Source organism: Cetorhinus maximus, chromosome 4 (genome assembly GCF_964194155.1).
Source record: "Cetorhinus maximus chromosome 4, sCetMax3.hap1.1, whole genome shotgun sequence".
Taxonomy (NCBI): domain Eukaryota; kingdom Metazoa; phylum Chordata; class Chondrichthyes; order Lamniformes; family Cetorhinidae; genus Cetorhinus; species Cetorhinus maximus.
In genome coordinates this window covers 20,401,189-20,473,277 of record NC_135882.1, presented here as the reverse complement: position 1 = coordinate 20,473,277, position 72,089 = coordinate 20,401,189, and the positions used below count along the sequence as shown (strand labels likewise).

Below are 72,089 nucleotides of genomic sequence, written 5' to 3'. Positions count from 1 at the left end.
TTCTTGTGAATTCAAATCCACCATCTGCCATGGTGGGATTTGAACTCAAGTTCTCTCAACTATTCACCCAGGCCTCTAGATTATGAGGGTAGTAACATATACTCTACCTTATTGTATCTCAAATCAAAGAAATAAAACCATGGAAGTGATTCTAAAGGTGACATTTAGATCCGAAGCCAACACAGACACTAAACCAGTCAGAGAATATTCATCCTTCTTCAAAGTTATAAATCAATCTGTACAGGATTTTGCAGAGCAAATGAATTAACAGTGCAAATAGATGTAAACGGGTACGATATGATTGCAATAACAGAGACATGGCTGCAGGGTGACCAAGGCTGGGATCTAAATATCCAAAGGCATTCGATATTTAGGAAGGACAGGCAAAAAGGAAAGGGAGGTGGGGTGGCATTGGTTAGTTAAGGATGACATCAGTGGAATAGTGAAAGAGGATATTGACTCAGAAAATCAAGATGTGGAATCAGTCTGGGTGGAGCTGAGAAGTGACAAGGGGCAGAAAACATTGGTGGGAGTTGTCTATAGGCCTCCAAACAGTAGTGGTAAGATGGGGGATCGCATTAAACAAGAAATTAGAGATGCATGTAACAGGGGTGCTACAGTAAACATGGGTGACTTTAATCTACATATAGAATGGGCAAACCAAATTAGCAATAATACTGTGGCGGATGAATTCCCGAAGATGGTTTTTTAGACCAGTACATTGAGAAACTAACTCAGGAACAGGCTATCCTAGACTTAGAATTGTGCCATAAGAAGGCTTAATTAATGATCCTGTTGTGCAGGGTCCTTTAAGGAAGAATGACCATAACATGATAGAATTCTTCATTAGGATGGCAAATGAAGCAGACTGGTCCGAATCTAGGGTCCTAAATCTAAACAAAGGAAACTATGAAGGTATGAGAGGTAAGCTGTCTACTATAGATTGGAGAAATTCATTAAAAGGCATGACAAGGTGGCTAGGCAATGGCTAATATTTAAGGAATGAATGCAAGCATTGCAACAGTTATACATTCCTTCTTGGTGCAAAAACACAACAGGAAAAGTGGTCCAACCATGGCTAACGAAAAAAATTAAGGATAGTATTAGATCCAAAGAGAAGCCATATAAAGTTGCTAGAAAAAGCAGCAAGCCTGAGGATTGGGAACAGTTTAGAATTCAGCAAAGAAGGAGCAAGAGATTGATGAAAAGGGGAAAATCAGAGTATGAGAGTAAACTTGCAAGGAATGTAAAAGCGGACTGTAAAAGCTTCAATAAGTATGTAAAAGGAAAAAGATTAGTGAAGACAAATGTAGTCCCTTACAGTCTACAACAGGAAATCTTATAATGGAGAACAAGGAAATGGCAGAGCAATGAAGCAACTACTTCATAGAAGAAGACACAAATAACTTCCCAGAAATACTAGGGAACCAAGGGTTTAGTGAGAAGGAGGAATTGAAGGAAATTAGTATTACTAAAACAACAGTGCTGGAGAAATTAATGGGACTGAAAGCCAATAAATCTCCAGGGCCTGATAATCTATATCCCAGGGTACTAAAAGAGGCAGCCATGGAAATAGAGGATGTGTTGGTTGTCATCTTCAAAATTCAGTAGATTCTGGAACAGTCCCAGCAGATTGGAGGGTGGCAAATGTAACCCTGCTATTTAAAAAATGAGGAAGGGAGAAAACAGGGAATTACAAAGCAGTTAGCTGAACATCAGTAGCAGGGAAAATGGTAGAATCTATTATAAAAGATGTGATTAACAGGACACTTAGAAAATATCAACAGGATTAGACAAAGTCAACATGGATTTATGAAAGGGAAATCATGTTTGACAAACCTACTGGAGTTTTTTGAGGACGTAATTAGTAGAAGAGATAAGGGAGAACCAGTGGATGTGGTGTATTTGGATTTTCAGAAAGCTTTTGATAAAGTCCCACATAAGAGGTTAGTTTGCAAAATTAAGGCACATGGAATTGGGGGTAACATATTGGTATGAATTGAGAATTTGATAGCAGGCAAGAGACTGAGTCGGAATAAATGGGTCTTTTTCAAAGTGGCAGCCGGTGACTGGTGGGGTACTTGCCTGGGCCCCAGCTATTCACAATGTATATTAATGATTTGGATGAGGGAACCAAATGTAATATTTACAAGTTTGCTGATGACACAAAACTAGGTGGGAATGTGAGTGGTGAGGAGGATGTAAACGGGCTTCAAGGCGATTTAGACAAGTTGAGTGGGCAAATGCATGGCAGATGCAGTTTAACGTGGATAAGTGTGAAGTTATCCACTTCAATAAGAAAAACATAATGGCAGAGTATCATTTAATTGGTGATAGATTGGGAAATGTTGATTTACAAAGAGACCTGGTTATCCTTGTCTACCAGTCACTGAAAGCAAATATACAGGTCCAGCAAGCAGCTAGGAAGGCAAATGGTATGTTGGCCTTCATTGCAAGAGGATTTGAATACAGAAGCAAGGATGTCTTACTGTAGCTGTACAGGGCCTTGGTGAGACCGCACTTGGAATATTGTGTGCAGTTTTGGTCTCTTTACCTAAGAAAGGATATAATTGCCATAGAGGGAGTGCAGCAAAGGTTCACCAGACTGATTGCTGGGATGGCAGGATTGTCATATGAGGAGAGGTTGGGTCAACTAGACCTGTATTCACTGGAGTTTAGAAGAATGAGAGGGGATCCCATTAAAACGTATAAAATTCTGACATGGATGGACAGACTGGATGCAGGGGTGATTTTTCCCCTGCCTGGGGGGCCTAGAACAAGGGGTCACAGTCTCAGGATACGGGGTAGACCATTTAGGACTGAGATGAGGAGAAATTTCTTCACTCAGAGGGTGGTGAACTTATGGAATTCTCTACCACAGAGGGCTGTGGCGGCCAAGTCACTGAATATATTTAAGAAGGAAATGGATTTCTAGACACTAAAGGCATCAAGGGGTATGGGGAGAGCATGAGAGTACGGCGTTGAGATAGAGGAGCATCCATGATCATATTGAATAGTGGAGCAGGCTCGAAGGGCTGAATGGCCTACTCCTGCTCCTATTTTCTATGTTTCTACGTAAACAGTCACCTGGTTAGTTAAAACTAATTCTGGAGGGCACCCCCAATCTTTACCTAAAGAATTGGTAGAGAAGTCTGCACTCCTAATGTGTGTTAAAGTCATATTGCATTGTAGGTCTAGAAAACTAAGCCAAAATTCAGATTATATTTGAACATTTAGCCCACATAAACTAACAGTAAATATAATATAGTTCAGCATACACAAACATCATTTTTGCAAATAAATACAATTACATTCTGTCTGTGTGGTTTTCATTATATTGTAAAGGAGACAGCACAGCCCTGATGTCTCAGTAAATATAATGCACCTCTCGATATGTAAAGATTCAATTGTCAGTTTATGTTGTAAACTGATCTCAGTTAGGGCCAGAGTTAGGGTGCTACATTTGGCCACAATGTTCCTTGGCAAGGAAAATTAAGATCATTGTGTGCCCTCTCCTGATAGCTATCCAGTAACTTCAGTAAGGAAAGTGGACGTGAACAAGCTTTGACTTACTTCCCGCCTTCAATGGTTAAATGACCTATGAATAGTTACTACGGTTTTATTCTTTCATGGGATGTCAGCGTTGTGGATTTGTTGCCCATCCCTAATTGCCCTTGAGAAGGTGATGGTTAGCCATCTTCTGCAGTCCATCTGGTGTAGGAACACCCACAGTGTTGTTAGGAAGAGAATTCCAGGATTTTAACCCAGTGACGATGAATGAGGGGAAATATAGTTCCAAGTCAGGATGGTGTGTGGCTTGGAGGGGAACTTGCAAGTGGTGGTGTTTCTATGCACCTGCTGCCCTTGTACACCTGGGTGGTAGAAGTCATAGGTTTGGAAGGTGCCATCGAAGGAGGCTTGGTGAGTATCCACAGTGCATCTTATATAGGTACACACTGCTCCCGCTGTGCGTCGGTGGTGGAGGGAGTGAATGTTTAAGGTGGTGGATGGGTTACTGATCATGCGGGCTGCTTTGTCCTGGATGGTGTCGAGCTTCTTGAGTGTTGTTGGAGCTGCACTCATTCAGGAAAGTAGAGAGTATTCCATCACACTCCTGACCTGTGTCTTGTAGATGGTGGACAGACTTTGGGGAGTCAGGAGGCAAGTTGCTCATCACAGAATTCCTACCTGCTCTTGTAACCACAGTATTTATATGGCTAATCCAGTTCAGTTTCTGGTCAATGGCAACGGGATGTTAATGATGAGGGATTCAGTGATGGTGATGTTGTTGAATGTCAAGGGGAGACAATTAGACAATTACTTGCCATTAATGCCCAAGACTGAATGGTCTCCAGGTCTTGCAGCTTATGGACATGGACTCCTTATATCTGAGGATTTGCAAATGGTACTGAGATGGTGCAATCATCAGCAAATATCCTGACTTCTGCCCTTATAATGGAGGGAAGGTCATTGATGAATCAGCAGATGTTTGGCCAAGGACACTACCCCGAGGAACTTCTGCAGTGATATCCTGGGGCTGAAATGATTGGCCTCCAAAAGGTATGTGCTAGGTATGACTTCAACCAATGGAGAGTTTTCTGCTTGATTCTCATTGACTTCAATTTAATACCACACTTGATCAAATTTTGCCTTGATGTCAAGGGCAGTCACTCTTCCCTCACCTCTAGAACTCAGTTTATTTATCTATGTTTGGCCCAAGGCTGTAACAAGGTCACAAGCCAAGTGGCCCTGGCGGAACTCAAACTGACCATCGATGAACGGATTATTACTGTGTAAGTGCCGCTTGACAGCACCGACGACGACACCTTCCATCACTTTGCCGATGACCGAGAGTAGACTGATGTGGCAGTAATTGGTTGGATTAGATTTATCCTGTTTTTTGTGGGTGGCACATACCTGGGCAATTTTCCACATTGTTGGGTAGATGCCAGTGTTGTAGCTGTACTGGAACAGCTTGGCTAGGAGGGCAGCTAGTTCTGAGCACAAGTCTTCAGTACTGCTACCAGGATATTGTCAGGGCCAATAGCATTTGGTGTGCAGTGCCTTTAGTTATTTCCTGATATCATGCAGAGTGCAATAAATAGGCTGAAGAGTGGATCTGTGATGTTGGGGACCTCAGGAGGAGGCAGAGATGGATCATCACTTGACACTTACAGCTGAGGATAGTTGCAAATGCTTCAGCCCTGTCTTTTTGCACTGATGTGCTGGGCTCCCACTCCATTGCGGCTGGGGATATTTGTGGAGCCTCCTCCTCCTTCTCCTCCTCTTCAAATTTGGTGGATGGCTCATTAATACCCTGTCTTGCAATGATTTCATTCGTAATTGGCCCTGTAGAGTAAAGAAGTGTGTTCACTTGCTCTTCTTTTGGCTTTTTGTTTAAACTAGAAGCAATGCCTTATCTTAAAAACCTTTTCCTCCAAAAAACCACAATTTTGTGGCTTGTCTGGGCCTTGGGTTAGTTCTGATTGACTTGGAAGTGTTGAATTGCAATCCATGTTAAAGATTTTCAGTGTTGGCACAGCTTTAAGAGCTAACGGGCTTTCAAGATGGCGTCACCTTTCACTGCGACACAAAGGAATTCCCGTGCTTGCTGGTGTTGACATGCTCCACAAAATGGCGATGGCGGCTTCTTGAAGGAAACTTTTTAACAATGGCTACCTGGATCGGCTGTCAGGGGACTTCTTCTGTTCGCCAGCATTCTTTTCCAAGTAACGAGGCGTTCAAATTTAAATGTAGGCTCGCTGTTTTCCCAGTTGGAAAGTTGCTATTCAGGACTAGATGCTGCGGGACTACAGAGCTTAGATCTGATCCATTGGTTGTGGGATCGAACAGCTTTGTCTATCACGTCACTTCTGCTGTTTAGCATGCATGCAGTTCACTATTGTAGCTACACCAGGTTAGCATCACACTTTCCGCTGTGCCTGGTGCTGCTCCTGGCATGCTCTCTTGCCCCATTCATTGAACCAGGGTTGACCGCCTGGCTTGATGGTCATGCTATAGTAAGGGAGATGCCGGGCCATGAGGTTACAGGTTTTGGTCGAATACAATTTTGTTGCTGCTGATGGCCCACTGCACTGGGACTGTGTGGTGCTCACTCCTACCAATACTGCCATGGACAGGTGCATTTGTGACAGGCAGTTTGTTGAGGATGATGTCAAGAAATTTATTCCCCCATGTTGGTTCCCTCACCATCTGTCACAGGTCTGGTCTGGCAGTTTGTCCTTCAGGATTTAACAAGCTTGGTCAGTACTGGTGCTACTGAACCACTCGTGGTGATGGTCATTGAAGTATTCCATCTGGAGTACATTCTGTGTACCCTTGCTATCCTCAGCGTTTCTTCCAATTAGTGTTCAACATGGAGGAGTACTGACTCTTCAGTTGAAGGAGGTCGTTTGGTAGTAGTTAACAGGAGGATTCCTTGCCCGTTTTTGACCTGATGCCATGAAGCTTTATGGGGTCTGGAGTCAATGTCGAAAACTCCCAGAACAATTCTCTCCTGACTGTGTAGCACTCTGCCACTCCTCTGATGGGCCTGGCCTGCCAGAGGGCTACAATACACCTAGGCATGGTGTTGGAGGTAACAAAGACAGAAAATGCTGGGAAAACTCAGCAGGTCTGACAGCATCTGTGGAGAGAAAGACAGAGTTAACGTTTCGAGTCTGTATGACTCTTCTTCAGATCTAAAGAGAAGTAAAAATGTGATGAAATTTATACGGTTTAAGGGGGGTGGAGCAGGTGAAGCTGGGTAGAAGTGGGGGCAAAGGAGAGATTGACAAAAATATCATGAACAAAAGGATAAAGTGGGTGTTAATGGTAGTGGTACTGGCTAAAGGAGGTGCTGATGGTGGCATTAAGGTCAGAAAGCAGAATGTGGTAATAGCAGGACAAGGGTAAGCACTCCGGAAAGAACAACATGAACAAGTGACAGATGGCCCTTGAGTGGGGTGGTGGGGGGAGGGGGGGAGGGGTGGGGAAAGAGACAGTGGTGGGACAAAAGATTGAAAAGGGGGATAAAAGGTGGGGATCAAACAATGAATAAAAATGAAAATAAATAAAAATAAAAATAAGTGGATAAAAAAATAAAAAATGAAAATGAATATTGAAAAAGGAGGATAAAAAAGGGGTGAGGATGGAGGACAGAGTTCGTGGTCTGAAGTTGTTGAACTCAATGTTAAGTCCGGAAGGCTGTAAAGTGCCTTGTCGGAAGATGAGGTGCTGTTCCTCCAGTTTGCGTTGGGCTTCACTGAAACATTGCAGCAGGCCAAGGACGGACATGTGGGCATGAGAGCAGGGATGTTCCAGTGAAGCCCAACACAAACTGGAGGAACAGCACCTCATCTTCCGATTAGGCACTTTACAGCCTTCCGGACTTATCGAGTTCAACAACTTCAGACCATGAACTTTTTCCTTCATCCTCAACCCTTTTTTATCCTCTTTTTTCAATATTCATTTTCATTTTTTTATTTTTATGTTTTATCCACTTATTTTTATTTATTTTCTTTTTTATTCATTGTTTTATCCCCACCTTTTATACTATTTTCAATCTTTTTTCCCACCACCGTCCCCTCCCCCCACCCCACCCCCACAGGGCCACCTGTCACTTTTTCATGTTGCTCTTTCCAGAGTGTTTACCCTTGTCCTGCTATTACCACATTCTGCTTTCTGACCTTAATGCCACCACTATCAGCACCTCCTTTAGCCAGTACCACTACTATTAACACCCCTTTGTCCTTTTATGACATCTTTGTCAATCTCTCCTTTGCCCACACCTAACGTTGGCCTTCTATCCAGCTTCACCTGCTCCATTCCCCCTTAAACAACATAAATTTCATCGCATTTTTACTTCTCTTTAGCTCTGAAGAAGTGTCATACGGACTCAAAACATTAACTGTTTTTCTCACCAGGGATGCTGTTAGACCTGCTGAGTTTTTCCAGCATTTTCTGTTTTTGTTTCAGATTTCCAGCATCTGCAGTATTTTGCTTTTATCATGGTGTTGGAGGTATCTGGGACATTGGCTATAAGATATGATTTGGTTAGTATGGCTATGCCAGGCTGTTGTTTGACTGGTGTGTGGGACAGCTCTCCAACTTTTGACACAAAGCCCCAGATGTTAGTAAGGATGACTTTGTAGGGTTGACCATGCAGGGTGTGCTGTTGTCATTTTTGATGCTTAGGTTGATGCTAGGTAGTCCATCCAGTTTTATTCCTTTTCAACTTTTCCGTAGCAGTTTGATACAACTGAGTGGCTTGCTAGGGTAGTTTTCAACTATGCTATGGGTCTGGAATCACATATAGTCGGACCAGGTAAGGACAGCAGATTTCAATCTCTAAAGGGCATTAGTGAACCAGATGGGACCTTTATGATAGTTTCATGGTCACCATTATTGAAATTAGCTCTTAATTCCAGATTTAGTAATCAGTTGAATTAAATTCCACCAGCTGCTGTGATGGGATTGAACCTGCAGTATTAGCAAAGGCTTCAGTAAACTAGTTCAGTAACATTACCACAACACCACTGTCAACATTCACCCCACCTGGTTCCATTCTTATCTATCTAATCATAACCAGAGAATCACTTGTAATGGCTTCTCTTCCCATCCTACCCTAGTTACCTCAGGTGTTGACTAAGCAGCTGTGACAGGCTACCAATTCTCATTTCCATTCTGCCCCTCAGCAACATCATCCAAAAACACATTGGGTTCCACATGTACGCTAATGACAATTGAGTTGGTGCCTCACATCCACCTGTCTTGACCCCTCCACCGTCTCTAAATTGTCAGACAATGAGCGGAATCGCCCATGCCCGCTGGCATCGGGCGTGCTCGGCAGCGAGTGGACAATATGGCAAGGCGGCCAAAAATCGATTTCATGACATCGTGAAACCAGTTTGCAATCATCTGCCTCAGCCCATTGATGGTTTCCTGACATTGAACGTCGGGAGCCTCATTGTAATTTATCAGCATATCATTATAAGGCTAGCCCGCCAAACTCATCCCCCTATGCTGGATCGTCCGCCTGCGTTAGCATGATTGCACGACAACATGTTTCACAACTGCACATAAGTGCTGTGCACCTGGCAAGCTGCATTTTGCTTGGGACTTCGAGGTTTGTTTGCCTATCTTGCATCGGGCAGCACTCACAGTCATCAGTGCCAGGCTTCACAGACAGTACCGTAGCACTTTTAGGGGGTGCTCACAGGCAGGTCTTTACCTACCAGACCAACTATAAGGCGGGGGTGGCTTTGTACGACTGCAGGAGTAGTGCTTGCTTGGTGAAGGGTGAGAAGTGGCCTCAGGTAAGAGAAGAGGCTGCAGGGTGAGGGCTGTACTGAGGAAGGGCATGGGGTGGGTAATCCCAGGATTTGTGTGGGGGCATAAGCTGATCTGTGCAAGTGGCCTCAAGATGGTGAAGGCTGAGGAGGCAGTCTCCAGGGCAGATGAGGCCAGAGGGACATGTAAGGGTATGTGTTTGAGGATGAGTGGTGATGTCCCTTGAGGTGGCAGTGAGTGAGATGCCAGTGAATGTGTGATGGGCTTGAGTGTGAGAGTTTGGAGTGATGTGATGGTTGTCATACCCTGACAGCACAGATGAGATCATTCATCCTCTATCTGCATTGGATGGCCAACCTCTTCTGTACAGCATTGGCACTGACCATCGCTGCCATCACCTACCAAGCCAGGTTGGTAAAGTTGCTGCCCCTCTTGCAGCCAGAGTGGGGGTAGAGGACATCACGATGGGCCTCCACAGCATCCAAAAGGCGCTCGAGGGACACGTTACTAAACTAGGGGGCTGCAGTCTTCTTGACTTTTGGAGCCATGTCTTATTTGCAGCAGTCCTGGGCTGGAAGCGCTGAGAGGTGTGTGCCTGGCTGTACTTTAAATGTGGTGCCCGGCCTGGTGAAGCAGCGAGGTGACAGCATGGCGTGCAAATCAGAGCCCACCCGCCATGGAAATAGCATGTTTCACACTAATGCAAAATTAATGCGGTGGGTTTGGAGCGTGACAAGCAACCATTGTGGCAGGAGGGTAAAACATCGTTTTACCCACCCGCTACTGCACTTAGTGTAAATCTAGGACGACTCTGCCCTACCTGACATCCAATAATGGGTGAGCAGAAATTTATTCCAAATATTGCAAAGACTGAAGCCATTATCTTCGGTCCTCACAAACTCTGCTCCCCGGCCACTGACTTCATCCCTCTCCTTAACAACTGCTTGATGCCAAAATAGACTTTGCAACCTTGGTGTCATATTTGATGAGCTTCTGATCACACATCCACACCCTTATTAAGGCCACCTCATTTGGCCTCTGTAACATTGTATGACTCCTTGTCTAACTCGGCTCATCTGCTGCTGAAACTCTCTAGATTTGACTATTCTAATATAGTCCAGGCCAGCTTTCTAGAGGTCATCCAAAACTCTGCTGTCTATGTTCTAACTATTACCAAATCTTGTTCAACCATTATCCCCATGCTCACTGGCTGACATTGGCTGCTGGTTAAGCAGAAACTTGGTTCTAACATTCACATCCTCATTTTTAAATCTCTGTGGCTCCTTCCATTTCTACCTCCGTAAATCTTTTTCAGCACCAGAACCAACCAAAATGTCTACATTCCTCTAATTCTGGCCCTTTGAGCATTCCCAATTTTAATTGCTCCACCATTGGTTGGCTATCCTGTCAGCTGCTTGGGCCATAAACTCTGGAATTGCCTCACTAAAATTCTCCCCCTCAACCTGCTTTTCTCTAAGATGCTACTTAAAACTTTTGATCACCTGTCCTACTATCTCCCCTAATATCTACCTTTCAACCATCTATCCTAATATCTCCTTATGAGACCCGGTGTCATATTTTGCTTTGTAATGCCACTGTGAAGTGCCCGAGGTGTTTTATAACTTTAAAGGCACTATACAAGTGCAAGTTGCTTCTGTTCTGGATTCTCCTACCGAGTGGACAGAATAAAATTGAAAGTTGTCAAGGCACAGGGACCAGACGAAATGCACACAAGGATATTGAAGGAAGTGAGAGTAGAAATTGCAGGGGAATTGGCCATAATCTTTCAGTCTTCCCTAGACTCCAGGGAGGTGCCAGAGGACTGGAGAATTGCAAACCCTTGTTCAAAAAAGGTTGTAAGGATAAGCCCAGCAATTACAGACCAGTCAGTTTAACTTCAGTGGTGGGCAAGATTCTAGAAACAATTATTCGGGATAGAATTAGTAGTTACAGGGAAAAATATGGGTTGATAAGGAACAGCCAACATGGATTTCTAAAGGGGAAATCAAGAGGTAACAGAAAATGTTGATGAGGGTAATGCTGTTGATGTGGTGTACATGGACTTTGAAAAGGCTTTTACAGAGTGCCACACTACCAACTTGTGAGAAAAGTTATTGCTCATGGAAAAGGGACAATAGCAACATGGATACAAAATTGGTTAAAAAATAGGAAGCAGAGAATAATGGGCAATAGATATTTTTCAGGCTGGAGGAAGGTTTATAGTGGAGTTCTCCAGGGGTCAATATTGCTTTTCCTGGTATATATTAATGATCTAGATTTGGTTTGCAGGGGATAATTTCAAAGTTGGAGGATGATACGAAGCTTGGGAGTGTTGTGAACTGCAAGGAGGATGGTGTGGAACTTCAAGAAGACATAGACAAGTTGGTGGAATGGGCAGATAGGTGGCAGATGAAGTTCAATGCGGAGAAATAAGGTAATGCACTTTGGTAGGAAGAACATGGAGAGACAATATAAAATAAAGGGGTGAAATTTTGAAGGGGGTGCAGGAGCAGAAAAACCTGGGTGTATATGTGCATAGATCATTGAAGGTGGCAGGACAGGCAGAGAGAGCAGTTAATAAAGTGTATAGTATCCTGGGCTTTATAAATAGAGGCATAGGGTGCAAAAGCAGGGAGGTTATGCTGCATTTATATAAGACATTCGTTAGATCTCAGCTGGAATATTGTGTACAGTTCTGGGCACCACATTATAGGAAGGATGTGAACATATTGGAAAGAGTGCTGAAGAGGTTTACAAGAATGGTTCCAGGGATGAGAAACTTCAGCTATGAGTATAAGTTGGAGGGGTTGGGACTGTTCTCCTTGGAGAGAAGCTTTGATAGAGATGTTCAAAATCATGAGGGGGCTGGACAGAGTAGATAGGGAGAAGCTGTTCCTGCTCATAAAAGGATCAAGAACGAGGGGGCACAGGTTTAAAGTGATTTGCAAAAGCAAGCGAGCGTGACGTGAGAAAAAACTTTTATACAACAATTGGTTTGGGTCTGGAGTGTGGTGGAGGTAGGTTCAACTGAGGCATTCAAGAGGACATTGTTTCTATTCAAATAACCATCTAATGTGCAAGGGTACGGGGAAAAGGCAGGGCAATGGCACTAGGTCATAATGCTCATTTGGAGAGCCAGTGCAGACATGATGTGCCCAATGGCCTCCTTCTGTGCCGTTAAGATTCTGTGAAAATTAGAGCCAGGCTTTTGGGAGAAATCAGGAAACACTTATCCCACACAAAGGGTCGAGGAAATGTGGAACTCTTCCCCCAAAATGCTGTGGCATCAATTGAAATTTTCAAGACCAAGATGGATCGATTATTGTAATGCCTTCTTTTTAAAAAGTATTTAAAAAAATGAAGTGAACTTAAACAGAGGAAAGCACATTATGTTCTACTACTTTAAAGTCCTACATAAACACAAGTAGTTATGGCTGCTTGTGTTCTCTGCAGGTGCTCAAACTGCAGATTTTCAGGTGAACAGATTTTAAAATGTAGGCAAAGTTATGGGTTTACATTTTTATCTTAAAGAAATGACAAGGTGTGAAAGATATTCTGTAAGTTCCAACAGAAGCTCTATTTACAGCAGCCTCATTCCTTCCAAAGCCAATAGCTTTCAATAGTTTTACCCAAGGCCAGTTACATTTAAAGTTTTTTTACTTGCCTTATTTGAGCTTTAGCATTTAGATTAAAACGTTACATTCAAAAGTTAAGATGCTTCCTTCTAGATTCAAAAAGTCTAAAACTTATGGGGAAACATTTTTCTTCCCACCTCTCCTGAAGGCTGATATTACTAAATCTGATTGGCAGCCTTCTGCTGCTTCACCTAAATAATTGTTCTCCTTGCATAAAACCTGGGAAATTATTGGGAAGGAATATTTTTTCCATGTTGGGGGGAATGATAGGAGACACAAGGGTTCACATCGGAGCATAATCTGGCCTCCCACCCCATAGATACCCTGCTTCAGCCTCTGCAGAGCAATTTCACATTCTATTATTTCCATCTCAGCTACTCGTCACCTCTGAATTGGTCGTTCGCCTCAAAACTCTCCCTCCATATAAACTCTATTATGCATATTCATGTCATCATCTTAGCCTTGTAATAGGAGTAGATTTTATCTCAGGGCCTCTTCATTATGTCAGTCACCACCTATCTTTGCCTAACCCTTTCCAAGTCCACATTCTTCCACATCTGCCCCTGGAAACAAAACTCCCATGTCATTTCCAACATCACTTTAAAACAAACTTCTGCAGCTATCAATTTAATCACTCACTTATCTCAGCCTTTAATGCCGCTGTCCCCGACAATAACTTTTCTCCCACCCTGGTCATTCCCCCCCCCCACCTTCAAGTTCAAGGAGTGCCCACTTAAGTGTATCTAATGCACATCTGGTTTGGCCATATTTCAGGTCTGGCTGGATCACTCTACTCTGCCAAAACCATTCCCACATTTTCATGTTCAAATCCTTGCATGGCTTCAACCATCCACAACAATCCCTGCCACCCCTCCCTCTGTCCTAACATTGGCAGTCACAACTGCATATGCCTAGGCATGACATCCATTTACACCTCCATTTCATTTAAATTCACCTCTTTGACCAAACATTTGATTACTCCCAATATTTCATTGCTTGGCATAGCTTTATTTTTGGTCTTGGCTGCTATTCTGTACAAAATGCTCTATATAAGTGAAAGTTGAGTGTAGTTCCAGCAGTCTCAGGGTAGTTCAGCAGGGGTGGCTGACTTTGACTTATATTTGCAATTGAGACATACTGGCACCAGTTGTAGTGCCACTGTTGGTAACTTGAGTGCAAGACATGCAAGTAGTGATAGCTTGAAGTTTTATTTGCATGCTTAAATGCAAATAATATTTGTATGCTTAAGTGTTTAATGCTGTGTACTTAAAGGCACTTGGGGAATAACTCAAAATGGCATTTTCTGGGGTGTTGCGTGGCAAGGAAGGAAGGAGAAAAGAAACAAAAAGGAATACAAGGCTTGTTAGCCCTTGCAAAACATAAGAGGGGTGTGGGTAAAGAACATTTGCAGCACTAAATTTGACATCAAGATGGAAATTTAACAGAATTGGGCTAAGGCAATTTCTTCCATCTAGTACAGGGCTTTATTAACTCTCTCAGCTTTGCAACTTTTGTTGCACCCAAAAATCCAAAAGATGATTAATTTCTTCCACTTAACTGGCTTTCTGGTAGAAATGAAAAAGAATCTCTGAAAATGGGACTGTTTATGCATTGTTGAAATTTGCAACATGACACACTCTACTGTTTCATTTCTGCATCAGGGGTCTCTAGTTTTATAGGTGTGCATTTCGGAGTTGAGTGTGCAGATTTACCAGAATACAGGGGATAAACATTTTTCATATCATTACAATGGGTTGCGTAAGCTAGGTTTGCATTCCCTTGAATAAAGATCAAGGAAGTAATTGATGTGTTTATGATTAGAGGATTTTATGGGGTGGATTAGAACACATTTACTCCAGTGGAGGAGCTCAGAAACTTAAAATTAAAATTAGACTAGAGTGCTTCTTCACACAAAGGGTAGTAAGAATCTAGAACTCAATTTCCAAAAAGATGTTGAGGTCAATTGAAAATTTCAAAACAAGTTTCTTTTGCAGACAGAAAGAACATGCACATATTTTGTTTAGCTGAAACAGGCACAAAAAGTGATAGCCCTTCACTGGTTCGTTGCTCAGGGCAATGCCTTGGCCAGAGTCAACCTGCCTGGTTTAAATTTCAAGCAATGGTTGGCAGTTAACTGTCAGTCACCATTAACTGGTGCATTCTCTATGGCAATCAGCAATCTTCCCATAGTGTAAAGTTGTTGCTTCCCCTGATATTGGTAGTCTTGTGATTGTCCTGATGAGTGCAAGATGGGAGTTCAGCCAAAAAGCAGAACAAGCTTGAGGAGCTGGATGGCCTGTTCTGAAGGAACAGTAGTAAATGCAAGGCTTCACTCGATCACCTTGAAAGCATTGTATACCCTAGCTAAACATCTAGTGGCTGGCAAACACAGGCATAATACAATTTAAAAAAAACTTGTGTTTTCTGCACAAGGATGAGTCATTAAACAGTAGGTAGTCTTATTTAGCTAAAGAACTAGATACCTGATGTCTGCAGCTATTCCATTAGGGATAAGTTATTCATTTAGTTTCCAGAAATTAAGGAAAGCTTTGGGATTAAAAAAGTAGTTAATTTGTATTTCTACCTGGGAACAAGCTGTGTGTCATATTGCCATGGAGACAGGTGGAGCTTAGTAAGATTGCTTTTAGGGTATAGCCAGCGTGGAAGGCTGGTCAATGTTTGGAAAAGCAGCTACGAGATAGTCAGCTTTGGGTCTCATGTAGTTTGTAGCTCCGTGGAAATCAAGAAATAAAGCCAGCCCTAGATCTAGCATTTACTGCGAGGTTATTGTTCATGATAATTGGGAGTTGGTATTCAGTGCAGGGCCATGCTGGTAAAGGGAAAAGCTGGAGGGAAGAAATCTACAGTAATCCTCAGTAAAGGCAAACTTTCCAAACTTCACCACAAGGTTATCAGCTTGGTTGCAGTTTGAAACCATAGCAACTATTGGAAACCAAAAATGTTTTGATGTTTTAAGCCACTGCGCAGGAGTCTCAGGGAGGGCCATATGCTGAAGCTGTTGAATTCAGTCATGAGGTCAGCAAAGAAATTGGGAGGGTCATTTAGCCAAAAGGTAATGGAAAGACTCCATGAAATCTTGTAACTTAGCCAATAGGTGGGTACACTGAGGGGAAATCAGTGATTGCCAAAAAGCAGTGATATATTCTGATTGGTCCCTGGAAGAGTGAATGAACCTTAAATATTTTAAGATAAGGGAACTCATGGGGAAAAATTAAGTTGAACTGATTTTACAGTGCAAGTTTTTAAATAAGTTATAGTATTGTTAAAAGCATACTTTGATCTTTATATATACAAAGTTTGATTGTTTAAAAAAAGTTAAATCTGGTGGCTTGGTTGTCAGTTAATTGATCAGATTTCTTCTTTAAACATCAACAGTTTCCATCACACCACCATTCAGATTCCATATTTGTAATGAATTCCACATTCTCAATATAGATTTTCCTATATTTTTTATTTACTCACTGCCTCCATTTCACAGTAATTAATATATTAAAGTGGCATACAACCAGTGCAATGTCTCTTTCTGGAGATGCCCAATTGGTAAATCACTAGCTCTTTCCCAAAACACCAGGTATACCTCCCCGAAGTAGCCCATTTGACGGCGCACTGGACAAGACAGCAGATAATTGAAGTGGGCTAACTTCTGTCTTAAGTTGCAGAGCCCTGTGATCCTGACCTCAGAGCTTGCATTTAGTAGCATGCTGAGTTTTCTGTAGTCATAAAAGTATAGGTTTAAGAGCAAGTGTGGAGATGCCCAATAACTGAATACCTGTAGTTTCAAACAAGAACACAGCATTAGCTTGCTATGCAGTGGTAACACGCACCCATAACAGCTTCTACCAATAGAGGCCCTAAACCCAGGTCATGTCAAAACATCTTGCAAATGCTCAGATTGTTGCGACTGCCATGGCTCAAATCTATTTCAATTGGTTTCAGCTAAAGCTGGGAGAATTCAATGGAGGAAATGATACAGGTTCACCATTGCCAAAAATATGCCAAACCCAGAAATGTGCTGAGCTAGGGTGAAGCAGTGCAGCTGCAATAGGCAGACGTTTGTATCTTGGATACGCCACAAACTGTTCCAAACCCTTACTCCCAAAAACAATTAGGAATGGGTAGTCAATGCAATGGATTCAAAGCCAGTTTTTAAAATCACTCAGCATACATTTCAAGCCCTATTTTTTAAAATGAATGAGCACAAGCATATTATTAGGAAGTAGAACAAAATTTGCCACCAGGGGAAGCACTAGCATGCACATTCACTGAGCAATTAAGTGGAAGGCAAGAAAATAGCTAACTTCATCCAGAAGTATTGTTTTTGGTAAATGTTGATTTCAACAAATGCCGTTAAACTTTATCCACCAGTGAAAAGGAGGGTTCTCGACAGGAAAGGTGCGATGATTCCAATAGGAGCCCATGTTGAGGTTTTTTTAATTCCCAAGTCTCATGTACAAATCATTAATGCCAACACCAAATGTAGAGGGATAGCATCACAAAATTGTGACCACAGCTGCAAAAGACAAGATTTCGGTTTAACAGATACAACTTAGTGTAGAAAGGTGAAGTGACACATTTGGAAGAGAGAGGATGCTCTCATCTTAAAAGTATATTAAATGGAGGAGCGCAAACACAAATTGCACTAAGGCCATCATAATGGCAAAGAATAACTGGTTTTGTGTTAACTCAATACAGAAGCAAATTGGCAATGTTAAACTTCTACAAGATCCTAGGTAGATCACATTGGAGTTTGCGCATGCCATTATAGTAAAAAGCACAAGTGCAATAGAAAAAGGTACAGCATTGGTTCTTGCCAAGAAAAAAGGATTACAGTTGTAACAAGTATAATTTTCATATTTTTCTGGATTATTGTAAAGTAGGTTTATGGGTGTAAATATAGGTAGTTGTGTGATTTAATTACATTTGGAGTCAACTAGACTGCAAGCTTGAAATCAAAAGAAGCTCCGTGTAGAAATGTGCTTGAAATACTAAAGAGTGAACACGGATGATGGCTTAGCACGTAAAGTGTTAAGGGAATTTGCATTTTTAAGGGGAAGAATTGTTGGATTTCGAAGGCATGTTTACACCTAGCCAGATAAGCAAGACTATGGTGTGTTTATTTTTCCCGAAGGTTACTGACAATATTGAAAACAAGGTTTTTATATTATGAGGAAGATAGTTTCAAAGGCATACAGAGCAATAGAATTTATCTGAAAAGAGAGAAACATATAAGAGACTGAAAAACTGCAAGGGGGGGGCCATATAAGATCTAACAGGAGCATGTGAAACAGCCTTCAAGAAACCTCCAGCCATTTGTGCATAAGTCTGCAATGTAAAGTAACTGAAGTTGGGGAAAAGCCACTGTCAAGTGGATAGTGTGTTAACATGCTGATTTTGTTTTACATCTAAAATCTATTTTGGACTGTTGCCATAAAGGGGTAACTGGGAGTCAGGTCAATTAGAAATTTTAAGAGTTATTGTAGTAGTAAGTCATTGTAGTCCGTTTGAAATTTTATTTGGTTAATAAATAATTTAATTTTTAAAATCTCTGAAGGTCTTGGTGGACTCATTACTTCTGAATTCGGTGCACACCATCGCATAATAAACACAAAATGCAAACCGTTGGGATAGCGTGACCATGTTTCCCTTGTGGATTTGGTCCACCTAACACATCATCCACTACGTCATAACAGTTCTAAAAGGGACTCAGTTTACCAGAGCTGACGTGTTAAGTGACTTGAAAATTCAAAATTCTGAAAGGTAAATGAGTTTCCATGAGTAGGTGAGGGTACAAGTCTATGATCACAAGGACAGCTTGCATTTTTATAGCACCTTTAATATATAAAATAACCAAAGCACTGCACAAAAAAAACGAGTAGAAATTAAAGGTGAAGATTAAAACAAATTTTTAAAGTTGTAGAATTCTGAATCTCAAAACATTACTTCAATGTGCAAAAGTCTTTTATATTTGCTGACTGTAAAAACAATATTAAATAGTTTGGGAGTGTGCAGGAGTGAAGAAATTAAGCTAGAAATCTCAAGAACAGGAAAATAGATCAATACTATGGCTCATTTCTATGCTAATATCCCATGATTTTAAATTCTCCTAGATGTTTTCAGATCTAGGTAGTTGGGCTTCGTTGGCTTTCTAGACTTGCAGTACATACCAATTTGACGTGCTCAATTTCCCCAGACAAATCCGATCCTGTTCTTACATCAACTTGCGAATCACTGGGCAGTAGTCAGGAATACTTGCTAATTCTTCCTTCCCCAAGCTTAGGGAAACTTAAGAAATTGCAGTCAATCTACCGTTAAACATAAGATTTAACTCAACAGATCAAACCAGATTCTTGACTGGTCTAGATGATCTAATGTAGCCACCAATTTAAAAAGGTAAGACTGTAGTTCATCCAAATACATGAACTCAAAACAAAGTAAACTATTGCATACACCATAATTGTGGCTTTTATCTATTCTTGCATTGCAAACCAATTCCAGACTAGTGTAGAAGGCAAGTAACCAAAATTAAACATGTGCAATATTTAAATAGGGTCAATTCAAAAATAGCATTTGATGTGAGTAGAGCCATAACTTGTAACAATTCAGCTTAATTTCAATGTTTGAACACTCCTTCAGGGCAGCCTGCTTAAATTAAAATTAAGTCTAGTTAAAGGTTATACATAGATCAAGTTCAGGTTATATGAAAATTATATCTCCATCAATATATTAAAACCCAAATATATTAATATGGACAAATGGATACCAACCAGCATACACTTTGAATGATGGACTTAAGTGGCCTATTAGAAAGCAGTTTTTAAAAACAGTAACTAAGAATGCAGATTTGTTTTGGCTAATAAAAGCCACACTTACCTTTATTTCTCTAGATTTTATGCCTTTTCACCAAGACAGCTGGGGAAATGAGCAAGGAGATGGGTGGTTGCCATGTGGTCTGCACATTAAGGTTTCATATCATTTGTTCCACAAGTGCACAAAGTGGGTGGGATGGTCCAGCATCTCAAGAGCCAGTTGGAGAAAAAAAATCCACCCGTGTCAGGGAAGTCAGAATCAACTAATACCTGGGCAGGCATCAACTCAAGTATTGGTTTGTTAAAATACAATGAAACTGGTGACCTTTTCCATGTATTGAAAAGGACTGGCTAGGTTATGGGATTGTCACAGGCTGAAAAAAAAATTAAATGCACAACATTGCAGCTCTGGATCATGACATTCTGTAAGGTGGTAGGTGCTGTAGAAAAATCTTTGTTGGGCCTTGTGTCTTTAATGATGTAAAGATCAGTGAAGAAATTGCAGTACTGTAAATTTCCTCATTCACAGTTTTAGGATTTTAGTTAGTAGATGGAGTTATTTTTCATACACAGGATACCAGACAATGTAACCATGCACTTTTGATGCTCCAAGGGACTTTGAGAAGTCCATGGAGGAAAACCCACACAATTACTCTGGGATAAGTGTTGACTTTTAATGCATTACGATATAATATCTAACCCCAACAAAGACCCTAAACGAAGAGGACAGCACTTACAGAAAAAGGCAACATTTGCTTCCAGTGTCAATTTGAAAGAAATAATTCCTTCAGATGCTGTTACTTTCAACCATTTGACAAATTTTAAGGGGTGAGGAGGAAATGGTTGGGGTGGAAGGGAGCACAAAGACAATACAAAGACAATCTGGAAACTCTCATTTCTGTTCTTCATACTATTCCAGATATTTAATTTTGTTTTTGGTACATTTATTCTTTACCCCAAATGACAAGACAGTACAGATTTTGCTGTCAAAATCAAAGAACTGTTGGTTCATATCACAGCTGTTAACAGTTACACTTTTTTTTGTAGCTGGTTCCTTCTTCACTGCCTCCTCTCAACTTTGTATTGTGTTCTCATTTTTGGTCTTTTGATCCCTTATGGTCCATACATTTATTCTGCCAGACATATTTCTGCATGGGTTGTATTAACTTTGATAATCAATGAAGGTTAAACAAAAATCTAATATGCTAACATTTTCAAAGGATAATTGATGTATCATAACATAGTACATTGGAGTTGTCATTGCAAAATAGGTATTGTTTAACCAGGGAATTAGGAAAAATACCACTATAAAAGCTACTGGTAAGATGTCCACCAAAAGCCAAGCTTGGTCTCACTTTAAATTCTGAAGTATTTGCAGATGATGCATAATCTTTAGTTTTACTTTTGTGCACAGCTAAATGATTTTTTGGCAAATACTGAAAACACTGCCAATGTACTATTTACAGTTAAAATGGAGGTATATCATCCACTCAATTAGGTTTCAACAGTTTCAGGAATAAGTCAAGACATTGGTTTTCTGACAATCTAGATTGAAATTATGCTGAACAATTATTCTTTCATTCATGAGGCAGCAGTTTGAGCATTCTTCTAAAGCTTTCAACCTCATACATCCAGACTACATTTGTGAATTCCATTCCACTTGAGACACAAGTATCAGCATATTTAGTAAATCAAATTGAAATTTAAAAAAATCCATTCATAAAACATTTTATTCCACTTACATCAACTTTACACATTTTCTTGATAACAATTATGCTTGTGTTCTTATGAAAAGTCCAGAAGACATGAATGCAGCTAGCCATACAGCAATATATCTCATTACTTCCCTGTTAACTATTTCACAGCCACATGCGTGTTAGGCAATCAAGACCACAAAGCAAAAACTAAAAAAACAAAAAGGTAGTTACCAGATAAACACATGGGAAGGTTTTTTACCTCTTAAACATACATTATCAAAGTTAAGCATTTAATTTTACTGCATGTTTGCTTGTACATTTGTTCTTACGTTGACAATAATTTCTTTTAAATACAAATAAAATGTTCAGATGTCATTTGTGTAGCAAAATGAAGACATGAGCAATGGTGAATCTTGCAACTCATGGAATGTTAATCCTCCTCTGCCCTATCCCAAAAATCCTGAGACATGTAATAGATGGTGCAGGTTTGATCTACAGATTAGTAACTCTCTAGAAATCGCACGATTCATCCTGAATTTATGCCATTTCCCATTACATACACTAAATTATGGGCATCCTTCTTTGCTAGTACAGGAAACATTTGACATTAGCTTTGTGGTAAACCACAGCTACAAAGAGTACTAACCAAACATTTAAAACTTGTATAAAAATTCCACACCCTGAATTTACATTGGCCACCTGGAACATACAGTACAAACAAGAGTTCCCAATATGAATTGGCTCTTCTCCCCTATCAAACACAAACCACATGGGAAACACAGAGACCCAACAGAAGTGACAGAAGCTCTCCAAAGACCTAAAATAGAAACTAGTGGGACAGCAGAGATTACAAATAGTCTTGATGGTGAAGATTCAGGAATGAGGCAGACAGAACTAGAAGGCAGAAGTTTAGTTCTCTCCTCCCTCACCAGGATCAGCCTCTTCCCCCTGGTTGTCTGAAGTCCACAACTAGAAGTAAATCAAATTCCAATTACTACAGTGGTACCTTAATCCAACAAAACCACTACAGATAACTGACTCAAACAAAAATTGCTGGAAAAACTCAGGAGGTCTGACAGCAGCTGTCGAGAGAAAGACAGTTAACGTTTCAAGTCTGTGTGACTCTTCAGTACTGATGTTCAGAACTAGAACTCGAAACGTTAACTGTCTTTCTCTCCACAGATGCTGTCAGACCTGAGTTTTTCCAGCAATTTGTGTTTTTGTTTGATTTCCAACACCCACAGTATTTTGCGAGATATATCAAAAAACCAAGATCAAATACAGGCACACTTTGGGTTTTACTTCTGGGTTGCAGGTCCTCCATAATGTAATTGTGAAACCAGATTTATTCCAAAACACTCAAGAGTACCAATATTTAGGTTTCAACAACAAAAGTGCTGGGAATTCTCAGCTGGTCTGGCAGGATTGGTGGAGAAAGAAGTTGTTAACATCGAGTCAAACATGACTCTTCAGAAGAGTCATATTTGGCTTGAAACATGAACTTAGTTTCTCCCTCCACAGATGCTGCAAGACCGGAGTATTTCCAGTGCTTAGCATTTATTTCAAATTTCCAGCATTTTACTTTTGTTTAGAGCACAATTTACCTTCAATTTCTTCATCTATAAAAGGCTTTAAGTTATTATTTTATAGTTATAGTCTATAAAGGGCACGCATCCTCATTGCCAAGTTAGCAAATTTGAGGGTAAAAAAGACCAGCCCTGTCTCAGATAATCAGCCTACATTGCAGCAAACCCATCAAATTCCTTTCAAAGGATCGTGAGGGAACTCAGGAACTATATCCACCTTGAGCCAATATACCTCAAGGATGAAAGATGAAGAAACAGAAAAAAAGCTGGTTATAATGGATCACCTTAGCCTGTGTACCACAAACCATTCATTTGCAACAAATGACCCAGATCCTAGGCTTCTGCAAATTCTATTTTTCAGCTGGATATTAGGTGCGCAGGCTTTCCTGTGACTGAGGTTAAGGACTCTCCCTACGGGGACAGCGCTCCAGCCCACAGTGCAATTATGTCTTGTATTGTTAACTTAATAAATCCATACAGCCAAGCCATGAAGCAACATGGGTTAGTATTAATTCCTATTGAAGTATTCATGAGCGAGCTGAGCACTGTATCTGACCATAACCAAAATGAATTCACTATCAATCACAGGCTATCAAAATAGAAAAATGAAAGTGGGTATTGTTACTATGAAAGGAGGTTTTCCTTAGGATAGTACTTACTGTCAAGTTATCTCGCAATAACTGCATTATTAATGTGCTGTCTTTGTAGGAATCTTCATTCAGTGTATCAAGCTCTGCAATTGCTTCATCAAATGCCTTTTAGAACAAGAAAATGCGGTTAGATGCAAATATTCCTGTGACAATTTTTTTGCCTAAACGAATGTTGTTTGTACTTACAGTCTTTGCAAGAGTGCAAGCTTGTTCTGGAGAGTTAAGAATTTCATAATAAAACACCGAGAAGTTAAGGGCCAGTCCCAGGCGGATAGGGTGTGTTGGTTGCATTTCTTTTTTACTGATCTCAAATGCTTCTTGGTAGGCCTGTTGCGAATGCTCCACAGTGACTAAAAAAAGATCGACAGTTGTAGCTCAATCAAGGCATGCATTTTAAAGTATGCAGATATTGAAACATTTATAGATCAACTTAACTGAACATTTAAGCAATGTCAATTTTCTAATTTACCTTCTGAATTGTAATATTTAACAAGATACTGATTTAAGTAAATCTATTCATTTGATTTGAAGAGTTTTAAAATTTCAAACGGTCATGTTCTGCCCCAATGTTTTACGAAATAGGTATTACACACAAAATGCTCATTGTGACAGAACAATTCAAACAGCAGGTTGCAAGCTATAGTGGTCCCACTGTTCCACTTTTATTAATTTTTAAGAAACACTCCATAGAGCACTGAAACTACAAAGACCAATTAAATAAGAGCATTAAACTGGAAAATGGAACTCTTCCCCTTTCAGGCAAGCAAACACTCCAGTCAGATAGTTAGTCTGCCACAACCTCAACACTCCATTTCCAACACTAGCCAACCTGACAACTGAAATTGCCAATTGTTCCCAAATTAGAACAAATGCTTTAAACCCATGCCTACTGGATTAAGACTGCTCAAACTCTGTTCAGAGCACCTAAGTCATCAGGGGAAAATTTCATCCAATCAAACTAGCCCAGATATGAACCCAGAGGTGTAAGGCAGACAAAACTCACTGAATTATTCACTTTATTATTCTTTGAAGTTAAACTTTCAAACAATTTGAATTCACCTTTGTGCACAGGATTAAAAAGACTAGCTTCTCTTCTGGACTGTGCCTAGTTCTTTGACATCATAGATACAATTAAAAAATATATAAAATAATTCAATCAATACGAGGGGAATCTAAATAAGATGAACATCTTAATATGCTTCAAGACTTTCAAAGATTATGGAAGGCCACACCAGAACTGTTCATTAGATTCAAGATCCAAATTTGAAGCATGGCCACTATTTCAATAGTTGGCAGAAAAATTTACCAGGGTACAAATGAACAAAAATCTAACAGCAGCTGAATTATAAAAACCACATTTTAGAATTAATTCCCTGTGCTACATTATTAAATTACCAGTAACAGAGCTTACTGCACTCCTAGCTAGGAAGGGAGAACACAGGTCAACAGGCTTCCCCCTGATCACTGTTCACCCACCCCAAACTCATGTGGGCTTCATGTTCCAAAGGTTATCAATACTAACTAAAGCTCAAATGTCAAAAAGGTCACTTGCATTAAGTACCACCTGAAGAAGTGTAGGAAAAGAAAAAAGTCTTCCACTGAAGCTTATCAATACAATAAATGCATCTAGCAGTGAACACGATTAGAACAGTTTTGTCCACTGTTCAAGTTGGCAACATTGAGTAGCACATGTAGTGACAATTTTGTCAACATGAAAATTTTTCTACCCAACTTGCTCACTGGCTGTGTGATGAATATAACCAAGCGTAATTGCTATATAGGTTTAGGAACTAAGTTAAAGGCCCTGATAGAAAAATCTGGCCCAACACCTTCAGAGACAACTGTGCCATGGCCAAACATACTAGACCTGCCCAGTTCTCAAAGAACAAAAAAATAAAATCTTCAAACTTAACACTTTATACAAGATATGTTCTACAGAAATACTATCACTACCTAGTAAATCACATACTGAGGGGGTGGGGTTGGTGCGGGAAAAAAAAGGAAAAAAATCTCATGGATCCAAGCGGATTTGTTCACAATGGGGTTCCAGGCATCATAGATAGAAGGTGTCAGCTGAAGGCAAAAGTCCTTACTTGCTTAAAAGGAAGGCCAAGTTATGATGTCACAACTGGCATCTACGTATTCAACATTTTTCATGCACAGGATCAGATTTATCAGATCAGTTATCTATAGCCAAAGGGGGCTGCCAGTTTCCTCTGCCTTTGATCCCTTGGAAGGGAAAAGCCATGAATATAACACTTTGTTCCAAGTCATCAAAACTATCATCTTGATTAAAGGTGGGGCTATTTTCAATGCTCACAAGTGCAGTCTTCTTCACAATCATCTTAAGATGAATAGTAATCCCATCCATACTGCATCAAGCAAAGGTCTCTTTACAAAACGCTCAAGACCCTTTAGAGCATGTGTGATAACTATATAAAATGGGGGGCATGCTTATTTATGCAGGGCTGGCAGTCACCAACAGCATATCCTGAAGCAAATCAACCACATACAAAAATGACAGTCCCTGGCATGCAGGGTAAACGGCTGATTTGTGCATGGCCTGCATGGGAGTGTTTGGGTTGCTGTGCAACTTAGGGGGAATATCTGTCATCACCAGTGCAAGAGATGGCAACCTATTGCAGCTGTAACAATACACCATCTTAAAATAAAGCCTTAGTGGGTTAATTGAATGCTGAGTGACCATAAAGGTGCAGCAATCAAGTGAACAGTGTTGCATATGGTTGCAGTTACTGTCTCTGGAATTCAAATGTCTTTTCACCAGCCAAGGATGGCAGATTCAAACTGAAGGACCCTTGCACTCAAGGCATAAACTCAGGCGTAACAAGTCAAGCACAAGGCCCCCCACCCCCAAGAGATTAGACCCTGCATTGGCTATGGTCATTTTTGATGCATGATTTACTCGATATTTGTTTAACCTTGAATTAAGCTATGCTTCCAATCTCTCAGCGCCTCCATCATAAGGGAAACCAAGTTCCACCTCAGCCCAAATGCTGTTGAAACCCTAATGTGTGCCTCTGCCAGCCCCATACTGGATTATTCCAATGCTTGTCTGGCCAGCCTCCTGCCCTCCATAATGCAATTAAAACTCTGCCACACAAAAATACCATTTGCACATCATCCCCACTCTCACTGACCCACACTAGCTCTAGATTCTCCCAAGGACTCAAAGGGGAGAAAAATATGGTTTAAATCCATGGGCTTTGCACCATCAGCACTAGTAACTTCCTCCAACCCTTACCCCACCCTGGGAACCTTTCCCTGGTTCAGGTCTCTTCTGCACACTCCACCCCCTTCACCACATCACTGATTTCCATACTCAGATGCTTGGGTCACACCAGCCCCCCCACTGAATTTTTCTGCTTTCCTCCTCTCAAGATGCTTTTCAAATCCACTTCTGGTCAAGCATGTGGTTGTCATTCCTAATTGTTTCTTTGGTTTAGTGTCCTTTGTTGCTTGTATCTCCAAAATTCTAAGGGATTTTTTTAATGTTACAGAAGCTATATAAATACACTATAATAGGTGTTATGGTTTCCTCAGGAACAGCAATTCAAAAAAAAAAAAATCAGTTTAGAAACCCAAAACAGAGTCTCAAATTCTAGCCTATGTATATCTACTCTGATTGCTTTAGAATGCTGACTGAACTCTTCCTTCTAGAGCATTCACAAGTGAAGTGCTGTAATATTAGATACTTGTGTAATGTTATCTGCAATCGTCTGGCTTGTAGCTGCAAGGGTCTCCAGTTACCAAGGAAGTCTAATAAGTTGACACTCATCAGGTACTTAGAGAAGTCTATGGTCCCAGTTAGGCAGCCTTTTTAGCTCTGTTTCAAGGATAAGTGATTTCCTATAACCAGTCTGTTCATGGGAAAACCACTGCAGTACTTTGCCATGCATAATCTAATGCAAGTCCATGGTTACCAACAACCTCTTAGGGCATGGTACTTAAATGAGGAGAAATCTGTTCATGAAAGATCAGTGGCAAATCTTTCCAACCAAGGGAATCAATCAAGAAATAAACCAGTTCCTCAATGCTCCCACATAATAATGGCAGACCACCTAGAAAAGAACCAAATCCTGAAAATACCTCTAAGTGCCCTAAAAGGTACAGTGCATACTGTTTTCTAGGATTTTGCCAAGCAACTAAACTGCCGAGATAAACCTGAACGAGTAGATAAATTGGTAGTGACAACATGGTGCACCTTGTTAATGCTCGAGATCATATAACTTCCCCAACACACACCATCTTAACATTGACATATACTAAGGCTCCTTAAGCAGCACCTTCCAAGCGCCCGGCCACTACCATCTAGAAGGACAAGGGCAGCAGATAGATGGGAACACCACCACCTAGAAGTTCCTCTCCAACCCACTCACCATCCTGACATGGAAATATATTGCCATTCCTTCACTGTTGCTGGGTCAAAATCCTGGAACTCCCTCCCGAACAATGCTGAGGGTGTACCTACACCACATGGACTGCAGTGGTTCAAGGCGGCAGCTCACCACCACCAATGGTAATTAGGGATGGGCAATAAATGCTGGCCTAGCCTGTGATGCCCACACCCCGATAAACGAAAGAAAAAAGCTATTCATCCTTCGCCACAGGATCAAAATCCTGCAAAGCTAATTAGCTCTGTGGGAAGACCATGGAGGAGGTTCATCATTTTCTCAGAAAAAGGGTTAGAAATAAATGCAGCCTTGCTAGAATCACATTTAAAATTCAATAAGATATTAAAAACAGCGAGTGGTCTTAAGTGTTCTAATGCAAATTTACCCACAGGTGGATCAGAGGGTCACGTTGTGCAACTTCAGTGCAAATAGTTTACTACACAACAGGATTCTGAATTCTCTCCATCTCCTCCAATCAAGCAGTATAGCAGTATTCATTTTCAATTAGCTTTTAATCCTTTTCATGGGACGTGGGCATTGCTGGCTGGGCCAGTATTTTTTATTGCCCATCCCTAATTGCCCTCGAGGTAATGGTGGAGTCACCTTCTTGAACCACTGCAGTCCATGTGGTGTAGGTACACCCACAATGGTGTTAGGGAGTTCCAGGATTCTGACCCAGTGACAAGAGGAGGAATGGTGATGTAGTTTCAAGTCAGGATGGTGCGTGGCTTGGAGGGGAAATGGTAAGTGGAATTTCCATGCATCTGCTGACCTTGTTCTAGGCAGTAGGGGTTATGGGTTTGGAAGATGCTGTCAAAGTAGCCTTAGGCGAGTTGCTGCAGGGCATCTTGATACACATTGCTGCCATCTGCGTCGATGGTGGAGGAAGTGGATGTTGAATGTGGTGCCAATCAAGCAGACTGCTTTGTCCTGGATGGTGTCCAGTTTCTTGTGTTGTTGGAGCTACACTCATTCAGGAAAGGGGAGAGTATTCTATCACACTCTTGACTTGTGCCTTGTAGGTGGCGAACAGGCTTTGGGAGTCAGGTGGTGAGTTACACTCTACAGAATTCCCAGCCTGACTTGCTCCTGTAGCCACAGTATTTACATGGCTAGTCCAGTTCAGTTTCTGGTTAATGGTAACCCCAGGATGTTGATAGTGGGTGATTCAGCAAAGGTTATGCCATTGAATGTCATGGATGATGGTTAGATTTTCTCAGAGATGGTCACTGCCTGGCACTTATGAATGCTATTTGCCACTTGACAGCTCAAGCCCGATTGTCATCCAAGTCCTGCTGCACATGGACACTGACTGCTTCAGTATCTGAGTCGTTGTGAATGGTGAACACTAATCACCCATGAACATCCCCACTTCTGACTTGATGAGGGAAGGTAATTGATGAAACAGCTGAAGATGGTTGGGCCTAGGACACTAGCCTGAGGAACTCCTGCAGCAATGTCCCAGAGTGAAATGATTGACCTCCAACAACCACAATGATTTTCCTTTTGTGCTAGGTACAACTCCAACCAGTCTTATCCAATTTATCCAAATTGGTTCAAACTTTCCCCTTTTCAAAAGCTTTATCTGCCAAAAAAATTGAAACTCATTATCCCCAAAAGCAATTGTTGGCTGGGGCTACAAGTGGCACACAATCAGTCATCAGCAAGAGATTCACATGTAAATCACCATTATCTAGCAGAACTGTACTGTAAATGTACCAAAATCTTGAAGCATCAAGTTAACAACCCCCAAGCGTTCTTGCTAGAGTCATCAATACCTTCCAAAACCACTAATCACTGCAATCTCACCCGTCACCCAAAGAAGCCATTCAGATCTCTGCCCATGAGCTTGGGCCTCTGCCACAACAGCTGCCCCATAATGAAAAACATTAATGCCCTCTCCTCTGATGAAAATGGGTCCTGGAAGAAGACCATCCATCCCTTCTAACCAGGTTCACTTTTTCAGTGATCAATATACATCCTGAACGCCAATCTGAGTTTACTGATCTTAACCTGTAACAGTTTGGCAGCAAAAAGTTGGATCCAGTAGCCTGGGTTTAAGGAGAAGGAAGAAAGAGTGAAGAAAGAAGGACGTTGCTACTAATTATCTATCCCGTGATACCAACTGAAAAAGATGCATCTGTGGATGTTAAGCAGTTCGACAATTAAGTAGCTTCCCAAAACTCACCATCTAGGTTGACAAAACGACTAGTCACCAGGTGTCCTGCAGAATTGTTAATATCTACAAAACCATCCCTCAGTAAGCACACTTTCCACTGAGGGATGTTGTCAGAGTCAAGTGAGCACTATTTTCCAGTATACCCATTTATTACAGGCAGGCATACAGACAAACCAACACCTTATTCCCAGCAATAGATGATCATAAATGTCAGGTCCCAGGAAAAAGTCATGGATCCACAAATAACTATATTTCCAGTGCTTCCTTAAGTATCTCAGGATTAGAATCCTAAAGTCACTAGGCTGAAAATTAGAAATGTAATGCATACTTTAACATTTTATGCACTGCATAACCATACTGATCTTTCAAGTTGACAATTTTGACAAACTAAAAGAACACATGGAACATTGTGCCAGCAAACTAAAACTACTCAAATTAGTTCTTAAATTGCGACATTGTAATTAGCTTCTCCATGCAAAATTAAGAGCAAATTTCCAGTAGATGGTTGCACAAGTATGACAAGATCTATACTCCAACTAAATAATTTTACGTTTCAACATACCTTTCTTGTCATCCCCAGAAGCCACTTCAGCTAAGTAACGATAGTAATCTCCCTTCATTTTCAAGTAGAAAACTTTGCTCTCTGGAGAAGAAGCATTGGCAATCAAGTATTTATCAAGAAGACCCTGTTAATTTGAAGTACAGGACACAGATTAAAATGTAGCACCGTATAAGAGCAATGTTTTACACAGGTTTCTACATTTCATCAAGAATCCATATATAAAGGAATCAGAAACTAAGATCAATTAATTTTGTATTCAAATCTTTTTTAGACCTGTAATATTTAAGAGGTATTGTATTATCGTGCAAGCCATCAGCTAAATACCAATGGGACAGCCTGTCATACCATGGGAACATTCAGGGGAGGGGGGAAAAAAAGAGGGAAATTGGGACAAATTGCAGCTAAGCAGACACAGGAAATCTGCATGAGCACTTTGTAGTTCACTGGCTATTCAGGAACAAACACTGATTGCATTATCCTTTTCCTTCACACACCCTGCAATTAGACTATCACCTCACCTGAACTTTATACAGCAGCAGCAAAGAATCAAATCTAGGTAGGAAAGAGCTATAAGGACCAGCAAGGTAGAGAAAATTTGTACTTAGATTTAACACCAAAGAACAAAAAGATCCCATCTACAGAAACTGCTTAATTCTTTTGTCAAGTTAAATATTGGACGTGAGCAATTATGAGAAATAAGGACAGGATGGAAGACGGCAGCCCTATCTTTATGTCTATACAGTATGCTAACAGATAAAAGCACACAAATTACTGCTAGCTCACTAATTTATGAGATGAGTTTACAGTATTGCTGTAACACAAGACAGACTGCCACTCAGTTCCCTCAAAATATAATTTTGACAGAAAGTGGGCCAATTGCTTTTCATAATCTCAATATTTTGCATATCCTGGCCTAAACGATGCAGCACAAATGTAACGGGCCCCAACTTTCTCTGGATAGTTACTGCAAAGATGAAGGGGAATAAATAGTTCAGCTCTGTTGACCAACAGATAACAGGGCAGAAGAGAAAATAAATAATGGTGTTAGTGAGCTTGAAACAAACTCACTTGGTACAAGATTCAAACCTCAAGTAGCTATTAATCGCCAATGAAAGGTCTGATTTTCCACATGCCTTTTACGCATCTGCATACTGACTGCTCAAATGTTCCTCCAAAAGTTGGGCATTGGCTGCCACTTGAACTGGTTGTGCTAACCAAAGAACTAAAAATAAGTGCAACACTGATCTAAAGAACTTCTATAATAGTTGAAAAGTTAAGTTGGAAGCCGCTATATAAAAGGACACCCCTTCGACTCAGGAGTTCAACTAGTCAGCAAGGGCTTCTTTCCTTCTCAAGCCAATCCCAATGCACAAAATGTCTCAAGTCCATGTTTTCCAGAGGACCATAGAAAAGTTACAGCACAGAAAGAGGCTATTCAGCCCATCATGCCTGCACCAGCTGAAAAAGAATAAAACCAGCTGCCCATTTTAATCCCACCTTCTGGCACCTGATCCGTAGCCTTGCAGGTTACAGTACTTAAGGTGCAGATCCAGGTGTCTTTTAAATGAGTTGCAGATTTCTGTTTCCACCACCAAACCAGGCAGTGAATTCCAAACACCTACCACCCTCTGGGTGAAGGAGATTTCCTCATGTCCCCTCTAATCCTTCTACCAATCTGTGTCCCTTGGTAATTGACCTTGCTGCTAGGGGAAACAGGGCACCCGTTTACTCTATCCAGGCCCCTCAGTCAGGTCCACCCTTCAGCCTCCTCAGTTCCAAGGAAACCAAACCCAGCCTATCCAATCTTTCCTCATAGCTGCAATTTTCAAGCCCCGGCAACATTCTTGTAAATCTCCTCTGAACTATCTCCAGAGCAATTATGTCCTTCCTGTTAGGAGGCAACCAGAACGGTACACAAAATTCCAGCTATGGCCTAGAAAGCGTTTTGTACAGTTGCATCATTACATTCCTGCTTTTGTATTCTATACCTTGTCCAATAAAGGAAAGCATTCCATATGCTTTCTTTACCACCTTATCCACCTGCCCTGCGATCTTCAGGGACTAGTGGACATACGCTCCAAGGTCTCTCACTTATCTGCCCCTCCCAATTTATTTTGTGTATACCCTTGCTTTGTTTGCCCTCCCCAAATACATTACCTCACACTTCTCTGGATTGAATTACATTTGCCACTTTTTCACCCACTCAACCAAATCATTGATATCATTCTGGAGACAGTTATCTTTTTCACCATCAACTACACAGCCAATTTGTGTCATTTGCATTTCCCAATCATGCCACCCACATTAAGTCCAAATCATTAATATATACAAAGCTAGCAAGGGGCCCAACAGAGCCTGGTGGAACACCACTGGAAACCATTTTCTATTCGCTAAAACATCCAACCATTACCCTTTTGTTTCCTGTCGCTGAGTCAATTTTGAATCCAACTCACCACATTCTCCTGTATCCCATGAGCTTTTACTTTTCTGACCAGTCTGCCATGTGGGGCCTTGTCAAATGCCTTACTAAAATCCATGCAGATAACATCCACTGCACTATCCTCAATCCTCCTTGTTACTTCCTCAAAAAATCTGATTTAATTAGTAAGACACGACCTTCCCTAAAAAAAGGCCTTCACATGCTATCAGCGATTAATCCGTTCCTTCTCAAGTGGCAGTTTATCCTGTGCCTCAGAATTAATTCTGATAATTTTCCCACCATAAAGTCAGACTGACCAGCCCGTAATTATTTGGCCAATCCCTCTCACTTTTTTTTAAAAAAAAACAATGGCACAACATTCGCAGACCTCCAATCCTCTGGTACCTCACCTGTGTCCAGTGAGGATTGGGAAATGATCCTTAGAGCATTGGCCATTTCCTTCCTGGCTTCCTTTAGCAGCTGGGATACAGTCCAGCTGGCCATGGTGATTTATCCACCTTCAAGGATGTCAGTCCCTCCAGTACATCCTCCCTCACTATGCTTATTGTATCTAATATTTCACACTGCTCTAACTAGAATATCTGCTTCATCCCTCTCTTTAGTGAAGACAGAGACAAAGTACTCATTGAGACCCCTGCCCACATCTTCAGCAGAGGACAAGTTACCATGTATATCTCTGATCAGTCCTACCCTTTCCTTAGTTATTCTCTTGCTCTTAATGTACTGGTGAAACATCCTTGTACTTTTTGATTTTACCTGCCAATATTTTTTCATATCCTCTTTGCTTTTCCTAATTACCTTTTTACTTCACCCATGTACTTTCTATACTCTAGGGTTTTTCAGTATTAAATTTTTTGTGACTGTCATAAGCGCTCTATCTTTATCTTACCTTGTATGCTTCTGGATAACCAGAGGGCTCTAGATTTGACAGTACCACCATTTCTCTTTGTGGGGACATGTCTATACTGCCCGTAGAATCTCACTTTTGAATGTCTCCCATTGATTTTCCTTCAAGTAGCTGTATCCAGTCCATTTGCGTCAGTTTGCCTCAGCTTCGTAAATTTGTCTTTCCCCAATTTAGAACTTCTACTCCTGTTCTCTCGTTATCCTTTTCCATAATTATTAAATCTAACTATTACGGTCACTATCCCCAAAATGGTCACCCACTGCTACTTCATCCATTTGCCCAGCTTCATTTCCCAAGGCTAAACCTAGAATTGCATCCCCTGTCCTTGGGCTCGTTACGTGGCTAAACAAGTTCTCTTGAATGTAGTTCAAGAATTTTGTGCCCTCTGTATTATTCGTATCCCAGATGATATTAGGGTAGTTGAAGTCCTTAACTATTATTTCCCTATTGTTTTTGCACTCAGAAATTTGCCTACATATTTGTTCTATCTCCCTCGCAGTAGTGTGGCTGCCCCCTTTTTATTCCTGAGCTCAACCCATATGACCTCATTTGATGACTCATTTAAATATATTATCCCTCTGTAATTGATTCTTTAACCAATAATGCTACACCCCCACCTTTTTTTTTTAAAAAGCCCTGTCCTGCCTGAAAAACCTATATCCAGGAACGCTGAGCTGCCATTTTTGCCCCTCTAAGCCAAGTTTCCATTATAGCAATTATACCATGTTGCCATGTGGCTACCTATGCCCTAAACTCATTGGCTTTGTTTTGCTGTACTCCTTGCATTTAAATAAATACTTTTAACATTGCCAAATGCCAAATCCCTGTGCTGTATGTTACTAGGATGTTTATTCATTGGTGAGAACTTGTTAGAGCAGCATTAGCCAGTGCAGGTTATTCCCACTGTTCATACCGTACAAATGACATTCAGGAACAATGCCATGAGATCACAAAAATCTCAGCCTTCACATGACAGGTATACATGGCTGGATTTTATTGTGAAGCATGTCCACCAATATGCTGCTACCTACAATGTACTGAGCAGTTATGTCATTGGTACCACACATTGCAACTAAATGTCAAATTCCAAAAGATATTGCCTCCAGCACCAATAAGACTGCCATCAACCTGCATGAAGCACTCTAATACCATTAGGTTAGGAAAGCATTCAAGTTACATGGCCCTAAAACACTTGGTACTGACACTATATTGGCTACCTGGAACCTCATTCAGGGTATCCCCAACAGGCTCAATATTTACCAAAGCAAAAACTGAACAATCACAAGCTTAACTTTCATTTATTGCCATTGGCTCTACCCACAAACTCCTCCCTAAAGTTCTTCTGCTACCTTTCTTCTGACTGAATTATCTTAAAACCACTCTTCAGGCATGCTATCTTTTACTTCCTGTAACTTCTATTTAGCTTGGTGTCAAGTTTCAGCTCTGAAACACTTTGAGACATAGCACAAGTCCCAAAGCAGAATTGAGAAATGGAGAATAATGGAGGCTTGCAAGCTCACTTCACTAGTGAATTTGTGACTGGGAAGTTTGAACGTGCACAAGTGGAGCCATTCAAAATTTATTTTCGTAATTCCCTCAGAACACATGTACAGGAATACAACTCAGGTATACCAGAAAAACAAAAATGGGTCAAGGCAAAACAGGGGTGCCCTAAATTCAAATATGAAATGTGATGGCAAGAAACTGACATGTAAGTGGAATGAATATTTCATCAGTATTTCAATTTTATAAAGCTTATACTAATTTGGATTTAATTGGCCGATTGCTTTTGCAGGCTTAATTCTGTCACTTATGTGACAATAAGGCGAGTGGGAATACACATCAACACCAGACTGACATTTTTTTGTTGAGCTTTAAAAAAGGCCACTGCAAAATTATCCTAGTCATACACCCTCTTCCACCAAATGTTATCATGGTAGGTGGTGAGTAAAGCCCATTTAGACATTCACACCCGCTTGAATTTTATTTAAAACACCTTACAACTAAAACTACCTTTGGAATGTATAGTGAATTAGCTGAATCAAAATTCTTTATCAACACTAATACTTCAAAATTCCATAGATCAAATTGACCATTCCACATGCTTTAAGTAGACTAGTAGGCCCATTACAAACTTCATCATATTCTACAACACAAGTGGCAATTAATTCTTCTTCAAGCAAAGGCAGATTCCAACTTGGTCCATAATTAGAGAATTGCAACTTTTACTATTATGCCCATAACAGAGCAATAGCCATTGTGGGGTTGGGGGAAAAGAGAGAAATTAATTTGAAAGCAACCTTGAAGCTCTGTTAACCATTAGCTGTACAGATGCCCATGTATTAGAATGGCCCAAATTATATTTGATGTTAAAGCTTTGGATGTTTGATGTCAAAGACTGTAATATCAATGACCAATAACAAACTCAAAATACTCTCACCATGAGATTTTGCTACATGCTAAAGGATTATTCCATAAATGATCCACCAAGAATCTATCCCATATCTGGAACTAAATACTTAATTGCATAAAACTCTGACTATACTATTGAAACTCAGTCAGCATACTTGCTGCATTTTAGTGACTATATGTACCATGTTGCATCATTTAATGTAACTTGAAATAGCCAGGCCTATGAGAAAGAGTTCTGCAAGATGCCTTAACTCACCTCACTCCCAACTATCTAGAATGCAACTCCAACCTCATTTACCTTTTAAGTAGTAATATAGAATAGGCAATGGTTTCAAACAATTGTTACAGTTCACAATCACACCATTGCTAGTATAGATCATGTTAACTTGAAAGTTGTGCTACATTGTGGGTGAGAGTAAAATGCCAGTTTAATCTATTAGGAGCAAAAAGCAGATGTTAGAGGCAAAAGGGGGTTAAAACAAACTGGATACATTAGCTGGCAAAATTCAAGCTTAAGTAAAAACAAATTTGCAAAATTAGGTATAATAAAATGGATTTGTCCAGAAGGCAATGGCTACCCTAGATCTTTCAGCAATGCCAAGAGAAAGATACTTGTACATGCAACTTTGACTATTGGAAGGCATCAACAGTGTCTTGTATGTGCTAGCACAAATTTTCTGTTATCAAATGCCTAGTAATAGCTCTGGGTTTCATCTAGAATCAGGAACTCAAATTTGCTATTGTGACACTTTTCATTGGAGCACCAGGACACACTCCAAAGGCATGACAGGATTTTAATAACTGCCTCCAACTTATATTAGATAGCAACATATTATTGGGGGATGGTTCTTTCACTTCAACACTTCTCTGCGATTTTCCACAAAGATAATGATCACAATTTTATTGTACTGTTCTAATCCTAGTTCTAAGAACTAGAAACACTTTTGTTCGGACTTTGTTCAAGCATCTAAGGTGAGTCCAAGGGCTAGGGTGGCACCTCACACAGAACATTTAGTAGAAAGTCGAGGAGAAAAAAAGTTTCCTACTGATCCGAGACAGTTAGTACACCAATATACAGCTCCACATTTGAATCAATTTTCATAAAAAGTGTATAAACTAGTTATTATGAAATGCAACAAAGAAATTTGCTCCTGATTGCCACCTAGTTGTCTCCATTGGGACATACACACTCACTTTTCTCAACTGGAAACAGTATTTCCTCCAACTGCACTAAACATATTGACGCTCTACTTAGGAATAAGTAGCCAGTCTGTGATTGCAAACTGCACCAATTCAAGTATATCGGACTTAGCTGTGATACGAACCTGCAGAGATGAGCATGAATGCGTGGATAAAAAAGGCCACTTAGATATATTTGCAATATGTCGCCATGGATTCCCAAGATAAGTTAGATATGGGAAAACCAAGAAATAAGGGATTATGAAATTATGGGTAGATATAATCATAGGAGTTTACAGCACAGGAGATGATCTTAGGGCCCCTCATCAATAATCCTTCCAAAAATTGCATTACACTTGCCCACATTAAATTGCACTGCCACCCACCAATAGGCCATTGTTAAAAATTTTATACATTCTTCCAGCACGAGCACAACCATGTGGGATGTTAAAATTAGAAAATGGATTTACTGTATGGACAGAATTTACACTTTGTACTTTTGCAAAGTGTCAGCATCAACAATTCTAGATCGCATTTATTGTGTATGAGCACAAAGATTGGCTTCACCTGTCCTAGAATATCAAGTTCATCTTATTACATTTCTCATTGCCAATTAAATAGTGTTTCATTTTTCTGAATTCTGGATAATTTTTAGCGCCAAGTCAGTTTTCATCCACATCCAGATTCAGACCAAGCAATAGGACTTCACTTAAGACCTGGACAGGTTAAGGCTTAAGCCATACAAGTTTCATCATACTCAGGACTTTGACTTGCAACATGCAGGAGTAGTGATGTATGGTAAACCTCTCACCTTTAAAATCCCCATTCACTGCTGGCCAAAGTCCCACCCTAAAATATCCTACTTCCTTTCATCCCTCTGCTTCAATGAGCCAATACTCATTCCCAATTATTTTAATTCCCATCTCAACTCACCTTACTCCCTCTCCTCCGATCTCAGCCCCATCTTCCAGTTGCCAAATAATGCCTTATACTCATATTCACTGCCATCAATTTGACCACGCAATTTCATTTGAGAGCTACTTACACTGCCTGTGTTGCTGAAAAGGTCACTTGATCACTTCCTATTATCCTCACGACCCACTTCCTTTTACACCCATCCATCACTCTGGTCATGTACAGTTGTAATTCCATGCTGCCAAGTCTTTGGGACTGCATGTATCATTATATTTCTGTAGCTGCCAATCTGCTTAACCACTCCAATGCTTCAACCTTTGATAGACAGTAAAATGCTCAGCATCTCCTTTTCTGATGTTTCCCAGTGTGGCCCCCACCTTCACCAAAGGCATGCAGGCAGTGTACCTGATTAACTGTTTTACAAAGACTTACATTTCTATAGCACCTTTCATGACCTCATGATGTCCCAAAGCGCTTTGCAGTCAATGACATCTAGCTACTGTTGGAGACAACACCCATTTGCACACGGCAAAGTCCCACAGCAGTAATGTGATAAGATGTGTTTTAGGGAAGCTGGCTGAAGGATAACATAGCAGCTAGGACAACCATTCTCTTTTCCAAAAAAGTGCCACAGGATCCTATACAAACCCCCAAATTCAGAGTTTCCATTTAACACAATCGAAAGATGGACTTTCAAACACTGCTATACTTCCAAAGTGAGGTTTTAGCCATCCCTCACCAGGTCTGCATTAATCTCTATTCTAAAATCAAGAATCTCACTATTTACAAATCAAAATTAACCCCTGGCTCCTTAAAGCTGTCCTCCCCACCTAATCCAGGCTCATGACTGTCAGACATCAAGACCACATGTTCAGTTGACACTGCAGCTTCCACCCCCTGCCCTTTGTTGGCAGCACATCACACCCACACACACTGAAGCCTCAAGTGAACTCATCTTTGCCATGAGACCCACCTTCTAGTTCCCTTGACCGCATTCTTGAATGCTTCGATTGAACCACCTCTACCACTCGGGCATTGTATTCCAGATCCCAACCATTCACTGTGAAAAAGCTTTTTTGCCACGTTGCCATTGCTTCTCTTGGCAAGTACCTTAAATCTGTGTCCTCTTGTTCTCAATCTTTCCAACAATGGGAACAGCTTTTTCCCATCTATTCTTGTCCAGCTCCCTCACGATTCTGAATACCTCTATCAAATCCCCTGTAAACCTTCTCCAAGAGAAACAGTCCCAACTTCTCCATCTACCTATATAACTGAAGTTCCTTAACCCCAGAACCATTCCCGTGGATCTTTTCTGCAAACTCTCCAATGCCTTCACATCTTTCCTAAAACGTGATGTGGTGTTCAGAATTGGACGCAGCACTACAGCCAGGGCTGAACCAGTACTCTATACAAGTTACTGTGTGAGGACCTGTGCGTCCTGTGCTGCTTTACCAGCCACGCTCTCAACATGTCTGGACACCAATGATTTATGCACATATACACCCAGATTCTTCTGCTCCTGAACCCCCTTTAGAATTTTACCCTTTATTCTACATAGTTTCGCCACGTTCTTCCTACCAAAATGAATCACCTCACACTTCTCTGCATCGAATCTCATCTGACACTTCTGTCCATTCCACAAACGTGTCTTTTTGAGGTTCTACTCTATCCTCCTTGCAGTTTATAATAGGTCCAAGTTTATATCATGTGCAATTGTACCCTGTACACCAAGGTCTAGGTTATTGATATACATCAGGAAGATGCATATCAATAACCTAGACCAGGCAGACCGCTTTGCAGAACACCTTCGTTCTGTCCGCAAGCATTACCCAGACCTCCCTGTTGCTTGCCATTTCAACACTCCGCCCTGCTCTCATGCCCACATGTCCATCCTTGGCTTGCTGCATTGTTCCAGTGAAGCTCAACGCAAACCGGGGGAACAGCACCTCATCTTCCAACTCGGCACTTTACAGCCTTTTGGACTGAATATTGAGTTTTATTTTAGATCATGAACTCTCTCCTCCATCCCCACCCCCTTTCTGATTTTTCCCCCTCCTTTTTGTTTTTTTCCAATAATTTATATAGATTTTTCTTTTCCCACCTATTTCCGTTATTTTTAAATGTATTTCCATCCATTGTTTTATCTCTACCTTTTAGCCTTTTTCGATTCCTTCACCCCACCCCACCCGGGCTATCTGTACCTTGCTTGTCCTGCTTTCTACCCTTAATTAGCACATTCCTTTAGATAATATCACCACCTTCAACACCTCTTTGTCCTTTTGTCTGTGACACCTTTTGGTTGTCTCTACCTATCACTGGCCCTCTATCCAGCTTTCTTGTCCCAACACCCCCCTCAAAACCAGCTTATATTTCACCCCTTTTCTATTTTTCCTTAGTTCTGTTGAAGAGTCATGCGGACTCGAAATGTTAACTGTGCTCCCTTCCACAGATGCTGCCAGACCTGCTGAGTTTTTCCAGGAATTTTCATTTTTTTTTTGTGTTTTCGATTTCCAGCATCCGCAGTTTTTTGCTTTTACATCAGGAAGAGTTGATATATATTAATTTGCATCAGTATATTAATTGATATATATTCTTAACACCTAACCCCAAACACAAGCCTCTGGGAGCTACACTATAAACCTTCTGTTTGTCTCGCAGGCAATTTCATATCCATGTTGCTGCTGTCCCTTTCATTCCATGAACTAGAACTTTGCTGACAAGCCTGTTATGTGGCACTTTATCAAATGCCTTTTGGAAGTCCATGTACACAATGTCATTACTCTCATCAACCCTCTTAGCTCATCAAAAAACTCCAATTTAGATGATTTGCTCTTAAAACCATGCTTTTTTTTTCTTAAATAATCTATATTTGCCCAAATAACTTAATTGTGTCTCAAGTTATCCCTTCTAAAAGCTTTGCCAGGGGTTAAACTGACTGGCTTGTAGTTGCTGGGCTTACTTAGATAATCATTGCCAAATTACCTCCATCAATGGCTTCTCTTTCCATCTCCAAACAATTACTTGAGATTACCAAAAATCTATCCTTACATCCGTCTCACCTACATGTCTGTAAAAACATGGGATCATGGTTCCATTGTGACAACATCGAGCTCGACCTCTCCATTTCATTTTTGCCCACTCTGCTGCATCTATTGCCAGTATGGTCACCTAATAATGTCACAGTTAAAACATTGGGAAAACCCAAGTATTCATCTTCAGGCTCCACCACAAACTATATGATCTTGCCATCAATGCCACTGTCATCCTAGGTTGAACCTGTTTGCAACCTTATCATCCTATTCGACCAAACTAGGCTTCTGATGCCATATGCTGTCCATCACAAAGGTCACCTCTCTCTACCTCCATAAAATTGCCTGCCTAGATCCCTACCAAACTTCAACCACTGCTTGCATCCGCATCCATGCCTGTCTCTCACTTCTCTGGCAGGTTTCATTCCCTGTAGACTAGTGATAGCCATGCCTTCAGCCATCTAGGCTCCAAGCTCTGGAAGTCCTTGCCCAAATCTCTCTCTCTACCCTTCAAGATTCTCCTGAGCACCAACCTCTAAACAGTTCTTGCCACCCCATCTAATATGCTTACATTTGACAGTGTCCATATAATGAGAATACACCTATATAAAGCACTTGGGGGTGCTTTTACCTCAAAAGCACTCTTATAAATGCAAGTGGCTGTAATGAAATCCACTCCATTGTCTCTCCATGGTCCAACTGGGTAAGATTGCACCCACCTGACTCCATTCCCACCTATCCAATCATAGCCAGAAAATAACCTGCAGTAGCCTCTCTTCGCACTCGTTACATCTAGAGCACCACCCCCCTCTCCCCTCCCCTGCTCAAACAACCCCGGATTTATCCATGGCCCTCAAGGTGACTCAAACATGCTTCCCCTCAGACACCATGTCAGGTGCCAAGGGTATGCCGACAACACCCAGCTCTACCTCATTAAAACGAGACCCATCCACTGTCTCCAATTTGGCATGGTTCTTATCTAACATTCAGCAATGGATAGCAAAAATTTCTTAATGCAACACTGGAAAGACCAAAGCCACTGTTTCAATGCCCCACCAAACTCTTATTCCATGACCACAAGCACTACCCTATTGCCCTAGCTGGACAAGACTCTTCACAACCTTAGTATCCTGCTTGACTAAGCTGAACTTCCAACTATCGTCTCCCTCAAGACATCACCATCTACTTCCAGATACCCACCTCCACCCCTGCCTGAGCTCATCTGCTGTTGAAACCCTCATCCTTTAATACCCCGATTCAAATATTCTGCCGTGCGACTTCCCATCTTGCACCCTCTGTAAACTTGAACTCACCTCAGACTTGTTAGTATCCTAACTTGCACCAGATCCCATTCACCCATCACTGTCCTCCCTAACCTACACGGTCTTACAGGCCAACAAGGCCTCGATTTTAAATTTCTTATCCTTGTTTTCAAATCCCTCCATGGTCTTGCTTTGCCCTGTAAGCTCCTTCAGTCCTACAACCTTTAAAGATCTGTGCTCCTCCAGTTCTGGCCTTGAACATCCAGATTTTCTCTCCTCCATTTTTGGAAGCTGTGCCTTCAGCCCCCTAGGCCCCAACTTCTGGCATTCCCTCCCTAAACTCCTCAGCCTCTCCCTTCTTTAAAACCTACCTCAAACCAAGCTTTTTCCCATTTGCCCTAATTTAAATGTGTCAAATTTTGTTTGATAATGGTCCTGTGAAGCTCTGGGGAATATTTTACCATGCTAAAAACATTATATAAATGCACTTTCTGAAAGGCCAGGGGAATATTTTACCATGCTAAAAACATTATAAAATGCACTTTCTGAAAGGCCAGTTTTAAGATTACAGTGAAATTGAGATTTCTTAATATTAAAACACTGGATGACAACTACAGGGTTTGGTGCATCAAGACGATATATCACAGGAAGCGAGCTGTTCCACCATTTTACCAAATTAAATTGGCGGCTTTAGAACAGGGGTTACTGTACCACAGGCACAAAAACATCCAAAATTGGTGTCCAACAATCTAATTTGCCTCTAACAGGTCCAAGTTGTTTTAAATGGATCCGGATAGGCTTGGGGGAGCAATGTTAAAGAGTTAGAGAGAATTTGGGTACATAAAAGCTGCAGAGTCATGGTTGAGAAAGTTAAATACTGTAGAAGTGGAATATTCTTTAAATAAACTATTCATTTAACCGGGATCCTTGATCTTATTAAGAGATGGTCCAGAGTAAAAGCACTGTCTCATGTGATACTGAAGTACTCAGACCAGCAAGGTACACAGGTTCTCTATCACTAGATGTCAGCAATTAGGACTTTATAATTGAACTCATCTTCTGGACTGAAGGCAAGGAAAAATGTTAAAAAGAGGAGAAATCAGAAGTGGGAAGAAGAAAAAAAAATTGATGTGGCTCCCATCAGGAGTTTGCTCACATCAGTCACCAAGCTTGAAGTGGTCCCATTCCAACATTTAAGCTCATGGGCAATTTAGAGCTGCCCAAAGAACTCTGCATACTCATGATTTTTTTTGAATGACATACAAAAAAGGTAGTATGCAACACATCTTCAAAGAACTACAAATGAAACAGTAAAATTATCTTAATAGTGCACAACCCTAATTACTAGTGTGTTAAGTGAACTGGAAAATTCCAAGTTTTCACAAAGGGAAGTGGAAATTCAGAACTTTACTCAAGGTTGAATTTGACTTGACAACTTCAAGACTAAAAAAAAAGAATTTTGCTAGATAAGGATATTAAGAAATTACGGATCAACAGCAAGTAAATTGGGTTGAGGTATATATCTGACATGATTTGAATGAATTGTGGAACACAGTTGAGGGGCAGAGTGGGAAGCCCAAAGCTACTGAATCATAAAATTACTCAATACCTATTGTAAATTTTAAAAAAGGGGTACTGGAATACTTTTTTCCCCCCCATAAGCTGAGTTCAATTATAAAGCCCTAATTGCTGACATCTAGTGATACAGCACAATCAATTCCAGTGAACAATTTAAACAAGCACAAGTGACTCCGCCATGCAGGAAAACACAAATACAAAATCAAATAATTACTACTTTACCAATCTGGTGATTGGAACACTGAATTCTTAGCCTGCAGCTAGGGATCAAAATTAGAATTAAGTGAAGTAGCTTGGTTACTACAACAAACAATTTAGTCTGTTTTCATTAGACCATTTTCTGTGAACTAAGAAAACCTCCAATAAATACAATTATGACAACCAAATGTGAAACCTTATCTGAGCAATGCAGCTTAATTAGAGCCAATAAACGTTTTCCTGGGTACTGTACCAATCATACATTTATTTCAGTACACTGCTAACCAGAAATCTGGCTAAATTAAAGCCTGATAGTATTAAAATATTTAAAGTTCCACAGAACCTTTCCTACCCACTTAAAGTGTCAAGTCCTAAATTGAAATTCACTAAAAGCGTATAGCATGTCAACTTTTGCATTATTATTCCAGCTAAAGTGAGTTTAGCACATTGCTAATTATATAACATATATAACTTTTTGTAAGTACATTTGTGGCTCATTGGTCTCTGCATAAGTCTAGTGATGTCACAACACACAAGATCTAAAAAAACCCAAGTTACATGTGAATGACAATTGCTATTGGAACCTTCCATGCTGACTCAGGTTTGGGTCTGATGCAGCATCAACTGTAATTACTTGAAATTGAAGTGCAAGAAATCAAAAGCTAGAAACTAGTAGCAGAATGGCACACTGGCGATCCAATATTAGTTTCAAACATCTTTCTAAAAAAAACTGCAATGTTACAGATGCTTAATTAACCAGCAGTGATTTGGTCCACCTATACAGCTGTCAACTGGTACATGATGTATATTCCATGTTGCAGGTAGAATTTTTCTGGAGGGTGGTTGGGGAAGAAGAGATAGATAACTTGCTGGTTAAGCCTTCAAAATATATCTCACTTTCCAAATGCTGCAGTTAGCTATTTGGAAATGGATCCAAGTACTAACCAATGCACTTCACAATGAAAGCAGGGGTAGTGCAGGGGAAGCAGCAGGAAATGACCTCATGGTGCAAGAATTCCTTTCCACTCTTCTCCACTGCAACAACAACCCTACAAGGAAAAGTTCACCTGAATCCATAGATAAAGAAACAGAGCGGCTGCAAAGTCACCTCCTTTCCCCACCCTTTACCAGGTTTACAAACCAGTCAGAGATTAAACCAATTACTGATTTGTAATCCTTTAGCCATAGTACTCTATTATCTCTATAGAGTTGATTCACCTAAAAGAAATCGTTATCAACGGCCTTCGAAGACACGCCCAAAGAAAGCAAAACCCAGCGCTACCAATAAAACAGTAAATTGTATTAAAATTTAAACAGCCAAGGTGCGAGGTTAAATATGGAGATTGATTTGCTTGTACATAAATCCAATCCGATTAAATAGCGAAAGTTTCATCGTCATCAGTGGTGGAGGAGAGGTTGTCGATTTTTTCTTTAAATGGAATCTCTTTTTAAAACATATGCCTTTGAATTGGGAAACACAAAACATAAAATTGTAGCCCAGAGGCGGTTTACTGCAAGGCCCAGACCGGCAAGCAAGAGACATTAATTGCCGGCAACGCCCAAAAAAATCTGGCTGCGTTTCGTTCACCTAATCCAGAGCCTCCCCTCCTCCTCCACCACCACCATCACAAACCACCGCACCCGCCCCCCCCCCCCCAAAAAAAAACAGCTTGATACAACTGATTCCAGTGGCAGATCTCCTGAAGGAAGCGTTAAAATTATTAGATTGACAGGAACAAGGTCAAAGCGGAGACAAATAAATGCTGCGGTTGCTCGATAATAAGGATTGTAACATCTCGCTCCGCCCGCCCTCTGAGCTGGAGACGAGGATTTCACTGAAACCACCGCAGATTTCCTCCATTTAGAGAGAAAGGGAAACGAGACGGGGGGGGGGGGGGGAGGGAGAGAGGAAAAAGAGAGAAACAGAATGAGCATTTTAAAACAACCGAGACTGCATCATTTCCAGACCATTTACATAAAACCCGAAACAAGACAGCCACCCCTAACCCCCCCCCCTCACCCTCACCCCCCACCCCCAGCAACAAAATCTTCAAGCTAGAAGAAACCTGCCAACACACATTGTAGAAAATAAGCAACAAAAAAAAAATTGGGTAAGGACTGCAGGATTGTAAATGGCGACCTGTCCTGTGTCTTACACTAACTAATACATATAATAATATACAGATGAGGTAACTGGGTGTGGGGGGGAAAAATATTTAATCAGCCACCACCCCCAATCATTTGGAAAGGTGCAATTAATATTTTATTAAAGATAGGCAACGTAAATGCAGATTTTTGTGATACTCCACCCCACACCATGGGGTTTCTGCACAGTCTCTCTGTCCACCCCCACCACTCCTCCCCATCATCACCCACCCCCTCCTCACCAGCACATCGTTGCAGATGTCCCGCAGCTCGGCCTCGATCTTCTCCCGGTATTCCCGGGCCATCTGCTGCTTCTTCTCGTTGCTCTCGGTCTTCTGCTCGATGCTGGAGATGACCCGCCAGGAGGAGCGCCGGGCCCCCACCACGTTCTTGTAGGCGACCGACAGCAGGTTGCGCTCCTCGTTGGAGAGCTCCAGGCCCTGCTCGGTCACCGCTTTCATCGAGGCCGCCATGTCGTCGTAGCGCTCGGCCTGCTCGGCCAGCTTGGCTTTCTGCACCAGCTCGTTCTTATCCATGTCGGTGCCGGGGGGAGAGAGTGTGTGTGTGTGTGTGTGTGTATGTATGTGAGTGTGAGTGTGAGAGAGAGAGTGTGAGTGAGTGTGTGTGAGAGAGAGAGGGTGGGGAAGGGGGGGGGGGAAAAAAAGAGGGCTGTCTTGTCTGTCTGTGTCTGACTGGCTGTCGGTCGTTCTCTACACTCTGTCTGCAAAAAAAAGGGAGGAAAAGAAAATGGAGGGAGAGAGAAAGAGGAGGAGGAGGAGGAATAATTTTGTTAAAATTTCATCCAAAAAAGAACCAGCCGAAGTGAAAATAAAATGTCTCTCCTACAATCCCCACCCCAACACCACCACCACCACCACACACAGTCACAAATCAGAGGGGGGAAACCCATTAAGATGGGGGTGGGGGAAGCTCTGTCCCTTTCCCACCAGCACCCATGGGAAAAAAATTAAAACCACAATTTTTTAAAAAGCAGTGCTACTCACTCCCTCCCTCCCCCGCAACCAGAGCCCATTGAGGGAGGAGGGAGGAGAAAACAGAGAGAAAAAAACGCCCCAATTTATACTGACCAAAATATATAGAGAGGAGCCCACCTGCTTGTGTGTCTGTGAAAATAATACTGGGTGCATGTGGGGAAGGAGAGGGAAAGTGTGTGGGGTGCTGGGCTGGGGGGGGTTTGGGGGTCCTCCCTCCCTCCCTCCCTCCCAGCAAGCCCGGAGGCTCTGGGTTGCTCTGCGAAGCGACACGCGGGGCCTCTTCTCGGAGCTACACAAAAAGCGGCAGCTTCCTTTCCCTCCTTCCCTCCCTCCCTCGGCCCGCCCGCCCGCACTCCTCCCCTCCCCGGTACAAAGCCTCCATTTACCGACACCGGATCCCCCTCCTTCCCCCGCCCGCCAATGAATGAGCATAATGAGCCGCCACCTTTTCCTTTTTTAAAAAAAATTGACATATATCTATCTATATACCTGGCTTGGTCCGACTGAGCTTCTCGCACGGTGACTCTGCCGCTCAAGTGAAGTGAGTGAGGAGGAGCCGCCGCGATTCGCCTCACTTGACGCTCGCTCGCTGCTTTTCGCTGTGGTGGGTGGAGCGGGGCGGGCGGGCGGATTTTTTTTCTCTCTCTTCTCTTCTCTCCCTCTCCTTCCCTCTCAGCTGATTCTTTGAGCGGCTTCTCCAGCGCGACGGGGTTTCCTCCAATGAGCTGCAGGGCGAGATGACGTCAGGCGCTGCCACGGCAACGGCGGCATGATTGACGTATTAAATAGATTATGTGTATTAAAGGAAAGGCGCTCTTTCCTTTATCTCACTTTCCTTCTGCACTAACCCCCCTCTTCCTCCCCTCCCCTCCCACACACACACTTGTCAAGCCCTCCTAAACCACCCGACCCCCAAAATGAATACCACCCCCCCCTCCCCTTCTCTCCCCTTCTCCCGGGGGGGCTGGGAGCGTTGTCAGGGATATTGCTTTCTTTTTGCGCAATGCTACACGTGTGTTACAGCCGGGGCAATGAGGGCACTTAACACACCCAGCAGCAAAAGCAGCAGCAGTTATTACAGCTCAGAACAAACAATGCGAGAAGGGAGGGGAAAAGGCAGGGTGTTTAGAACGGCAATTGCACCTCCCACCACCCCCCCTCCTCCCTATCCCTCTCCCTCCTCCTCCTCCTCCTCAATGCACCACAATCTCTCAAGACGTTTCATAAAGCAATGCAATAGGATCGTGCATAATTTAGCAAGTAAAGGCTATTTGAACATCGTGCAGGTGCCAGCTCCCACATCCACCCTAATCCAACTCCCCCCTGTTTCCTTGTGCCGTATAAACATTTTTCCATCAAGCGTTTATCCCCCCCACCACTCAATGTCATAACTGACTCAGCTCAATAGCCACTGGTGATAATGCATCCCATATACTAATAATCCTTAACATGACAAACATTTTTCAAGTTTGTAGTACTGATCATAAAATTATTTTGTTTCTGGTTATCGATTCGCTGACCAACAGAAATGATCCGTCATCATTTGTCCTTTGGACAATCTATTAGATTATCCTTAACTTTCTCTGCTGCAGCAAATACAGCCCTTGTTTTTCATGCTCTTTGTGATAACTGTAATCTCTCACCCTGTTGTCCTAGTAAATTTACAACATGGTGTCTAAAACATAACACAATATTCCCACTGTGGACCTTCCAATACTTGTAGATATAAAATACCTCTATAAAAAAAGCCGTTTGTATTTTTGAAATTGATTTTTCCATCTGCAATGCTGCTTTTAAAGAATTGTGTATCTGCACTTCTAGATCAACCTCTTCCCCACCCCCCCCACCCCTCCCAGGCCACTGAGTACTTTACTGTTTTAGTGTATATTTCCACGTTTGGTTGGTATAACTTGCTCTAAAAAAATGATGCAGTGTCTTTTGGCTGTCCCTTACATTTGTTTTTAAACAGACTGGTAACTAAAATTTCTAATATAAAAAACAGAAAATGCTGGAAGTACACATCAGGTCAGACAGCATCTGCGGAGAGAAATAGAGTTAACGTTTCGAGCCACGATGACCCTTCAGTGGAAAATGTCTATGTAAATCAGACACCTGAAGTTAAAATAGACATCTCTCTACCCACCCCTTAACCATTTCTGTGGCCTTTGAAGCATGTTAACTTCACACAAGAAAGAAATAAATGCTCATATATAGTACAATTCCTGTCCCTGTGATATCCCAAAGTGCTGCACAGTCAATAAAGTACATTTAAAGTTGTAAAGTAGGCAAACATAACAGCCACATTTCACAAATGGAATGAAACAAATGACCAGATAATTTGTCTCAGTGGTTGTTTCAGGGATAAATATTGGCCAGAAAATCATATGCCCTTCCTGTTTTCTGAAACTCTGCTGTGGGTGGCGGAGAAGGCTATATTTGCTGCAAATTTGACGTTTGCCAAGTTTTCCCACATTAAGTCATCTACAGCATCTTCACTGAAATATACAACTGAAAAAGAAAATGGTCCATTGAGCAGTATATAAGCACATATTTTTGGTCTCCACACATTGCCTTTAGTTTGTTCTTCACAAAACCAGAATGAAAGCTGAGAATACTTATATCTCAAGGCTGCTTTATTTTGATTTATAGTGGTTGATCCTGTTACTTTTTTCCAGTTTGATGCTACTCTTGTCTATCACCTCCTTCACTGTAACACCCCCCCACCCACCCCCCACCACCACCCAGGCATTTCCTAGTCCCACTTATTTTCCTGGGCTGATCCCATTATTCTCTTGAACTCCTGCAAGACTTCCAAGGTCTGACACCATTTTTAAAACAACCTGCAAACAAATTTATCTCAAGATTACAAATTCATATATTTATGCATACATTCTTTTTAAAAATATGTATTCATGCTAATTTGCACACTTTTGATTTGGGTGTTATGCAGGAAGTCACGTTAATTTGAATCATTTTGTTGGAAGATCCACCTTGATTTCCAGTGTCGCAGTTTTTCACTGTCATGAAGACATCACAGCCAAGACCATATTTGCCCTCACCAACCACCTACACAATCACAGATTTTCTGGATAGAATCCTCTTCGATGAGTGTGGAATTTGCATTACAACTTGCCTTATCTTCTAGCTATGTTATGAACAAAAGTGCAAAATATTTTAATCTACTTTCCTGTTCTATTCTTTGATGAGATGTAGGCATCGCTGGCAACACCAGCATTTGTCACCCATCCCTAATTGCCCTTCAACTGAATGGTTTGCTAGGCCATTTCAGAGGGCAGTTGTTGCTGTGGGTCTGAAGTAATATGCAGGCCAGACAAGAACAGCAATGAATCAGATGGGTTTTTATGACAATCGATAATAGTTTCAAATATAATATAAAAACAGAAAATATTGGAAAATCTCAGCAGGTCTGGCAGCATCCCTGGAGAGAGAAACAGAGTTAATGTTTCAAGTCCGTATGACTTCTTCAGAGCTAATGATAGGTAGAAATGTGATGGATTTTACATAGTTTAAGAAGGGTGGAACAGATGGAGCAAAGTAGATCAGCGATAGGTGGGAGGTTAGGAGAGATTTGATAAAGATGTCATGTGACATGGCCCTGTGGGGTGTGGGTGGGGGTGGGGGAGAGGGAATGGTTGGGAAAAAAATTGGATTAAAATAGGGGTCAAGATGGAGGAGGGAGTTCATGGTCTGAAGTTGTTGAACTCAATGTTCAACCACAGTGGGGGGAAACCTCGATTAAGGAAAGAGGAAGACATGTCAGAAGTGCCTTTTGGAAGGTAGCATCATTGGAACAGATGCGACGGAGGTGGAGGAACTGGGAGAATGGGATGGAGTCCTTACAGGAAGCAAGGTGTGAGGAACTGTAGTCGATGGGCTGTAGTCAGTGGGCTTGTAATGAATATTGGTAAACAGTCTATCACCAGAAACGGAGACAGAGAGGTCAAGGAAGAGAAGAGAAGTGTTGGAGAGGGACCATGTGAAGGTGAGAGAGGTCGCTGTCAGTATTCTGTGGGGACCGTTCCCTCCATGACATCCTTGTCTACTTCTCCATCACTCCCAAGTCCTTTTCCGCTTCCCATGGCACCTTCCTATGCAATCACAGAAAGTGCAACCTCTGCCCCTTTACCTCCCCAAACCCTTGCCACACAAGGCCCCAAATATTCTTTTCAAGCGCACTTCACTTGCACCTACTTCAATTTGGTCTACTGAATTCGCTGCTCCCAATGCAGTCTCCTCTATGTTGGGGAGACTAAATGCAGACTGGGTGACTGCTTTGTGGAACACCTTCGCAAGCATGACCGCGACCTTCGTGTCGCTTGCCATTTCAACTCACTATCCTGCTCTCATGCCCACATCTTCATCCTTGGCCTGCTGCAATGTTCCAGTGAAACCCAACGCAAACTGGAGGAACAGCACCTCATCTTCCGATTAGACACTTTACAGCCTTCTGGGCTTAACATTGAGTTCAACAACTTCAGACTATGAAGTTTCTCCTCCATCTTGACCCCTTCTTTAATCCAATCTTTTTCCCCCATCCCTCTCCCCTCCCCTGCCCCGCCCCCCACCACACAGGGCCACTTGTTCCTCTGTTTTGCTTTCATTGAGTGCTGACCCTTGTTCTGCTATTAACACAATCTGCTATCTCACCTTTATGCCACTATCAGTACCTTCTTTAGTCTTTACCACTTCCATTAACACTCCCTTTGCCTTGTGTCCATGACATCTTTGTCAATCTCTCCTTAGCTCCCACCTATCCCTGATCTTCAATTTTGCTACACCTGCTCTACCCCCTCTTAAACAATATAAAATCCATCACGTTTCTACCTCTCTTTAACTCTGAAACGTTAACTCTGTTTCTCTCTCCACAGATGCTTCCAGACTTGCAGAGTTTTTCCAGCATTTTCTGATTTTATTTCGGATTTTCAGCATCTGCAGTATTTTGCTTTTATTACATTGATGATAGTTTCATGGTCTGAGACTAGCTTTCAATTCCAGATTTATTTTATTAACTGAATAAAAAAGCAGCTACTGTGGTGGGATTTGAACACATGTCCACAGAATGAGCATTTGGGTAAGGGCTATCACTGTCTTTGAGGCTGTACCCCAGGATTAGTCATTGCCAATAGTCATTTAGGACAAGGGGAGATGGTGGTGTAGTGCTAATCTCACGGAGTTATAATCCAGATGCAAAGGTAGCCTTTGCCTCTAGATTATGAATCTAGAGACTATGAATCCCCCAGTTCTAAAGACAATGACCAGTCCTGGGGTATAACCCCATAGGCGGTGATAACACTTACCCAAGTGCTCATTCGTCACTTTTGAGCCCAGAATAAAATTGTGTTGGCAACAATTTTGGACAAGGGGCATCTTTTCTAAGCCTAAATTATACTGTTCATGCCAAACATCAATAAATGTGCACATTGAGTAAGATTTAATGGATAGCAATTGCAGCAGGAACCCAAGTTGATTTTCTTCTTCCAGGAATGCTGAGACAAGTTGCATTGCCTGCTACTTTGGCTGAAATTGGCTAACTCAGCATAGATTACAGATTGAAATTTGGGAGAAATCTGAGTTATAATTATAGAAGTACGGCTGGTCACAGAATTCATGAATGGCAGGAGACACCCTCCTCAAAAACAGAAATAAAAAGTTTTACTGACCCCTTCCAATTATATGGATACATGGGTCCCATTACTTGGGACAATATATCATAAAAGTGAGTAAAGCTGTCAATGCTGGACCAATTGAAATTATCACAAATGAGACCATTAACTTTTTCTGTTGGATAAGGGTATCAAGGGGCATGGAGCAAAGACACATGGTGGAGCAGCTTGAGGTAATGAACAACCTTCTTCAGTTCCTAAATTCACAGAATCACAGAATTGTTACAGCACAGAAAGAGGCCATTTGGCCCATCATGCTTGCACCGGCTCTGCAAATGAGCATTTAGAAATGAGCAGGAAGTTCTTACATTCTTGTGTTTTCAAAAATATTCCCATCCTCACTTCTAATGTAGAAAATATACCCAAGTGCTTAACAGAAGTGTAAAGAAAAGGGATGCCAAACCAAAGGGGGGATTAGGATGGGTGACCAAAGCTTGGAAAGAAGTGGGAGTTAAGGAGAGGGAGGTAGAGAGGTGAAGGGGTTTAGGGAGGGAACTTCAGACAATAGGACCTAAGAAGTTGAAAGCATGGCTATGAATAGCAGGATGAAGGGGAATGGCTTGCAGAAGAGTTCAGAGTCAAACATATAGAGAGGATGGGGGGAAGGATGGTAGTTGCAGAGCTATAGGAGGTTATAGAAATATGGAGGCACAAACACATGGAGGCATTTAAACACAAGGATACAAATTTATTATTTGAGGTTCTGGGGGACTAGGAGCTAATGTAATTCAGTGAGGAAGGATGTAATGGACAAGCAGGGCTTGGTGTGGGATGGGAGGTTGGTCAGAGCACCATTTGACTAATCAGGTCTAGAGGTGATAGAGGCCTGAATAAGAGTTTCAGTGGCTGATAGGCTGAGAACATAGAAACAAAGGAAAAGGAGTGGACCATTTAGCCCCTTGAGTCTGTTCTGTCATTTAATGAGTTCATGGTTGATCTGTGACTTCACTCCATATACCCACCTTTGCCTCATATTTCTTAATACCTTTGGTTAACAAAAAGCTATCAATCTCAGATTTAAAATTGACAATTTATCTAGCATCAGCTGCCATTTGCAAAAGAGAGTTCCAGATTTCTACCACCCTTAGTATGTAGAAGAGTTTCCTAACTTCACTCTCGAATGGCCTGGCTTTAATTTTTAGACTACGTACCCTTGTCCTGGATTCCCCAACCAGTCAAAATAATTTATTTGTATCTATCCCATCTGTTCCCCTTAATATCTTGAAAACATCAATCAAATCATCCCTTTACCTTCGAAATTCCAGTAATACAACTCTAGTTAACCCCAGAGTCCAGGTCTCATTCTGGTAAATACGGTATACGCTGCACTCCCTCCAAGGCCTAGATATCCTTACTAAGGTATGGTGCCCAGAATTGAGTACAGTACTTCAGATGTGATCTAACTAGGGCTTTGTGTAGCAGTAGCATAACTTTTACCTCCTTGTATTCAATCCTATAGATGTAAAGGTCAGCATTCCAATAACCTTTTTGATTATTTCCTGTTCCTGTCCATGATATCTTCATAAGAACATAAGAAATAGGAGCATGGGTAGGTCATTTGGCCCCTCAAGCCTGCCCCACCATTCCATAAGACCTTGGCTCATCTTCCCCAGGCCTCAACTCCTCTTTCACGTCAGCTCCTCATAGTCCTCAACTCCCCGATATTTCAAAAATCTATCTATCTCCTCTTTAAATACTTTCAGTGATCTATCCTCCACAATTCTCTGAGGTACAGAATTCCAGGCATTCACTACCCTCTGAGAGAAGAAATTCCTTCGCATCTCAGTTTTAAATGAGAGTTCCCTTATTCTGTAACTATGTCCCCGAGTTCAAGATCCCCCCCACTAGTGGAAACATCTTCTCAACATCTACCCTGTCAAACCCCCTCAGAATCTTGTACATTTCAATAAGATCACCCTTCATCCTTCTAAACTCTAATGAATAGAAGTCTAACCTGTTTAGCCATTCTTGATAAGTCAAACGCTTCATCCCAGGAATCACCCTAGTGAATCTCTTTTGAACTGCCTCCAATGCCAGTGTATCCTTTCTTAAATATGGGGACCAAAACTGTACACAGTACTCCGGGTGCGGCCTCACCAACACCCTGTACAGTTGTAACAAAACTTCCCTATTTTTAAACTCCAACCCCCTAGCAATAGAGGCCAAAATTCAATTTGCCTTCTTAATTACTAGCTGCACCTGCATGCTAACCTTTTTGTGTTTGATGCACAAGAACATCCAGATCATATGATCTATATAGATAGACCACTAAGTCCCTTTGGATCTCCCCTGTTTCCAGCTTTAATACCATTTGGAAAGTATTCTGATCTTTCCTTTGATTGTCTCATACTTGCCCATAATGAACTCCATTAGCCATAGCTTTTTTTCACTTCATCTATCAATATCTCTTTGTAATTTTATGCTTCCATCTACATTGCTTACAATGCCGCCTATCTTTGTGTCACTGGCAAACTTCGATATACAGCATTCTATCTCATCATCTAAGTCATTAATAAATATGATGAATAGTTGAGGCCCTTATACAGATCCCTATGGGACACCATTAGTCACATGCTGCCAATTTGACTACCTGTCCATTATCCCTGCTCTCTGTCCTCTGTTTCCTGCCACTCAACCAATTTCCTAACTGGGTCAATAATTTACCATCAATTCCCATGAGCTTCAACTTTAGCTAACTGTCTATTATGAGGCATTTCACCGAATGCCTCCTGGAAGTTCATATAGAAATAACATTCCCCTATCTGCTATCTTAGTCACCTCTTCAAAACAATCAACCAGACTCACCAGGCATGACCTACCTTTTATAAATCCCTGGTCTCTGTGATTAACTGAAAATTTCCAAGATATTAATTATACAGTCTCTTCATTTCATGACAATGTTGTTAGGCTAATTGGACTACAATACCCTAGTTTCCCTCCCTCACCCTTCTTAAATAGTATAGTGATACATGCAATTTACCAATCTAAAGAAACAGCTCCTGAATCAAGAGAACTCTGGAAAGTTATAGTTAGGGCATGTCCAATGCTCTCACCTACTTCCTTTAAAACCTGTATGGAAACCATCTGGTCCTGGAGGTTTGTCATTCTTTATAGCCATTATTTTCTTCATTTCAGTTATTTTGCTTACATTAATTTTGTTGAGCTTCTGCCCCAAATAAATTCCTTGGAACGCCTGCCATCCCCTTCTTCTGTTGTAAATACTTATTCAATATGTCCACCATTTTCTTATTTTCATTTAAATTATCACCATTATCAGCTTTCAAGTGGCCAATGGGAGCTCCTGACTACCCTCTATTTTTCAATATAAATGTAAAAAGAGTGTTGATTTCTATATCACTTTTTATACCCTTTTTGTAGCCCTTGCTATCTAATTTTGTCACTTTTTGTTTTCCTTTGTTTCTCTCCCAGTCACCAGCATCTTTGCTATTTTGGCATTTTTCTATGCCATTTCTTTAGTTTTATGTTGTCCTTAATTTACCTCTTTTGTCATCCATGGCTGTTTTTTTTAATCTGGCAGGTAGATCTCTTTCCCCTTAGGGATATAAACTGGTTCTGCATCTTGTTAAATTCTTTTTCAAATGACTTCCACTGATTTCCCCATTAACAAATTTGCCCAGTTTACTGTGAAATGTCTCTGTTTCATCGCTGAAGTCAGCCTTACCAAAGTATTGAATTTGTGATCAAGAGGCTATCCTGTCAGAAGCACAGCTCAAGGGTATCCAGGCTGAAAACAGCTTTGTTTGGCCTAACAGTGGTCAGGGTGTGGGTTAGAGTCAGTGGCAAGGGTAAATAGTTTGTGGGGAGGATTTTGTCCTTGCTGCATTTAGCTGGAGGCAGTAGCAGCTCATTGGCCAGAATTTGGAAGTCGGCGGGTGGCGCAGTTGGCAGGTCTGGGAGTGGCCGGGAAACAACCCGCTGCCCATGATTGGCCCCCGACCGTGATTTCATGCTGGCGAGCCAATTAAGGCCCGCCCAGCGTGAAACGCAGCTCCTCACTGGTCGGGAAGAGGCGGGTGGTGGGCGGGGGCGGGTGCCTGCCAGCCGCCAGGTCCAATGATCACCCTGTGGCCAGTTTAAATACAGCCCAGGCAGCCCCTGGAAGGCTGCCACATAAGAGTGTCTCCTCTACATTTTCAACATTCAAGTTATGGAGGGCGGCTGGACACGGCAGGTGGGAGGGCAGGTCGGGTGGGCACTCGGCTCCCTGCTTTTCAGACGAGTGCCTCACAGTCGTCGTGGAAGAGGTGACTGCCGCACCTCACAAAGAGGGCATGGGAGGAGGTTTGCAGCGCTGGTTAGCAGCCATGACATGGTGTGGCGCACATGGGTGTAGTGCCGGAAGAGGTTCAATGACCTGCTGCGCTCAGGCAGGGTGAGTACCATGTTGGCATGGGTCAGTGTGCAGAAGTATTAATGTGTGACCATCCCCACCGTGGACCTAGAGGCATTAAAGTCTGAGTCCAAACTGTCAGTGAGGCTGGAGCTGGCCAAGGGGGTGCACCCTGGCTGCTTGGACTGAGTGCCTTGCAGCTCGAGTGCCACGACTCAGATGTGCCCTGCGAGGTGTTCCTCAACTGGGGATAGCCAGGCTGCAATGGCGCTGCAGGTAGAGTGGACTAATCAATGCTTCTCTGTTCTTTCAGGAGAAGACAAGCCATAACCACTTGGAGAGGTCAGGGGCAGGCGGAGGCCCACCCAACCTGCTGCTGCTCACTAGGTTCGAGCAGGACGTCCTTGAGCTGGAGAGCCGGCATGCTCCACGTGCAACTGGTTGTGGAGAGGCGGGGGTGCCAGACGAAGATAAGAGAGCAGTGCACAGAAGTGACAGTTTCGGATTGTGCAGCCATTCTAGCGTAGTCTCCTCATTGATGGGAGCCTCAAACCTGGAGTCCCCATTGATCATTGAAAGAAGATGGCACCATGATGCGGATCTCCATTGTCTCACAGGGTACTTGGCATGCAGAGTGACAGTGTGATTACTTTAACTAATGGCATGTCCTTGTTCTCCCTTTTAGATTCACCAGCACACAATCAATCTCTGGACTCCAAAGGGCCATTCCTGATTCCAGAGGACCTCCGGGCTTCATTTGCATCAGCATCACACCCGGTGTCTGAACCAGGCATCAGCCAAAGATACCAGCACCTTGGTGGACATTAGATCAGCAGCTAGAATGCCGGTGCACACTGGTGAAGGCACTTCACACTGGTTTGAAGTGCAGGCAGAGGCAGAGAGTGCCCAGGGCACCAGCAGTTGGAGGACTGCTGGGAAGCAGGACAATACTCAGTCAAAGGCAGATGATGAGCACCTGGAGTTGTCCATTAGATGGAAGATGCTGGATGTAAAGCAGGATATGCAGTAAGATCTGGCGGACACCCATGAGGGTCTGTGTGCCATGGTCTCCGTTGTGGAGGAGTCCATGTGGAGCATGAGCACTGCGTTGACCCTCATGGCCGATAGCAATGCCTCCTCCATTGAGAGAGTGGCGACTCTCATGGAGAGGCAGCTCAAGGGACAGAATTAGGGGTTCCAGGGGTTGCGCTCGGACCTGCAAGCCCTCACGTAGGCACTGACCTCAGGTGGTCAGTGCCACTGTGAAAGATGGATGAGGCACCCAGTATCCCAGCTAGGTGCCCGTCCATCAATGGTAAGCAGGGAGGTCCAGAGCGACCTCACGTTGGCGCACGAGCTGCTTGTTGTCTCTGCAGGGTCCTTTCAGGGTGCTCTGGATAACGGCAGCAGCTCCTCCCCCCCTCCACCAGTAACAGTGGCACCTGATGAGGCTGTGATGACTGGGGAGATGCCAGCCATGGCACTGGCCGAACACTCCCAGGTGGGGCCAGCACAGGCTCCACTGGCCAGAGGACAACTGCCAAGGTCATCAAGGCCAAGAAGACAGTAGAGTCAGCAGGCTGTCCCCAATGCAGGTGCCAGCGAGTGGTGGTGGGGGCTGAAGGGCGGGGGGGCAGAGGGGTGGGGGTGTGTGTGTGTGTGTGGGGCCACCAAGACGCAGCACTTGGAAATGTAAGTTAGAGGCACCATGAGCACAAGAGGGACAGTGCATGGGTGATTTTCTGTTTGGTTTATATGTCTGCTGGTGTGGACATCAACACCAGTAATGGTAATGTCATTATGCATTCAATGTGACAATAACCTTAAATTTGCTTTGGTTCTGATGGCCTGAGTACGCTTCATCTTTTGTCTTTCTGGTGCAGGGTACGCCAGTATGTAATGCTGTATGTGAGTGGCTTGATACTTTATTGCACAGGCATTGAGTGGACTTTGGGTGCAAATGAAAGGGTCATTTCAGATATCCAGGATGGAGGTGGCAGCCCTGGCGTGAGGTGGAAGCAGATCTTTGGCAGCCTAGTTAAAGGAGTGTTGGATCAAGGTATCCCTGGTGTCCCTGCCTCCAAGGAGGTTATCGAGGTCTGCCTCCACACCTTCAGTGTTCTCCTCACCATGGTCCTCTTCTGACTCACCACTGGATTCATCATCTGTGGCCTTTGCAGCTGCATCAAGATCCTTTTCCTCCAGTGGGTCCCTCCTTGCCAGGGCCAGATTGTGGACAGCGCAGCATGTGACCACTATCAGTGACACCTGCTCTGGGGGGTATAGAAGTCCACCCCTTGAACAGTTCAGGCATTGGAAGCGCATCTTCAGAAAACCTATGGTCCTCTCTACCACCTCCATTGTGGAGGCATGACTCCTATCGAATGCTATTCTGCCTCTGTTCTTGGGTGGCAGAGAGGCTTCATGAGCCACCTCTTCAACAGATAGCCCTTGTCACCCAGCAGCCATCCATTCAGTCGGGCTGGAGCACTGAAGAGTCTCGGCCCCTGGGAATGTCTTAGGATGCTGCCAGGGTACCTTGCACAGACTTGCAGAATCAGCATCCTGTGCTCACACACTATTTGCACGTTCATGGAGTGGAGGCCCTTCCTGTTGATGAAGGCACCCGGCTGACCCGCTGGCGCCTTGATGTGCAGTTGATGGCACCTTGGATGTGGGGGAACCGAGCAATCGCTGCAATGGTTCACTCAACCTGGCTGGCCTTGTCCATACAGTAAAGAATAAAGGTCAGTACCCACCTGAACAGAGCTTCTATCACCAGCTTGACACAACTATGGACAGCTGATTGGGAGACTTCACACAGATCCCTCACTGAGCCCTGGAAAGAGGCGGAGGCATAGAAGTTGAGGGCCACTGTGATCTTCAGAACCACTGGTCCATCCACACAGTAGGAGCTGATCTCTGGCCCAATCACCTGACAGATGGAGGTCACTTGTCTCCCTTGAGAGGCAGAGCCTCTTTCAGCATTGCGCCTCAGGCATATTGAGGTAGCTGTATCACCTCCTGTAAACCCTGCCGTCTTCTGCGCCCCTTCCACTTTGGACTATGTGCTGTCCCTGAGCCCCTCGTGCCTGCACCTCTCCTCCCACAGGTCCCTCCCCCGGAAGCTGCATTGGGACATGTGGCCTCTGGTCCCTTCTGCTCCTCTCTTCCTCCTCAGAGGAGGTGCCACCAGCGGAGACCACAATCCCCATTACCAGGGTAATGGAAGACTGTCTGATACTTGGAAGTGTCCACATGGTCTGAATCCTCCAGGGTCCTTGGAGACACCAAGGAGTCCTGAAACAAAACTTGGAAATGCTAAGAATGAAGCCCCAAACAGGGATGAAGCTGCCAAGTACCAATAAGCAACCAGCAGTAAACTATCTCCAAAACTCCTCACATTGACAATGCTGCTGACCATTTTTATCCTGCCCTTGGATGAGGTTTTTGAAATTTTGGCTGCTATGTTATGGTGGTTTCTGCCCTACCACTCTTCCAAGCAGTGAGTTCCACATCCCCAACACCCTCTGGGTGAAAGTGTTTTCCCTCAAAGGAAGGTACATAAATTGCGCAGGAAAGGAACAGGATAGGGAGAACTACCGTATCAAGCTGAGAAATGTCATGAAAATGATGTGCAAAGAGGGAACATGATGAGAATAAAGTAGAAATTATGAATGTTGTGTGATGTTATGTTTTGGGACTTTTTTGGTCACAGAAAAAAATGATTCATTTTAATTTTTTTTTAAAAAGCAAAACATTTCTCAAAAATTTAAAAGAAAGCCACTTAGACAAAATATACTAAATGGTCTTTGGACAGTTGAAGCAAATTTCCTCCTAATCTAGTCACCAGATATAATAAAAGCTAACATTCCATTTGCCTTTTTTGATTACTTCTCATACTTGACCACCATACTTTAGTGATTTGTGCATATGGACCCTTAAATCTCTTTAGACTTCCACCGTTTTTAGCCTTTCATCATTTAAACATTACTTGGATCTATCCATTTTTGGTCCAAAATGGATGACCTCACGCCTAACTGTGTTGAAATCCATCTATCATAGTTTTGCCCACTCAATTAATTAATAAATGTCTCTTAGTCATGTTATGCTTCCATCTACACTATTTAGTATGCCACCAATATTTGTGTTATTGGCAAACTTGAATATATGTCACTCTACTCTAATTTATTGATAAATATAATGAAAATTTGCAGCCCTCACACAATTCCTTGTGGGATACCCCAGTCACTTCCTTCCAAGTTGAGCGCACACCCATTATCCCTACTTTCTATCTACTACCACCTAACTATTCTCCTAACCAGGTCAATCATTTGCATAAGAACATAATTACATGAGCTTCACTTTTAGCTAACAGTCTCCTAAGTGGAACACCTTCTGGAAGTCCATGTAAAGTACATCCAAAAACATTCCCCTGTCTACGAGATTAGTTACTTCCTCAAAAATTTCAATCAGGTTCGTAAGATAGGATCTACCCTTTACAAATTAATGTTGGCTGTCTCTATTCAGCTCAAATTTCACTAGGCATTCTGTCACTCTTGTCCTTAAATATAGATTCCAATTACTTTATAAGTGAAGTTAGATTGTTAAAGGGAAAGTTGTGAGGACTTTTGTAGAGGATAGAAAGGCTAGAGGATAGTTAAAAGCTATTTTATTTAAATTTAGTGAGCTAGTATGGCATGTTCTTTGTTTTGTATTATTATGTGAGGATAAATTGAACAGATTGAATTTAGTGAGTCTGGTCATAATGGATATTCTGTATGAAATAAGGCAGCTTAAGAATTCAGATCTGGTCTCATTTCAGTGTCTGCTTGGTCTGCCTCCAGAGGGATTAACGAAGTACATGTGCAATAAACTTAGGCTGGAATTTTCAACCTTCATGGGTATGTAAAACAGACAATATTGGCTGTTGTATACAATGGAAAAGAGCCCATTTTACACAAACGCTAAGGTTTATTTATTCTTTCAGGGGATGTAGGCATCTCTGGCAAGGCCAATATTTGTTGACCGTCCTTGAACCAAGTGCATTGCTAGGCCATTTCAGAGGGCAGTTAAAAGCCAGCCAGATTTGGGTCTGGAGACACATGAAGGCCAGACCAGGTAAGGATGGCAGATTTCCTTCCCTAAAGGACATTAATGAACCAGATGATTTCTTGCGACAATTGATGATAGTTTCATAGTCACCATTACTGAGACTAGCTTTCAATTCCAGATTTTATTCATTGAATTTAAATTCCGCCAGCTGCCATGGCGGGATTTGAACCCATGTCCCCAGAGCATTAGCCTGGACATTTGGATCACTAGCCCAGTGATGTTAACATTACACCACCATCTCCCCCAAAATTGAAAATTTCACCTGTGAATATGAGGCTCCAGTCACAAGGGGGTCCTTTTGTTACACCCCAGGTCTCACTATTGTACAGACAGTTACAAGGTACTGTGTGATAACTCCTGTAAAACATGAGTTACTGACACCTACAAAACCAGGAAAATATCTGACCTGATTTGTAGTAGACAAATAACAAAGACTTCTCTAAGTATTTCAGAAGCAAGATACGGGCATAGGGTAACACCAGACACTTAACAGTGACTTTGGGAACCTGGTCCTTGAGGACAGGGAAGTGGTAGAATTGCAAAATCATTATTTTGTGACTGATTTAATCACTGACAGGGGGAGAATTGCTTGAGTTGAGTGTGGAGCAGAAGGGAGACAGCTCCATATAAACGCTTAGCGGGTGATTTCAATGGCTCCTTCAGATACTAAAGAGCCTCCAAGTGGCCAAGGTGGGTTCTTGAGCTGAAAAGCTAGGTTAATCCCACGATTAATGGAAGATGTCATCTTGGTTAAGGAGTTAAAGCAAGTGCCTGGAATGGTGCTCATTAATGATGCTGCATGGCATTTTGGTGGATAGCACTTTCCCTAATGTCTTCTCCTAACATTGACCAGCTGAATGGGAGTAAACAAATTGCTGCAGAGGATTTCAAGCTACTCGGAAAGATATATCACTTTTTGTTGTTCACTTGTTGCTGGAGGTTTGAAGAGCATTTTTGAAATACCTTGGGAGACTAACTGGCACACTTTATCAAGACTTCACCAGCACTATAATCAACATTTATTCTGGAAATTCTCTGAGGACTTAACCTAATAAAAGTAAGTAGGCCAGCACACTTCACACCTTCAGTGGACGTTGAGAGTGGAGCCCACATATACAGCTCCACAAAATGGCTTTACTCAGCTCTTGAATGCTAAAACTTTAGATGTCTGTTTAGCACCTCCAGCCAAGTTCACTTTATGGTAATCAGTAATCGGGGTCAAAATTGGATACTAAAACAGACTTTCAAATAGTCTTACTGACACAACCCTCACATAGCACTTGTTTTCAGTTTTTCACCAAAAACAACCTCCTTTTATGGCAACAACAATTTGCATATATATAGCTCATTTAACATAACAAAAAGTCCCAAGGTGCTTCACAGAGCATTATCCAACAAAATCTGAGACTGAACCACAGATGGAGACATTAGGAAAGATGACCAAAAGCTTGGTCAAAGAGCCAGGCTGTAAGAAGCATCTTAAAGGAGAGAGGCAGAAATGTTTGGGGGGAGGGGTGGAATTCCAGAGCCTAGGGCTTAGGCAGTTGAAAGCTCATAAATGGAGGATCTTTGAAGGATTTAGGAAGCTTAAAGGTATAAAGTTTTGGGCTCTGACAGTTTGGTTCCTCAAAGGTGGAGTTGGCTCAACAAATTGTCAATCCATTCAACGAGACTTTTCGAAGTTAATTGGAACTGGACAGCATGCCAAAGGATTGATTTGTAGCAAATGTGGTCCCCACTTTTAAAGAGCATAGCTAGTAATGAATGCTGGAATTGCAGACCTGTGAGCCTTGTGTTCCATGTGGGAAAAGTGTTTAAGACTTTAATGAAGGATAAGATATGATTAGAGTGAGCCAGCATGGGCACAGGAAGGACAGGACATGAGTGACCAATCTTTCGGATTCCCTTGAGGGATCCATGAATAAAGATGCAAATGTGCTGACTCAGGAAATCAGAGTGCATTTGACATATCACCACTTACCCAGATTTAGCACTACTTTTTAATCTTTTACAGATGGCTTGTCCATTCAATTTCCTGGTTGGCAAATGTAGAAGCTCTCATCCAAAAATAGCACAAACTTCATTCATGTATTTAAATGAATGGGAAGTGATATTATGAAGATATCAAAGCAATTTTGCATCCTTTCAATTGCTAGTTCTTGGTGGTGTGCAGAAATCATGGATATTATTATAAGTCAGGCAAGCTTTTTAAATGGGTAATATTACAGTTGTAACCAGATAGTTGTTCAATTCATTATTTTGCTACTTAACTAGCTTCTTGCATTACCTTTTCCCTTGGGAATTTTAATCTATTTGGAGAAAGAGAAAAAGCAGAGATGACGCTCAAGCTACATGATGTTGGAGGAGGACTACCCACTCTTGCCTTCTCAATCAAGTGTATAGGTCAGGGCAAACATTCCTGAACCTTACATGAGCCTGGCATGCAGACGCTCCACTTTCCCAGGATGGCAGTGCCAGACTTTGTCACATACTGCATGATGAACTGCTTCACCCTTCAGGAGAGACACAGAACTGCCAAATGCAGTAATGATCATGGTGGCTCTGAATCTTTTGCATTTAGTGCTTTACAGGTTGCTAAAGGGGATATCAGGGATATAAGCCAATCTGCAGTAAATATCACTATCAAGCAAATGTACTGTTTGCCGATTAAACACCTTCACACTTTCCTCAATGACATCCAGAAACATCAGGAGAAGGCCTTGGATTTTTCTTGGATTACTGAATTTACCAAAGTCCAGAACATCATATGTTGCCCCACGTGCACCTCCGTGTGGAACCATCATGGATTATAAGGGCTTCTCCTTTATTACTGCACAGCTCGTCTAAAATCATTTGTACAGGATCTTGCAAGTCACGGTCTACATTCCTGGCACAATTCCTTTATTTATTGGCAGTCCTCAATTTCCCCATTGTTTGACCTACACAATAAGTACAAAGTTGGCTCCTTGGAGACAAAGACTGCTGAGCTTAACCTGGCTTGTGATACCTGTGCACCATCCACATAAATCTGCTGAACACAGGTTTAAAGAGGTCCATGGTGCTATAAAACCATCATCAAAGACACCACAGTAGTTGTGAAGCAAAGTTTGTGACGTCTTCACAAGACTAAATTTCCTCCAATACATCCTAGCCAGGAGTGCCATGCATCAATATAGCTCACTGCATGCTGCATAACTACTGTGCAATGCAGAATATAAGAGGAACTTTCATGGGGAAGTGTGGAGGTGGGTGTGGGGGGTGGGGGGAGGTGCATGTTAGGCTGAAGATACATGCAACACTGAGGATGCTGATGCTGCCACCGGGGACAGTTACCAACTGTCAATCATCCATCAAATGAATCCTCCAAGAAATGACCCTTTGACCCTCTTACAGCTACAGTTCTCTCAGATATCTTTCACATTTCCTGGGAGATGCAAGTTTTCATACCACAATCAACAATGACTCCACAAATATCATGCAAACCATTCATCTCACTTTGGTAATGCTAATGAATAAAGCTATATTTTATTGCTGTACATTGTTGGTCTTTGTTGCCCAATTGTCCAAAAGATTAAAACTAGGCAGACCACCTGGCATCAATCTAGGCACCATACATAATAAAGGCAAGCCCAGGCCTGTTGACGCTGCAAAGTCCTCCTCACTAACATTTGGAGACTTGTGCCAAAATTGGGAGAGCTATCCCACTTGTCAAACAACAGCCTGACAGTCATACTCATAGAATCATACCTTTCAGCCAATATCCCAGACTCCTCCATCACTATTTTTGTGCCCATCACCAAGAATGGCTCAGTAGCACCACTGCTAACCAAGCTGGTTGAGTCCTGAAGAACATATTTGCCAGACTGGGCCTGTGACAGGTGCTGAGAGAACCAACATGAGGGGAAAACCTACCTGGTCTCATCCTGCGCAATCCACCTGTCGCAGATGTCTCCCTGCTTGACAGTATTGGTAAAAGTGACCATGCAGAGTCATTGTGAAGACAAAGTCCCGTCTTCATACTAAGGAGATTCTCCATTGTGTTGTGTGGCACTACCACAGTGCTAAATGGGATAGATTCAGAACAGATCTAGCAACTCAAGACTGGGCATCCTTCAGACACTGTGGGCCATCAGCAGCAGCAGAATTGTACTCAACCACAATCTGTAACCTCATGGCCCGGCATATCCCCCACTCTACCATTACCATCAAGCCAGGGGACCAACCCTTACTCAATAAGGATGTAGGAAAGCATGTCAGGAGCAGCACCAGGCATACCCAAAAATGAGATGCCAACCTGGTGAAACTACTACACAGCACATGCATGCTAAAGAGAAGCAGCATGAAGTAGACAGAGCTAAGAAATTAAAGCTCTGCAGCCTTGCTCCCTGCTCCCACAAAGTTCAACCACCCCCTCCACTGACAACGTTTACTCCCTCGCCCCGCAAAGTTTACCCCTCTCCCAACAATGCTCACAACCCCCCCCCACCAACAATTATGCCCCCACTACAGACAATGTTCACCACCTCCCTCCTGGCAATGTTCACCCCGCCCTCTGGATAGTGCTCACCCCTATCTCACCTGCAGGAATTCCTGGCTCCTAACCGGCTGATGTTGGGAGAGTCAGCATTGTTGGGAGTACGCAGGGAGGGGGAATGAGCATTGTTTGGTGTGACGGGAGGAGGGTGGGGCAGGGGGGAGGGGATTGATGGGTACAGCATTTTCAGGGGGATGAGAGAGAGGGTGAGTATTGTTGGGGAAGTGAGCACATTGGGTGTTGAGGGGAAGGGGGCGAGAAATGTTGGGGGTGAGGGAGGGGTGAACATTGTTGGGGGTTGCAGGGGTGAATACTGTTGGGGGTTGCAGGGGTGAATACTTTTGGGGGTGAGGGGAGAGTGTGAGCATTGTTGGGGAGTGAGGGAGGGGGTGAGTATAGATAGGGGTTAAGGGGGGGGTGGTGAATATTGTTGGGCCTGAATTTTTTGGATGGTGGGGTCTCACCTCAACTGGGGCAAGGGCGGGATTCCTGTCCGAGGCTTTGCCCGCCCCAGTGTAAATTCGCTACGTGGTCAGGGTGGGTGGGAACCCTGTTACTTCAATTTCATTCCCGTTACTTCAATTTCACGCTCCCCACCGCCTAAAAACCTGCCGATGGGGGAGTATAAAATTCTGGCCTTGGGGTTGAAGGGGGGGTAAACCCTGTCAGGGTTGAGGGGAGAGATTGAGCATTGACAGGGAGAGGGGGTGAATGCTGTAGGATTAGGGTGATCAGCTTTGAAAGGTTTAATCTGTGGGCCTGGAGAAACAGAACCATCCACAAAATGATGTAAGAGACACATGACCATGAGCCAAGAGGGAGAATGCTTATGGTTAGATAGGCTAGCAACAAGCCACGTATATCTGTACATAGTTATGTTTATCCAATAAACCAGTTATAGTTCAGACAAACCTATGTCTCAGCAATCATTCCTTAGCCAGTCACAACCAAGGTACAACAAATACTGTCGGGAGTGAGGGAGGGTGTGGTCAACAACGTTGAGAGGTGAGGAGAGAGGGTGAGCATTGTCAGGTAGGTGAGGGGTGACCATTGTTGGGGGTGAGAGATGGATTTGAGCATTGTTGGGGGTTGGGAGGGGTGAGTATTATCGGGGTGAGCATTGTTGGGGGTGAGGTTGTTCAGTGATGGGAGTGACAGCTCCATTTAAAAACAGTGTAAGTCGATGAACTGCAGACAGTCCTTAAGGGGCGTATCTTCAGTTCATGAAGCAAAAAGGGGATGTGTCTTCACTGAAATTACACACTCCACTTGGCATCCCGATTCCATTCATTGCTGGATCCCTGCTGGAGCCAAGACCGGAAGGTGCAAAGGCCCCAGTGTAAAATGGTAAGTGGGCAGATGGCGGGAGCACTTGCTCTACTGCTGACCGGATGATCTGGGCCAATATGACGAAGCAGCAGATTCAGAGGTTGGGAATTCTGTGGTGAGTAACTTTCCTCCTGATTTCCCAAAGCTTGTCTGTCATCTACAAGGCACTAGTCAGGAGTATGAAGGAATTATTCCCTCTTGCCTGGATGAGTGCAGTTGCAACAACACTCAAGAAGCTTGACATCATCCAGGATATGGCAGTCTGCTTGCATGGCACCCCATCCACCATGTTAAACATTCACTCCCTCCATCACAGACACACAGGCCGGGATTTACCGCTCTGGGTCTAAGACATGTGGCGGGGACAGGAAGCGAGAGTGTTGTCCACTGTGGAGCCCAGTGGGAAATCGCGCCAAATCACGTGATGCTGGGCTCATTAATTATGCAGCCAGGGGTTTCCCGCCATTGTTCCCAGACAAAGTCTGCTTTATTGCGCTCTTAACTATGAACTAGGACATGGAATACAGAACCCAAGGAGCACCAGCACCCAGATTCAGTGATGCTTTGCTGGAAGTACTGCTGAATCCAATGGAGGGGAGGAGGAATGTCCTTTACCCAAGGGATGGAAAGAGGAAGCCTCCCCCCAACGCACCAACCCTGCATGGGAGGCAGTCGCCAGGGTAGTGGGTGCCAACTGCATTCACCAGAGGTCAGCCCTGCAGTGCAGGAAAAGGATGAATGACCTCATCCGTGCTGCCAGAATGTGAACCCTCTACTGCTCAAACTCACCTCACAAAGTGGAAACTGGGGCATGGGCCTCAATGGCAAGGCTGCCATCTGTGCTGCCCATGCATAAAAACACATCTCAACGTGATGTGTGATGCCTCATAGCCCCACTGCAGTCCATATAGTCTGCAGGTAGAGAGGTGGCAGCGTGTCTTTGTGCCACACAGAAAGCTCATATTATGTTGGGGGGTGGTTGGCATAGAGGGCACTAGCATTCGCTGCTGATGACATGCCATGCCTCTGTTGACCTTATCCTTCTATCTGCATGAAGTTACTGCTCTGGAGGGTGCTGCTGAAGAACCCTTGTGGACTAGCTGCAGTGCATCTTTCACGTGGCACACAGTAGCTAGTGGGTTGCCAGTGAAGACCGGTATCATGTGAACTCCACCTGCATCTCAATTGCTCTCAAACCATCTTCTCTCCTTGCACAGAATAATTTGACACACAAGAGCGAGAGAGGGAGGACGGGAGGGGGCATGGCTAAAGTCCGGCAGCTCACACCATTTGAAGAGTGGGCTGCCGAGTGGCAGGGGAGGTTCAGGACTATTCATGTGCAGACGGCAAGGTCGGTGTACAGCATTCATCCAGTAAGGAACCATGTTTACTGTCTTTACATAGAAACCTAAGGGTCATGCCTGGTGCCATGCTGGAGGCAGCCCAAGCAGTCACTCACTTTTTCCTCTTTCAAATACAGGTGCCAGCAAGAAGAGGGTGAGGCTTGACCCTGAACCTGAGTCCAGCACCAGCTCCAGCCTGGACGATGAAGATATTGCACTATAGAGCCGTCACTGCAATCACCTGCATCCTTCACCAACCCAGAGACAAACACCTTGGCGGATACTATATCTAGTTCAGGCAGGGTTTCACTCTCTGGTGGTCACCTCACAGACACATGTCTGCAGCAGGAGGAGGCAGGGCCAGCTAAGGTCACTGGCAATCACGGGGAAGAGGCTTCAGCCAAGTCTGAGTCAGATGACGTGCCACTGGGAGCAGCCCTAGACAAGATGCTGGAGATGCAGCAAGAGGTGGGGGAACATCAGGCTTACCACTTTTTCTGGCATCCTTATAAGCCATTTCCTTTGAACCAATGCAATCTTTAACTTATTTTGTTAGCCATGGTTGATTTATATTTCCCTTTGGGTGTTCGTGCCTTAGAGGAATGTATATGTGTTGTAGAGGGTGTGGTATTTCTTGTCTACCATCAAATCTTTTAGTGTATTTTCTCAATCTACCATAGCTAACTTGCCCCTCATACCTTCATAATTTCATTTCCTCGGATTTAAGACTCTAGTTTCAGAGTGAATTATATAGCATTCAAACATCATGCAAAATTATTATGGTCACTATTTCCCAAAGGTTCCTTTACAGCAAGGTTATTAATTAGACCTTCCTCATTATACAACACAAAATCCAAAATAGTCTGATCCCTAGTTGGATCCTCGACATACTGCTCCAGAATCCATCTTGTACACACTCCAGAAATTCCTCCTCCAGAGCATTTGATTAACCCAGTCTATGTGTAAATTGAAGTTAGCCATTATTACTGCATTACCCATGTTACATGCATCTATAGTTTCCTGATTCATACTCCTTCCAACAATATGACTATAATTTGGTAGCCTGTAAACAACTCCCACCAATGTTTGCTGCCCCTTGCTGTTTCTTAGCTCCACCCAAACTGATTCTACATCTTGATCCTTCAATCGAAGATCCTCTCTTACCAACGTACTGATCTCATCCCTTATTAAGAGTGCTACCCCACCTCCTTTTCCTTTTTGCCTATCCCTCCTAAATACCAAATATCCTTAGGTATTCAGTTCCCAATCTTGGTCACCCTGTAGCCATATCTCTGTAATGGCAATTAAATCATACCCATTTACCTCAATTTCTGCATTCAAATCATTAATCTTTTTACAAATGCAATGTGCATTTGGACAGAATGCTTTTAATTCTGCTTTTTAAACTTTATTCCCCTTTCTGATCCTATTTGATACTTACCTATGCTTTACCTGTCTTCTATTTTTGCTTTCTACTTTCCTACTTCCTTTTACCAGTTTTGCTTCCCTTGAATCTGAGTTCCCTCTCAGGTTCCCAGCCCCCTGCCAATCTAGTTTAAACCCTACCCAACAGCACTAGCGAATCTCCCTGCAAGGACATTAGTTCCGGTCCTGTTAACATGCAGCCCGTCCATCTTGTACAGATCCCATCTGGGCAGAGCCAGTCCCAATGCCTCAGAAATCTGATGCCCTCCCTCCTACACCAATTCTCCAGCCAAGTGTTCAATTCTTCTCTTTTTATGCTCAGTATACATGGAACTGGAATTAATCCTGCGATTACTGCATTTCATGTTCTACTTTGCAGCCTCTTTCCTAGCTCCCTGAAATTTGCTTT

General features: G+C 42.5%; 1 protein-coding gene across 2 annotated transcripts; it reads right to left on the bottom strand.

Annotated features, from left to right (window-relative positions):
- Window positions 1-21,465: 21,465 nt before the first annotated feature.
- LOC144679532 (14-3-3 protein zeta/delta) lies at window positions 21,466-48,593 on the bottom strand. Of its 2 annotated transcripts, none has more exons than XM_078540019.1 (6): window positions 48,389-48,593; window positions 47,147-47,625; window positions 30,840-30,963; window positions 23,873-24,036; window positions 23,696-23,791; window positions 21,466-22,419 (listed from the first exon to the last, which is right to left on the bottom strand). In XM_078540019.1, the coding sequence occupies exons 2-6, from the start codon at window positions 47,438-47,440 to the stop codon at window positions 22,360-22,362; spliced, it is 738 nt and encodes a 245-aa protein (XP_078396145.1). In that variant the 5' UTR covers window positions 47,441-47,625; window positions 48,389-48,593; the 3' UTR covers window positions 21,466-22,359. The 2 variants fall into 2 exon arrangements, with proteins under 2 accessions (XP_078396145.1, XP_078396146.1); XM_078540020.1 differs by having other exon boundaries at window positions 47,147-47,621; window positions 48,389-48,577.
- Window positions 48,594-72,089: the final 23,496 nt, after the last annotated feature.

Coding starts and splice junctions, on each gene's coding strand:
- LOC144679532 (XM_078540019.1), bottom strand. CDS start 47,440: ATGGATAAGAACGAGCTGGTGCAGAAAGCCAAGCTGGCCGAGCAGGCC. Junction 24,037..30,839: donor TTCTGGGGATGACAAGAAAG/GTATGTTGAAAC, acceptor ATCTTTTTTTAG/TCACTGTGGAGCATTCGCAA. Junction 23,792..23,872: donor CTTGCACTCTTGCAAAGACT/GTAAGTACAAAC, acceptor TTGTTCTAAAAG/GCATTTGATGAAGCAATTGC.